Genomic DNA, 70,880 nt, shown 5'->3' on the forward strand with positions numbered 1-70,880 from the left:
AAGCATTGAAATTTCAAAGTTTGTGTGTGTGACAGAGGTTTGGAAAGCGACTGGTGTACGGACATTGCAACAACTCCTTATAAAGATACTTTGTTAACACACGAAAACAGAATCTATTCTCAACACTACACTAAAGACAACTGTACCAACCACACAACCACAAGAGAGAGAATGGGGAGGAGAACTAGTAATAGTGTGAAGAAAGATGAGTTAAACAGAGGAGCTTGGACTGATCAAGAAGACAAGATCCTTAGAGATTATATCATGATTCATGGCGAGGGCAAATGGAGTACTCTCCCGAACCAAGCTGGTATGTATCCATCTATCTATCCGTCTTTGTAAATTTTTATAAACGGACAATGATTGTTTCCGCGCAAATAAAGGTCTCAAGAGGTGTGGCAAAAGCTGCAGACTCAGGTGGAAAAACTACTTGAGACCAGGCATAAAGCGTGGAAACATCTCATCTGATGAAGAAGAACTCATAATCCGCCTTCATAATCTCCTTGGAAACAGGTGATTAACTTCCTCTTACACCGAAATACCGATTTTTATCCAAGTAAGCTATATTTTTTTATAATTCTTGTGGCATAATGCAGATGGTCGTTGATAGCTGGGAGGCTTCCAGGGCGAACAGACAATGAAATAAAGAACCATTGGAACTCAAACCTCCGGAAAAGACTTCCCAAAACACAAACCAAACAACCAAAACTTCGAAAACATTCGACCAACAGCAAGAACAATGTCTGTGTTATACGCACAAAAGCGATTAGGTGCTCAAAGGCTCTGACTATTCAGAAGCAGAGTAGTAGTAGTAGTACAAGTCTTCTTCCTCTGAAAGAACAAGTGAGCACTGAGATGGATCATCAAGCTGGTTCTTCGTTGTTGGAAGATCTCGAAATTGACTTTGATAAAATTCAATCAGAGTTCCTCTTCCCTGATCTGATGGATTTTGAAGGTTTGGGTTGTGGAAACGTAACATCTCTTGTTTCATCTGAGGAAATTTTGGGAGAATTTGTTCGTGCTGATGATTCTTCTTCTCAGGGCAATCTTGATCTCAATAGACCTTTCACTTCTTGTCTTCATCGTGGCGATGATGAAGATTGGCTTAGAGACTTCAATTGTTAGAGCTTATCGCAATTCGACATTATTATTACATATATCTCTATACCGCTATACGAACAAAAGTATATTTGTATTTTGTTTGAACGCTTCTAGTTTCTAATGACTAATTTCTAATTTTGCTCTGTTTCTCTTCTGAATCCATAGATTATCAATTTTGCACTCTTTTACCAAGGAGACCAGAAAAATAAATATTCATGTACAATTCAAGACTTATGGAAATGACTTTTGTCTTCAAAAATGGAAATATAAATTGCAAAATATCGCAAATACGGAATGAAGAATTTTTTTGTATAGAATTTATTCAATTATTTTGTGCATGCGCAAAATGATAGAGCTTTTATTATAGCCTAACTACCGCTTAACCACCCTACCCATAAATTTTACTAGCGTCATTGTTCTTGGTAATACGAATCCACTTTACAATATTGTATCAAAGAAATTTGACTTTAATATGCATACATATCCATTTATAGACAGACACGGTCATAAATGTAAGGATTTTTTGTTTTTTTCTCATTTTTAAAATCATTTTATATATGGTTATTGTTGGAGGTGATAATACCCGTTTATTAATCCGGCAGCGACACATGAATAATCTTGTCAGAACTGTTTTAAGAGCAGAGTAAAAAAAAAAATTATCTGACCTCCAGGAAAAGCTAGCCAACATACGATTAATCACCAATGTTGGATCCGACAAAATAGGTTTTCTGAGTCGAGTCTGATAGTCATTTTCTGGACTTTTCCGTTGAGTAAGAACACAAAAGTACTATTTAGGAAGAACTATTATTTGACTTTCATAAGAATATGCTATACAGGTTACATTTCCTCATAAATAGATGGAGAAAGACTTGTGTTTCTTAAATTAAGATAACCATAAATGTAAGTAATATATTTCATAAAAACTATAGATTCTTTTTTTTTTGAACAACCAATGCATTAAATACGAAACTTAAATGTCTGCAATGGAATCAGCAACAGAGTTCAGCGATCTAGAAACAAAATCGAAAGAAACAGAAGTGAAAGAAGCAGCGAGCGATTTGATGTCTTGGAGGATGCCATATATCTCAGCTAGGAGGTCTCCCGACCTGATTGCTCTTATGAGCGTTTGAGCATCTGAATTTAGGTGGAGGATCTGCCAGTTAGCAGATCAGGCATGCATGAGGGCTCCTTAAATTGCAATTGCCTCTGCGGCGAGAGGGGAGCTCACAAACCTTTCAATCTTTGAGTGTTGGCTAATGATTTGGTGGTGTGGATCTGTGAAGATCCAACCAAGTCTGGCCGCTTTATTCTTCGATTTCTAGGCTGCGTCGGTGAAACATGTAATGTCTTTCGGATCTGGGATTAGAGGGGTCTGGATCTGTCGATTTATTGCTGGTTTGTGTTGCTTTGCTTGTGCCTCTAACCATTCTCTTGCATCAGAAATCGCCTTTGTGATGGTCTCTCTTGGAGTGAAAGATCTATCTGTTTTCAAATAAGAGGAGATTCCTAGAAGACCAGAGAGCCCAGCAAACCCAGGGATACAATGATCCCAAAGTGATACCTGTTGGGGGGAGGCAAATCCATTTCTTTGCTTCTTTGAGGCCCGTGGTGAAATTGGGAATGGATTCCGATAGCACAGGTATGTTTGTTGGAGCGAGTGCCCAAGTTAATCTTGCATATTCGCAGTGAAGAAATATATGTTCTGACGTTTCAAATTATCCGCATCTTTTGCAGGTTGAGTGGAATATAAGGCCTCAAGTTAAGAGGTTTCCACTAATTACGATTGCCCCCTGGATGATTTTCCACAGGAAGACCTTGAGTCTTGGTGAGCATGAAGCAGTCCACACATCTGTATGCCAATTCAGGTCAGGTTCAGGTTGAGAGAGATCTTCTGTGTCCTTTCGTATCTCCATGACAATCTTGTATCCTGATTTTGTTGTGTATGAACCTGTAGGGGTGTCAAGTCATGCATATTGGTCGCTTGCTCCGGTGACACTTGGGTTTTTACACAAGATATCATTGAGTAGATCAGGGAGGAGAGATGACACTTTCTCATAATCCCATTCTGTGGTATGTTCTTTGAAAATGTCAAATACTTTTAGCTTCAAGTGTTCATTTGCTATTGGACCGAAGGGTTTGATTGGTTTCTCTAATGATATCCAGGGTTCTGACCAAATATTCGTTCTTTTGCCATCACCAATAACCTTGCCAAATTTAGCTCGTAAGAGATCTCGTCCTACAAGGATGCCAGACCAGCCGTGGGATGAAACTGATGGTTGGAAAACTTCCAGCAAGTTAGCATGGTGGCAATATTTCCCAAGCAGCTCTCATGATAGAAGGACTTTTGGATTTGTGAGGATCCACCAACTTAGTTTTGCTAGGAGGGCATCATTAAACGTCTGAATGTCCCTAAGCCCAAGTCATCTATCTTTTAGAGGTTTTGTTAGTTTTTTCCATGAAGTCCAACATATATTTTTCGACCCTTGACTGTCATCCCACCAAAAGTGAGTTAACGCTGATTGTATTCTCCTGCAGATACTAGCAGGGAGTTTAAAACAAGACATTGTATATGCTGGGATTGCTGCAAGAACAGATTTGAGCAATGTGAGTTTGCCAACTCCGGGAGAAAACGTGATGAACAACTAGCAGCCCGCTGTCGTATTCTATCCACTATTAAGGTAAACATGTCTTTCTTTCTTCTGCCAAAGTATTCTGGGAGTCCCAGATACTTGCCTTGGCCACCTTCTTTAGTGATCCCCAGTTTGTTTTTCACTCTTTCCTTGGAATCATTTACGGTCTTAGCAGAGAAAGTAATAGAGGATTTCTCAACATTGATTTTCTGACCTGAGGCTAAATCGTATTGTTGTAGGATAGTTGAGAGGGCAGAGCAGCTACGATCATTCGTCTTGCAGAAAAACATGGTGTCGTCTACAAACAGGAGGTGGTTAATCCTCTGGCTTTTCCTAGCAACTCAAATTCCTTGTAAGTTTCCTTTTTCCTAAGCTTGCTTGCATAAGCTAGATAAGACTTCCCCACATAGGATAAACATGTATGGAGAGAGAGGGTCTCCTTGCCTGATACCTCGACGTGGTATAACCATATCTTGAGATGAGTCATTAACCAGATAGGAGTATGAGACTGTATACACGCACTGAGAGATCCACTGTATCCATTTAGGGTGAAAGCCGAGTTTTGATTGAACAAGCCTTAAGAACTCCCACTCGATTCTGTCATAGGCTTTACTCATGTCGATTTTAACCGCCATTGAACAATGTTTCTTTGCCTCTGATGTCTTTAGGAAATGCAGAACTTCATGAGTCATAAGAACATCATCCAAGATAGCTCTCCCTGTTATAAATGCTGATTGATTCTCGGATATGATAATTTGATTAATCCCGAATTTGCAGGAGATTGTGTTCCAGTATTCTGTAAGTTTGTGCCCTGATGGAGTGAGTTGGTTTGATCTTGTTGCCCAGAGGGCCTCTGCGACGTTGGTGTAGATCTTCTTCGAGGGAATTGCTGTATCTGGTGAGCTTTTAATTTCCATGAACTAGCACCCCTGAAAAAGGTGGGGCTTGAATGAATTGGTTTCTTAGCGGGGGGTCTGTCTCTTTTTCTTTTTTGCAGGTTCTAAAGGTTCAGTCGCCTGAGAGGTGTTGATTTGGAGTCCATCGGAGGGAGCCGTCTCCTCGACTCCACTTTTTCCTCTTGAGGATTCACCAACCACCATAGAGCCATTCAGAGGGTTGATCTGGTGTGGAGGGTTTGCAGTTGCTGATGCAGATGCAGATGCTATAAGTAGATATCCATAAAAACTATAGATTCCATAAACTAAAATATTAGTAGATATAATTTTTTCTTTTTTACTGTCAAGATTTTCATAATTTTAATATGGTGGATCTCATCGATCTCCCAAAATCGGCTTCCAGTAGTCAGTATATGGTAAACCATTAAGTTTGGAGCAAAAAAATACTAGAAGTCGAGGCTCATAGAGTAATAGTCATTCTTAAGACTTTTTCTGCAAGACAGACATTTGCTGAGTTATCTGAGTTATCTCATGGCCTGAAACACAATCCATTTAAAGAATGTAGTACGTAGACAAAATTATTAATTCTATGCTCTAATTTGTTTCGATTCAATAGATAAAGTCGATATCTGATCAATAAAATAAATTAGGATCTAGGTTATAAAGCGTTCGTTGTACAGTTTAACAACATTTTATTGAAGGCTACAAATTCAGACAAATTCGCTATCTACTCAAGCCGTTCAACATTCATCAACTAAGCCCTAAATCTCGCGCACTAAACTAATTTCTGTTGATTACTATATTTATATTGGTTCAAGAGTCCAAGACATTGATACATAAGTCTCGACCACAACCTCTTACCTGATATTTCTCTCTCGATCACTTAATATGGTTATTAACCACATTCTGTCCTAAAGGCTCTCCAAGATTGGATGCTCGGCTATCTCTTTGGCTCCGGATATATAAACCTAAAAATCACTTAGAAAATATGGATTTATCTTATAGAGATCAAATAATTGATATGTAGTCTTCCCTGAATAATCATGCATATTTTCAAAGTCACAAATGATAGTTATTAAAGGTAGAGATGTTCTCCTATGGATGATTAGATCTTTAAATGTGATTTCATTGCTTTATTTAGGAATGCGATGTCTGAAAAAAGACATGACCAGTGATGTTCCTACTTTATATCTGAATTAATAGATCTACTTCATATTGTAACTATGAAAAAAATTGTGAATTGGAAAAATTTATGCGTTTACTTTCCGTTTCAATGTAGGCATGAACCAAGAGATTGGTTATAAATCAATAATGAAAATATAGCTTTGAGTTGTGGGATATTTTGGATGATCTTATTTACTAGCCTTTGGCCTTCAACGATACACATTCGAGTTTTTGAGAACAATCTCTCGGATTTTCTAACTCTACTTAACTAAACAATCTAATCGTACATAATTACCATTGATATGCAAAGAAGAGATTTCACATAAATATACAGCTCGTCTTGATTAGGGTTCGTCAATAAAAGATGCCGCAAGATATGAATCCACATACACTCCAATATATCTCTTTAACACAAAATTTCTTTGCAAGAAATGATTGTTCTTGTAATACTGTAATTCCTAAGTCTTATTAGGTTAGATTAGATCGATAGAAGAAGCGACTTTTGAGAGGGAAGAAAACAATTGGTGAACTGGTGATCAGTCAATTACTAGGTTTCCATAAATGAATGAGAATCATTCGAAGTTATCAAAAGTCTAAACCCTAAACCTTTACGCATTTAAATTGGTGAAAATTAAACTAAGTCAGGTAATTATTCGTTTTTATTCTAGTATCTTGGCCATATTCAACTTTTCTTGATTATACTCCCTAACTAACATTTTCATATATATGTGTACTTTTGGGTGCTTTTCATTTGTTTTATTATGTTCATTTATTCTTATTTATACTTACAAATATATATCTCTTTTCAACAAAACTAACAAACCTTCACTTTCAAAATACTGTACAAAATAACAAATTCTATGGTTTAGTTAATACAAAGAAGATATGATGGTTTTCTGTATCAAACTTCATCTAGGGAAGTCTTCTTGTTTCCCATATACACTATTTTTCTCAAACATGGTTCTTGTTTCCCATATACACTATTTTTCTCAAACATGTTACAAATAACACAGAATTGATGGCGCTTCTCCCGCCTATTTTTCACCAACAAGACTTGTTTTTTTTTTTAAGTAGTCCTATAGCTTCTGGATAAATGAAAGAACGAGATCGGTGTGTACAGAGAAGAGTTGTGTATCCAGGAATAGCTGTTCCATCAAAACAACAAAGCCATACAATTAGCAAACTCAAAGTCTTTATCAAACTATTTGAATATCAAGTTTACTTAAAAGGGACTCTCTCACCTTCATAAATTGGCGATGGCGACTAGGAAACGAGTCGATGAAGCTTTCCTTTAAGAGAAGAGACACCTGAACGAAAGAAAGTATCAATATAAATTGCATGATGTCTAAAGTTAGCTAAATCATCTCAAGAGGATAGCAAAACATGTTCATTCTAAAACTGAATAGTAGATGAAAAAACAAACCTTATCATTGTTGGATTGCACATTTGTTATAGTGTGAGACTGCAGATTAGAGCAAAGAGAATCCAGGTACGACCGTAAGACGCTCAGGAACCCTTTTGCAGCTTCAACCTATAGATAATTAAATTGAAACACAATTGATGACAATTGGCTAGAAATAGCATGCGACATGGCAAATCTCCAGAGCAAAGAGAGAATGACTAAGAGAGAGAGTCAGAGACCTGCACATCGGTACATTCATACACTGGTCTTTTCCTTGCTAGATAGGTTTCTCCGACGAGCTTTGAGTGATAAGGACTCAGCGCATTATATAAGTCTCGATACTGAGGCAACTGAGGAATACTTGGTGACTTGACCTGAATTGTCATTAGAAATATAGACCGTGAATACTTGTTCCATCAATATATCTTATGAAGAAGGGACTCGGGTATTGCTAAGAACAATATTTTGTTTGTGTTTTTTATCTTTTTTCAGAAGAACATGAAAAAAAACGGTAACATGTTCATTAGCAGAAGATAATAAGGGAAAAGGTAGAAACTGACCTGGTTCTTAATAACGTCCACGACGATAACATTAGTTAGTTTCGACTGAACTTCACTTGTTCTATTCTTTACCCCGACCTAGAATGACCACAGTTAGTTAAGCAACATTAATAATTATAATACGGATCTTACAACACCGGAATCATCTTCACAAACTCACTATGTAAGGGACTGGGGCATCCAAAAATTCCAGCATATCATCTGGCAAAACCTGGAAATCAAGAACAGCCATTAGTCATACATGGGTTACACAAAGGTTCTGAGTGTATACGCCAAACCGAAACAGGACAATACCGGCATTAAAAGGCTCTGCCACCGGAAGGGACGGATTACTGGGATAAGTGATAGAACTGATGCAGCTAAGATTCCCTATGTATATCACCGAAAATAAAACACTATTAAAGAGGAAAAATACAATCTTTGAAGATTAAGACAGTAAACTCAATAGATGATGTCACAGACTATGCTTTACCAAATTGGAGCAAATAAATACAATCTGTTTCTCAAGCAGTGCTCCTGCTAGGATCATCAAGACCTGCAAAGAAGAGAGAAATATCAGATTTTGAGGTAATTATGTCTAAATGCAGGAACTAGTGCCGGTCGAAAATCAATGGCAGTGACCAGATAAAGAACGCATTAGCATCATCATAAGAAACACTGCAACTTCGAGTCCTCAGAGTTCTAGCATACAATGCATGTGGAAAACCATATGAAACGGATCACCAGAAAAAGAGAATATTAGATTACAAGGAGTTATTAAAGATGATTGAACGTTTTTTTTTTTTAATTATATATCTCTTTTGTATATCAGAATCAGTATCACAGAAACTACATAGTCAGGTCATCATGAGAAGAAAATATTGAAAAGAAAGAAATCACATTGTCAAGTCGCAGTGATCCACACAACGAAGCGACAGCCCATGTAGACAGTGCAGCCGCTTCTTCCTCAGCCATGAGCGCAGTGTGTGCCTGAAGACCAAGGAAGACACGAGTTTCTGGATAGTCATGTATACGTTTCAGGTTGTTATGTAATGCAACAAAATTGTATGACTGTGATATACGATTGGTATAGTACCTCCGCGAGTTCTAGACTAGTACTGCATGATCTTAGGTCACTTGTCGATCCGGGTGTATGTAACGCCGCTTCATCGGGTCTATTATATGCGACTGGATGAAGATGCTCCAAAGGATGAAATGTAATAGTTGAACCTCTTGCCGGGCATTTTAATTGGTAATATTCACATAGTATCTGCAACGACCCATTGTTTTTGGACTGAAAGAGATTTGTTAAGTTCGAGTGTTAGGACTGAGGAGCATGATGATGACAAACACAACATAGATACTTCCAAGATAGCAAAATAGACAAACCATTGCCCACTCAAGGATATCAAGATTACTGCTTGTATCATCTTGACCAGAAAAGGATGCTTCGTCTGTCTCAGTATCATCTGCACTGGTCCTAAAATGCCTCTTCTCGCAGGGAGCAGCCTGAAAGCTGCAAAAAGCATGTTATATGATACGAAAAGTACGCTAACCACTAATGCATTATAATTAAGGATTCTTCCAATGATCGAATCTACAAGAAATGCTTTGCAAATATAATTAACAAGGTCAGAGTTAACAATGTCAGTACTATTAAGCCATAGAGTTTGATGAAAGACGATCCAAAAATCTGTAAAACAGATTTAGGCAATAGTTTTTACGTGCATTGTTATACGTATTTAAGCAAAAGACAGATCAAGGGATTGCTTGTTATGCGACTTAACAGATGAAGGAACGGATTCTGATGCTGTACCTCGAACTAGAATCAGAGACCTCATCTAAAAATGGGCACCGAAGAAGGGGGCCAGGATCTGGTAAACAACTTTCTCCACTTTGCTTAATACTTGACAAGGTATCGTCAGCTTCAGCTACATGGTTGTTAGACTCTGCAAAACACAGCTCGGTTCCTTTTGTAACTGTCTCGACTTTCTGATTCCCCTCACATGTTCCATTATCTGAGATTTCCTCAGCTTCAGGGAGTTCTGAAACTGCTTCTCCAGTTTGTTCATTTGTGTCCGCAGAGTCTCTTTGTTGGGATGATGAATCATTTAAGCTTTCTCCAATACTCAAATCTATTGGGGGTTCTAAAGATGCACAACTAATGCCACTCATCAAATGCTCCAGCCTTTCTTCCAAGAAGATGCTAACATCAAAAAGAGTATCAAACGTGAGAACAGCTTCAAAAAAGCGAAAATTGCAACAAAGAGGATTTAGCCATAAGATATATATGTGTCTCAATGAAATAAGGCATTTCTTGAAATATTCAAGTTGAACATTTTTTTGCGAGATGCATAATATATTATGTGGATTGCATGAAGGCAAACACAGATGTCAGAAGGGAGTCCATACACACCTATTTAACACACCGAAATGCAATTCGAAAAACGGCAGCCTGGTAATGATGCAATAGCATCTGCGAGTTGTCATAACGTAGCGACTTATTGATGAGCAAGCAGGTTGTTTATCCAAAACCGTTGAAAGCAATCTGGACGGCTTGTTCACAATTTCTTCCACTAGTATGCAACATCCATACAAAGTCGAATTATCAGCAACCTGATGAGGAAAAAACATCACAGAAATGAGTCATCCAAATAAAAAAAGCAAAAGAGATACTTTGGCCACGATGATGCTTACCTGCAACCTAAATACAAATGAAAGGTCACTAGGTCTAAGATGTTCCTGCAAAGTTAGCAGCCCCGTCTTTAAATTAGTGTATGCTTGTGTATATAGATATTAGCTTTGTGAACTGAAGTTGATACAATTTTGAAATCCACGATATTTCCCGTATAATACAAAGATGAAGCTTTACATCAGGCAAATACCTGACTGAGAATAATCTCACTCAACTCGCTCATGGAAGGAGTTCTCTCAACAGCATGGACCTGAAACCATTAGTCACCAGCATAAACTTAATAGACACAACTATAAGTATATAAATTACGTATTCCAACATATATATCACAGTTAAACCATCAAGGGTAAAGCGTAGCAGAAACATTTAACCCAGAGAGAGAGAGAGAGAGAGAGAGAGAGAGACCTACTGGACTTAACAACAAACTACCAACACTGCAAAAGACCGTCAAAATTGAGTGAATGCAAAGTGTCTGGTACATACTAGACAAGTTGGATATGCCGAGAACCAACAAAATTTTAAAGTATGACCGCAGTGCGCTAATACTATACCATACAATATGAGGACATTTCAGCTTAGAACTGTAGATACTTTTCTAGAAAGTCAACATATGCATTCTAAACCAGTTTCAGCCTAAGATATAAAGAAAAAATGAATCAAGTACCTCAATGCCTCCAGGAAAGCAAAATGAATGAAGATCCTTGTATTTAATTGGAGGCTGCTTATCAGGAGGGTACACAAGTAAGACCTGAAAATAAAGGTTATATACTTAGCAGCTGGCAGATGAGAGTATATATCTATATAAAACAAAATGATACCTCACCTGAGGTTCGAGAGTGGGTTCTACACGGGAATGATTTTGAGAGACCAGCGCACTTCGCAATCTCCCAGAAGAGCCTTCAGATTTTCTTGCAATGTACTGTCTTTCAAGTGCTTGAATATCACAATTAGGATGAAGTCCAACCACAACAACGCTTTCAAAAAGCCTTGAGGGATCGTTAAGTGGTTTATGATCCTGTTTTGAGACAAGTTAGAGACAACAATGTTTATAGATCCTAATTGCTTCTCTATTAAAGTGATTGCTAGTTCAACTTCCAAAACACATACCAAATACTGGACCTGAATTTTCGCCCATTGACGCTTTTGGCTGGTCAAAACCTCAGGATTGTACACCATACTCTTGGTTTTAGGAGTTTCATAGAAGTTTTTGACCGCCCTCGACACCTGCCTCTGTAGCCTCTCCAAAGGGCTATCACTGGATTCATCTTTCGATGAAAAGACTACAGAAGGCCTAGGTGGGTTTATCGCAGAGGCAGCAGCAGCAAAAGCCATTGCAACATCTTCTGAGGTCTGCGTGAAAAACGACGCTCCCCAGCTCGGACTACCACTTCCTTCCTCATTCTTGGCCATAACTTTACTTCACTGCAAGATAATGAGTAGTATCAGTGATTACAATTACTCAAGGATACAAACTAATAATAGTGTAGAGAAGCTTCATAATACTAAAGAGAGACCATTGCTTAAACTGATAAAGAATCATGATTTTTTTCTTGTTCTTTTTCTTAACATTGTCTAGTTTGAGTCAAACAAGATAGATACTGATAACTGAAGATAACTCGAATTTGAGGAAACATGATTCCTAAATATATAAGACAGTGATGGGTAATGACTTAGAGATTCTCTTCATTCCTTTGTAATAAAATCTCAAGTAATTTCACATTTTCAAGTGTTTGATTAAGAATTATAAGAACATAAAGTACTGAGATTTTAGATCCATCTCTTCAAACACAGTCAATTCTGGAACTTAAAATCAAAAATTAGATCGGAAGGTGAAATTAAGAAAATTAAAAGAAAAAACCAAAAAAGCAAAGCACCCATGAAATATTATTTGCAAAGTATCGTAACTCTCACTCAGACAACAAAAAAAAAGGTACAAAATCCTACGGAATTTGAAGATAATCTATGATAAGCTTAAGGTACTAATATGTGGTCAAGCCAAATTCAACAGAAAATAAAGTAATCAGACACAGTAAAAAGATATACGAAGATGAGAAAAAGGTAAAGAAGATCTCTCACCTATACAAAAACTTTAAGCAGAAATTGCAGAATTTAAAAAAAAAAAAAATGAAACGGATAGCAACGATGGAGGAAGGAGAAGAAATCAACGCTTGAGTGAAAATTGAAACGGTTGTGAAATAAAAACAAAATTAAATTCGTTTCTTCAGAAGAAAAGAAGAAGAACTTCACTATGAGGATGATGACGATCAAGAAGAAAAAGATGATCCTCGTGTTCTTCAGAAAATGAAAAAAGAAAAGAAGGAAAGGCTGCGGAAGACAAAGAGACAAACACGCCGGTCAGTTTATTTTCTTCTTTGAGTAAAGTAAGTTGTCGTTTTGTACTTAGTATCCGCGCATACGCGCAGACTTTTTCCGAACATACAGTATATATTAATCAGTATTGAAGTATTTACTAATCAGACACAAATAGGCCTGAATTTTTCAGTGAAGATAAGTGTCCTTAATCTTCATTAGGGGTTGGGCTAGTTCTTGAAGTAGGCCCAGTTGGGTTAAGCCCATTACCAGCTCGGATATAGTCTCTTCTCTCTCTTTGGTGTGAGTGGTTGTTGAGATCATTGTTTACCCGGAAAATTAGGGTTCATAGGAGAGAGAGTGAGTGAGCGATTGTATTCGGAGATTGTAGCTCGAGTTAAGCTTGATTCTAGTGGATTCCGGATAATCTCCGGTGAGACGTAGGGTGCTAGTTAATGCCCCGAACTCGTTAAATCGTGGTGTTCTTCTTTTCGTATTGCTTTATCTTTCGAGAGTGAATCGAGAGGTTAAACGACTAGAGAGCAAATAGAGTTTGAATCGAAGGCCTTAAGGTTGCACAAATTGGTATCAGAGCGCCAGGTTTGATGCGGGATCAGTTCGATTCAAGATGACGATGAAGATGGAGTTAAAGATCTCGATGTTCGATGGATCCACAGATTTCGGAATATGGAAGAAAAGGATGTTGGCTCACATCACAGTTCAAGGTCTCAAGGATGTTCTCACAGAATCGTCGGAGAGTTCTACCTCGAAAGAAGAAGATGGTAAAGATCCGGAAACGGAAGAAAAGAAAGCTAAAGATGAAGCTGCAAGACTGGAGCGAGACGAGAAAGCACTCAATCTCATCTTCATGGGAGTAAGTGATCATGTGTTAAGGAAGCTGGATAAGTGTACTACGGCAGCTCAGGCATAGGCAACATTGGATCGATTGTACATGGCGAAGACTTTGCCAAATCGTGTCTACACTCAGCTGAAGGTATATGCATTTCGAATGCAAGATTCTCGCTCCATTGACCAGAACGTAGATGATTTTCGGAAGTTAATTGCTGATCTTAGTAATCTGAGTATAGAGATACCAGATGAGGTCCAGGCAATACTTTTACTGAATTCATTACCGTCAAGGTATGATTCTTTAAAGGAAACTCTGAAGTATAGTCGTGATGGGATCAAGCTAGATGATGTGGTTTGTGCGGCCAAATCCAAGGAAACCGAATACAAGGACAAAGATGCAACTAGCTCCAAGAATTCAGGTGAAGGTCACTACGCAAGGGGAAGATCTAAGACGAGAGACAACCATACAGGAAAAGGGAAGAACAACAGGTCAAGGTCAAGATCCAAGGACGGCAAGAAGATTTGTTGGATCTGTGGCAAGGAAGGGCACTTCAAGAAACAGTGCTACAAGTGGCTTGAGAAAAATAAGGGAAAGATTCAAAGTCAGAATAAGGCAGAGTCGTCATGTGCTCAAGACGATGCTCAGGACTTGGTTGGTCTCATCGCTTGTGAGGTCAACATGTCACAAAGTATTGTGGATCACGAAGAGTGGCTGATGGACACAGGCTGTTCATTCCACATGACGCCAAGGAAGGACGTATTTTTTGAGTTGCAGGAGGTCTCCAAAGGCAGAATTTGGATGGCGAACAACACCAGTTCAGAAGTTAAGGATATAGGAAGGACAAGTTTGTAGAATGGAAAAAGATGGTGGAAGTCCAATCAGAGAGGAAGGTGAAAAAGTTAAGGACAGACAACGGGCTTGAGTTCTGTAACTTTAGGTTTGATAGTTTCTGCAAAGAAGAGGGTATAGTTCGACATAGAACTTGTACATATACGCCGCAACAGAATGGAGTTGCTGAGAGGCTCAATCGGTCCATTATGAACAAGGTTCGAAGCATGTTGAGTGAAAGCGGATTGGATAAAATATTTTGGGCGGAAGCAGCGACAACTTCGGTGTATCTGATCAACAGGACACCCTCATCTGCAATTGATTTTGATATTCCAGAAGAGAGGTGGACTTCAGCTGTTCCCAATCTGAGTGGTTTAAGGAGATTTGGGTGTGTGTTCTATGTTCACACGAGTGAAGGGAAGCTTGATCCAAGGGCAAAACAAGGGATTTTCACTGGATACCCAGAAGGGGTTAAAGGCTTTCGAGTTTGGTTACTTGAGGACAGGAAATGCGTCATAAGCCGCAATGTGGTCTTCAGGGAGGATGTGATGTACAAGGACATCACAACAAAGACAGCTCCAGGTAAATCTCAATCTATTACTCTAGTTTCTACTAACAAGTTTGTTAGCCTTGATCTTGCAGGTGAAAACAGGTCCTCAGAAGATTCAGTTCAAGGTGGAGTTTCACAATTGGAAGATACGTCTGAACCGGAACAAGTGGAACAAACTGGTGAATCTGGTACAGAAGGGTCCCAAGACATTTCAGATTTTCAACTTGCTAGAGATAGGGTTCGAAGACAACCAAGGGCTCCGGCTAGACTTGAGGACTACAGGGTCTATAGAGACGAAGAAGACGAGGAGGATATAGCCGGTTATGCATACTATGTAATTGAGGATGGTGGCAGGCCCGAGCCACAAAGTTATAAGGAAGCTATGGAAGATCCATACAGGGATAAGTGGTCAAAGGCTTCAGACGAAGAAATGGAATCGCTAAGTAAGAACAAGACTTGGATTCTGGTTGATAGAGTCAAGATGCAGAAACCGATAGGATGTAAATGGGTTTTTAAAAGGAAATCAGGGATCGTTAGAGTCGAAGGACCGAGGTTCAAGGAAAGGTTAGTTGCCAAAGGGTACTCGCAGAAGGAAGGAGTGGATTATCAAGAGATTTTTTCTCCGGTAGTGAAACATATTTCGATCAGGCTTCTTCTGTCAGTGGTGGTACATTTCGATATGGAACTTCAGCAAATGGACGTGAAAACGGCTTTTCTCCATGGTTACTTGGATGAGACCATTTACATGGAACAACCGGAGGGGTATGTGGACAAGCGGTATCCGAATAAGGTTTGTCTACTCAAGAAGTCCTTATATGGGTTGAAGCAGTCTCCTCGACAATGGAACAACAGATTTGATGATTTCATGAGAACGAGTGGTTACATCATAAGCGAATACGATAGTTGTGTATACTTTAAGGTGCTGAAGAATTGAGACTATGTGTATCTACTTCTTTACGTAGATGATATCTTGATTGCTTCGAAGAACAAGAAGCAGGTTGGTGAACTAAAGGCGTTGCTAAGCTCAGAGTTTGATATGAAGGATTTAGGCGAGGCCTGGAAGATTCTAGGAATGGAAATAACAAGGAACAGATCAAAAGGTACTCTTACTATTTCTCAAGAGGGGTATCTATTGAAAGTTCTTGGCAATTTTGGGATGGATCAGGCTAAGCCAGTAGCTACGCCTATGGGGATTCATTTTAAGTTGAAGTCGGCTACGGATGACGAGCTGAAAGTACAGTCGGAAGTGATGAAAAAGGTCCCTTATCAGAGTGCTGTCGGGAGTATTATGTACTCGATGATAGGGACAAAACCTGACCTGGCATATGCTGTTGGTCTGGTCTGTAGATTCATGAGCAAACCGTTAAAGGAACATTGGTCAGCTGTTAAGTGGCTTCTCAGATACATAAGAGGGTCATCTAAGGTTAAGCTGCGTTTCAGGAAAGATGGAGAGTTCATGGCTAGAGGTTACTGCGATGCAGACTATGCTGCTGATTTAGACCGAAGGCGTTCGATTTCTGATATGGTTTTACGGTTGGAGGAAATGTCGTCAGCTGGAGGTCGAGTCTTCAGAAGGTAGTGGCATTATCTACAACCGAGGCAGAATATATGTCGGAGCTTGGATTTGAGCAAGGACCAGTGGATATCTACTGTGACTCACAGAGTGCGATAGCGTTAGCTAAAAATGCTGTCCACCATAACAAAACACGTAGATACCAAGTATCACTTCATCAGAGATCTGATAGCAATGGGTTTAGTTCGAGTGCAGAAGATTGCAACTGCCTACAATCCAGCAGACATTTTCACCAAGACCTTACCAGTTGGTGAATTTCAGGAAGCGTTGGAGTTACTGAGAGTAACATCTGACTGAGCAGGTCTATGCTTATAACAGCTGAGTGGGTTTACTCAGGAGATTGGAAGCTGCAGAGTGTTGCAGGGGCTTCAAAGTTTTCGAAGGATGAGCGGGTTTGCTCATGACCGGAGGTGTAGTTCACGATGATGAATCAAGCGTGTGAAGATGAAGGACAAGGTGGAGAATTGAAGATAAGTGTCCTTAATCTTCATTAGGGGTTGGGCTAGTACTTGAAGTAGGCCCAGCTGGATTAAGCCCATTACCAGCTCGGATATAGTCTCTTCTCTCTCTTCGGTGTGAGTGGTTGTTGAGATCATTGTTTACCCGGAAAATTAGGGTTCATAGGAGAGAGAGTGAGTGAGCGATTGTATTCGGAGATTGTAGCTCGAGTTAAGCTTGATTCTAGTGGATTCCGGATAATCTCCGGCGAGACGTAGGGTGCTAGTTAATGCCCCGAACTCGTTAAATCGTGGTGTTTTTCTTTTCGTATTGCTTTATCTTTCGAGAGTGAATCGAGAGGTTAAACGATTAGAGAGCAAATAGAGTTTGAATCGAAGGCCTTAAGGTTGCACATTCAAAAAGGGTAATCCGTCCCGTTCCGCACCTATCCCAAAGTTCCTAAATTTTTTCGAGAAAGGAAAATTGTAATTTTCCATTCCAATTTGAAAATAATATTTGAATGGGTAAGGAAAAGAGTAGGGACGGGAATAAGATTATCCGAACTTTCCGTTGGATAGTTATATAAAGTGAAAGATTTTGGTTAAGTAAAACTTTTTTATAATAAATATTGATTTTTTTCCAATTTATTAACAAATAATAACTTTTTTTTAATAAATATTAATTTTAGTCTAATTATCCGAATTATCCGAACTTTTTTCTGTCTCTTTCCTGATTATATTTTACTTTGGGATTGTATAGATAATATGTTTTGTTTTGCGGATTTTCCGTTCCCGTCCTATACTCGTAAATTTCCTTCCCATTATTTTGTGGAAATATTTTGGATAGTATATTTAGATTCCCGAAATTCTCATTCCTATTTTTTACCCGTAAATTTTCGTCCCGATTCCAAAAAAACACAAACAATATATGATTTTATTAACTTGTGCAGTGTCTATGTTTTATTTTGATATTTATACCCTTCTAGTTTTGGCATCCATATGGTTTACGTGTTTATATAGTGTACATACGCAATTTGCAAAGATGAGACAAATACGAAGCTTGAGTTGTACCCAATCGAAAGAAGTTAATATATCCATGTAGATGGCGGAGGCATTTGTAGTAAGATGGGGGCAATTGCCCCCAATAAAAAAAATTTTGTTTAGTATAAATTGTTTACAATTATAACAACTGTCCCTACATTAATCAATTAATATGCCCACATTCAATTTTTTTGACATCCAAGGGTTTAGTGTCTACTCCATGTAGAACCAAGAGTTTAATGTCTCACTTCTCCAATAGTTACATTATATACTAATTTCTTAGTTAAATTTTAAGTATTTATAGTGGCAGTTTAGTTACAGTTCTCTTTGGATTTCATGGACTTCAATTCATAGTTAGGTTCTGATAGCCCACAATACATGATTCTCCAAATACATATCATGTCCACTAAGATATCTCCAATACAATGTTACACGTCTCACCCAAACAGATGTCCATTCTTCCGGTTCCTTTGACTTCTCTTTCTTATAGTTTAGTTATACAATTATCTACTTAGGATATCAGATTGTGAATTTGGATTTCATCATTACACATGTAGTAGAAATTTTTTTATCTAATTAAAACTTTAGTTTACAAGTTGCTCGATTTGACACTCATTCTACAATAAATTGTATAGTAGATATGCTAGTAGATATAGTCTTAGAAGAACTGAATACTTGTCATCTTCTTGAGAGAAATCTATACGCTTTCTTAGAACTTGTTCAGATAGAACATGATAGTTTTTTTTTTTTTATTAATGCTTAAACCACAAATTTCAGAAGCGTCTTATTAAACATGCATACCATATACTTTATGAGAGCTTATGATCCTAATTGATATTGACTAAGCAGTTTAGATTGAAGCATAGTAATTCACAATGAAAAGAGGATTAGTCATTTATAATGTAAAGTATGGAAGCATCATTGATCTTTTATTGGATTTGTAGACAAAAACAAACATGGTAGTCCATAGCACATACAAACAGACGCTTACCTGGAATGGGAGAAGAAGATCGAGATGATCTATGATTGTCAAGAGTATTCAGATCTCAAGATGGTGAAGCTAGCTGTTACAAAGTTTTATGGCTATGCTATAAACTGGTGGGATCAGAGCACAACAAGCCGCAAACGTAATAGAGAGCCACCTGTTGATACGGGATGAGTTGAAAGCACTGATGAGGAAATGCTTCGTCCCTAGTTACCTTCATAGGGAGCTCCACCAGAGACTTAGGCGTTTGACTCAAATAAATAGCAGTGTGGAAGATTATTTTCAAGAGATGGAATCTCTGATGATCAAGGCTGGTACTGAAGAAGATGATCAAGAAGCAACCATCGTTAGGTTTTTGAGTGGGTTAAACCGAGAAGTTCAAGACAGAGTGGAAATGCAAAGCTATGCTGATCTAGAGGAGATATATTACAAAGTCATTCTGGTCGAACAACAGCTCGAGAGGAGAGGATCTCGATCAACTTTTGGAGTTTGTTCATCTATGGCTAGACCAAGCTTTTCTAAAGAAGAAAAACCAAGTACCGAGCCTGTGGTGTCTGCTAAATCATTTTCTGCTAAACCAGATGTCAGGGTCAAAACTGACGCATCAACTACTAGAGCTCGTGAGATAGTCTGCTTCAAGTGTCAAGGAAGAGGACACATTGCTAGTGAATGTCCTAACAAGAGAGTTCTGATTCTCTTAGACAATGGTGAGTACAAATCGGCAGATGAAACAGAGATCTCGGATTCCGTGGAAGAGCATGAGGAGTATGCTGCTACAGAAGATCTTTTGATGATGAAAAAGATACTAAATGTGCAAACTAAGATAGAGGAGGAAGCACAAATACAGAACCTGTTTCACACAAGATTTAATGTGCAAGGCAAGATGTGCAATTTCATCATCGATGGAGGAAGCTGCATCAATGTAGCAAGTGAATACATGGTTAATAAGCTTGGCTTGACCGTGAAGAAGCATCCCAAACCATACAATCTGCATTGGCTCAATGATAAATGTGAAATGCGAGTGAACAGCCAAGTAACGGTTTCTCTAACTCTTGGAAAATATGAGGACGAAATTCTGTGTGGCGTATACCTATGGAGGCCAGTCACATTCTGTTGGAAAGGCTATTGCAGTATGATAGACAAGTAACTCATGATGGCTCCACCAACAAGTATTCTTTTGAGTTCAAAGGCAGGAAGCATACTCTTGTTCCAATAACACCTTTCGAGATTTATCAAGATCAAAAGAAGAAAGAAAAAAAGGTTGAGAACAACACATACAAGCAATCAAACTTCCTTGCCAAATCTGGTAATATCCAAAGAACTCTATTCTCTCAATCATCTAGTCATAAGTCTGCTTATAAAGAAACTCTTTTGAGTTTATCTAATGTTTCACCAGAGTTGCCGAGTGGAAGATCTTTTGTTTTGCAGGACTATAAGGATGATTTTCTTAGGCCAACTGAACCTTTAGATGATGATAGTTGGAACAGAATTTAGTTTGGACAAATAGATTGCATCTTTCCTATGAAGAACCCATCTAAAGGCCTTATCTTCACCAAAAAGATCCTTAAGCGAAAGGAGTTTCTAAACAATCAAACCACCACTGAAAAAGGAACTCAAAACAAGAAAGGAAAAGGGATAAGGACTGGAGGACGTGTGGAACTTGAATACTCTGACTTAAATGATGCTAAGAAGCGTGGAACACCTCAAACTCCAACACAGATCACTGCCAAAACATACTTGCAAGGTAAGCATAACCCAAATTCAAGCTCTAATGGTTCTTGTTGGGATCGCTTTGACCCCAAGCGGATAAAACCATCTCAAAAATGATTAAGTATTGGAGAAAACCGATTTGGCAAGAAGGAACAACTGCCCACCAAATATGGGTCGAGCTGTTCCACGAAACAAGTGGGCCGAGCCGTGCTCACCAAGACGAGTGGACCGAGCCGCGCACGAGAGGAATGGGCCGAGCTGTGAACGAGCCGAGCCGTAAGGAGGAAGTAAGTGAACCGAGCCGCGTGAAAGATGTTCGATGGGCCGAGCTGTGCAAAAGAGCTAACGGGCCGAGCCGTGCTCGATATCACAAATGGGCCGAGCCACTTCCTCCCACAATTGGGCCGAGCCAAGGCCTTGAGAGACGAAGCCCATAGAAACCCTAGGCGAAATATGAAGGCGGTGGCCGCACGAAGAGATAAGGAAATATTCCTAAAATTTCTCCCGAGATTCTCGGCTAGGCGGTTTAAGGAGTCAGTATAAATAGGAGATTTACACGATTCATTATGTAACTTTTGCAACCCTAAGCAATAAAGACTAAACACTTTCACAGCAATAAAAACCTTCTTTCGATCTTACTGTTCTTGCGATAAACCCTAGAAGTTTCCGATCCCTTAAGTTTTCCTTAACAAATTCTTGGTTGTGCGAGTTTTGGGCTCACACAATTTGGCGCCGTCTGTGGGGAATCGAAATTTTCTTACTCTAAATCGACAAGACTTTAAGATCCGAAGAACATGGCGAGCAACACCCTCGACGATAACAACAGCAACAACAACGATGGTAACAGCGCAGAGAAGGATGCTTCAGCATCAGGCACAACGACGGCAACGACCGAAACCTAAGAGGAGATGCGAAACATGATGGCTGCGTTGATGAAGAAAATCGACGAGCAGGACAAAAGAAACGAGGCAATTACGGAGAGGCTCGACGCGATGGCGGCTAAGCGACAAACTTGGAGAGCCAGAATTCCCGACCCGGTGGATGGAATCCAGAGACACTTCGACTTCTCAACGCCTGCAGAGGCCTCGGGGAGCGGCGCAAGAAACCCCTTGGGTCCACCAATATTTTGTCCCCTCGGCGAACAGACTCCCGCGGCAACCCGAGTCAACATCACCGAGCCGCCTCCACTCCGTCGGAACCCAAGGCGACGAGCCGGCGAAGAGGAGAATGATGCGATCGACATGGACGCCCAACGATGGAACCACGAACTCGAAACAGAATGGCTCGGCTCGACGAATAAGCCAAGAAGAGCTCGCCTTGGTACTAAACGGCGTTCGGACTGACGAAATCACCGATCCGACTCGCGGCGACAACCCGACTGAAGAAGAAGAAAACCTCCAATGGATCGAGCAGGCGGAGCGCGAAGACGAGCCGAGGAGAGAAGAGCGGGAACGAACTCCCCAATTAAAGGGAATGACTCACGCACAAACTCTCGAAATCAAAGAGCTGCGAGCCTCAATGGCTCGGACAGTAGCTGAGATACGCGCCATGAAGTCTCAAGTGCACAACACGACGAGTGCTGCGCCTGCGTTGTGTGGAGTATCACCATACTTACGGGCATTCAACGGCACAATGCCAAACTTTAGGAGCAAAACTCGCGGCTAAGATGGCGGCGGGAGAACTCCAGAACGCGGTTAACCTCAAAGACCTCGTCCTTATCGACCAAAAGAAGGAGCCAAGCCGAGCGGTGCGGCAGACCCTGTAAATCCTCCCTATCTTTTGTGTTTTCGCCAAGCCCCCTAAGAGAGGCGAACTCGAAGAGCGACCCGAGCCGAGGCAAAGAATCAACATGATCCTGGGTGGATCTCAATATTACCAAGACATGGTGTCCTACATCAAAGCCTATCAGCGCCGAGCCGAAGCGAAGGAGAATTAGACGGAACCGACCGACATCCCGAATACAGTGATCTCCTTCGCCGAGGAGGAAACGGCAGGAATCGACAGACCCCACAACGATCCGCTGGTGATTGAATTAACGATCAGGGATCACGATGTGGCAAGGGTGCTAATTGATACTGGGAGCTCGGTGAACGTCATTTTCAGGGAGACACTCAGAAGGATGGGAATCGATCTCTCTGAAGTGACGGCGATCCCCAAACCTCTAACAGGATTTTCAGGAGAAACAACGATGACTATGGGAACGATCAGACTCCCTGTGGTAGCTGGCGGAGTCACTAAGATCGTCGAATTCTGCGTCACCGATCACCCAGCAATCTACAACGTGATTATGGGAACTCCATGGATCAACGGGATGAGGGCGGTCCCTTCCACCTATCATCTCTGCCTCAAATTCTCGACTCCAGCAGGCATCAAAACAATCTGGGGAAATCAGAAGGAGTCGCGAACGTGCTGCATAGCGGAGCACAAGCTGAGGAATCCCGTCACCGACGCACGAGCGGACGTAGATCGCAAAAAGATGAAGACACACCGAGAGCCTGCGAACGAGCTCTCAAAACTCTTATAGCAATTACAGATCGCGGAGAGCCGCGAAACGCGCGGCGAGCCTGTATGTGATGCAGTGAACTCGGTGTGCATAGACGAAGCGCGTCCAGAGCGATGCGTCGAAGTCGGAGCAAAAGTAGAAGAACCTCTGAGAAGCGAACTTCTTTCTCTCCTCAAAGAGAACATCAACACTTTTGCCTGGACAGCGAAAGACATGCCGGGCATAAGCATCGACGTGACCTGTCACGAGCTGAACGTGAACCCAACCTTCAAACCAATCAAGCAAAAAAGAAGGAAGCTCGGACCCGAACGAGCTAAAGCAGTTAACGACGAAGTGGAGAGATTGCTCAAAGTAGGATCAATCACCGAGGCCAAGTATCCAGACTGGCTTGCGAATCCGGTGGTTGTGAAGAAAAATAACGGCAAGTGGCGGGTCTGTGTAGATTTCACTGACCTCAACAGAGCGTGCCCAAAAGACAGTTTTCCTTTGCCGCACATCGACCGGCTCGTCGAAGCCACTGCGGGAAATAGGCTGTTAACATTTATAGACGCGTTCTCCGGCTACAATCAGATCCTGATGCACCCTGATGATCGGGAAAAACGGCATTCATAACTGATCGCGGGATATACTGCTACAAAGTCATGCCGTTCGGGCTTAAGAACGCAAGAGCAACATATCAACGGCTCGTCAACAAAATCTTCGCGGCTCAGCTCGGGAAAACCATGGAGGTATACATCGATGATATGTTAGTCAAATCACTCGAAGAGAAAGACCATGTCGCGCATCTATGAGAATGCTTCGAGCAGTTGAACAAACACAACATGAAGCTAAACCCGGCGAAGTGTAGGTTCGCAGTCACCTTGGGAGAGTTTTTCGGCTATCTGGTAACTCACCGAGGCATTGAAGCGAACCCCAAACAGATCAAGGCATTAATCGAGATGCCCTCTCCAAGGACGAAGCGAGAAGTGCAAAGGCTCACAGGAAGGGTCGCTGCACTAAACAGGTTTATTTCCCGTTCCACCGACATGTGCCTGCCTTTCTACGACACCCTTCGGGGAAACAAGAAATTCGAGTGGGACGAGCGATGCGAAACAGCTTTCCAAGAATTGAAGAATTATCTGGCAAGCCCACCGATCTTGGCAAAACCAGTCCAAGGAGAGCCTCTCTTCCTCTACGTCACCGTATCTGCTACAGCTGTGAGTGGGGTGCTTATCAGAGAAGAACGGTCCGAGCAAAAACCCATTTTCTACGTCAGCCAGACACTGACCGACGCCGAGACCCGCTACCCCCAGATCGAGAAGGTCGCTCTAGCCGTCGTAGTCTCGGCTCGCAAACTGCGTCCATATTTTCAATCACATTCGATTGTTGTGCTCGCTACACTTCCGCTGCGCTCGATCCTACACAGCCCGAGCCGATCCGGCCGGCTCGCCAAGTGGGCCATAGAGTTGAACGAATACGACATCGAGTATCGGAACAGGTCGTCTGCAAAGTCACAGGTGCTCGCATATTTTCTCATCGAACTTCCAGCCGAAGCGACAAACGAGCCGACCCCAGACAAATTATGGATGCTGCACGTCGACGGCTCGTCATCCAAACACGGCTCAGGAATAGGAATCCGCCTCACCTCTCCCACAGGAGAGATATTGGAGCAGTCTTTTCGCCTAAACTTCCACGACTCGAACATTGAAGCAAAGTACGAAGCGCTGATCGCCAGCAATCAGAGTTCGAAAGATCAGAACCTTTTGCGATTCACAGCTCGTGGCATGTCAATTCAACGGAGAATACGAGGCAAAGGATGGACGAATGGGAGCTTACCTCAAGGTGGTCCGAGAGTTGGTGCAGAAGTTCGACGAGTTCGAGCTCACAAGAATACCCCGAGGAGAAAACACCTCGGCTAACGCCTTGGCAGCACTTGCTTCGACCACAGACCCGGATCTCCGACAGACGATTCCAGTTGAATTCATCGAACGTCCTAGCATCGAAGAGGTAGAAGGAGTTCAGCTGATAAATCCTCCCGAACAAGAACCAAAGAACGATGAAGCCATCGCCATGGACGAAGATGCCTCACCAGCCGAGCTGGAATACGGCTGCGACAAAGAGTGGCTCGGAGCCATCCGAGTATATATCGCCGATGGAGAAGTGCCAACCGACAAGTGGGAAGCCCGCAAATTAAAAGCTCAGGCCGCGCGGTATGTCCTCGTCGACGGCGAGGTGTTTAAATGGAGATTTTCAGGACCTCTCATGACATGCGTCGAAGGACCGGAGGCAAGAAAGATCATGCACGAAGTGCACAGCGGCGCGTGCGGAAACCATTCTAGTAGAAGGTCGCTCGCGATCAAGATAAAATGGCACGGTTACTTCTGGCCTACGATGGTCAAAGACTGCGAGAAATTTACGGCGAAGTGCGAGAAGTGTCAACGGCACGCGCCAACAATTCATCAACCTACCGAGCTGCTGTCATCAATATCGTCACCTTATCCTTTCATGAGATGGTCGATGGACATAGTCGGACCTCTACATCGATCGAAGCAGAAGCGTTTTCTGCTCGTCCCAACGGATTATTTTTCCAAGTGGGTCGAGGCCGATTCCTACGCAAGCATAAAGGATGCTCAAGTCGAACACTTCGTATGGAAAAATATCATCTGCAGACACGGGGTCTCCTACGAAATAGTCACCGATAACGGATCCCAGTACATCTCGACGCGTTTTGAAGCTTTCTTCGAGAAATGGAAAATCCGTCTGAGTAAATCTACGCCAAGATACCCTCAACGGAACGGACAAGCTGAAGCAGCCAATAAGACGATCCTAGATGGTCTGAAAAAGAGGCTCGACGCAAAGAAAGGACGATGGGCAGACGAACTCGAAGGAGTCCTTTGGTCGCATCGAACAACTCCGCGCCGAGCCACCGGAGAAACTCCATTCGCTTTAGTCTACGGAGCGGAATGCGTAATTCCCCCCGAGGTGGATTTCCCGGGTATTCGACGAAGACTTCTACCAGGACAGGAGGGCTTGAATCACTTGATGATGTTGGATGAGCTCGATCTAGTCAACGAAAGGCGCGACCAGGCTCTAATCCGAATCCAGAACTATCAACAAGCAACCGCGAGATACTACAACAAAATTGTTCGTAGTCGAAGATTCAAAGAAGGAGAGCTCGTCCTTCGAAAGGTTTTCCAAAACACTGCCGAGAAGAATGCAGAAAAGCTCGGAGCAAACTGGGAAGGTCCTTACAAGATTACAAAAGTAGTTCGCCCAGGAGTCTACGAACTCGCGACGGTAGCTGACGAAGCGATTCCAAGATCATGGAATGCAATGCACCTGAAGAAGTACTATCACTAAGGCTACAACACGGTCAACATGAACTACGGGACGGCTTGATCCCTGCAAAGGATACGTAGGCAGCCCGTCCTCGGACGGGTTCAGCTGTCCCCCCTCCTAAAAAGGGGGGGAGTGGGTACGTATACACATACCTTCATTTAACTCTACAATTTTAGCTCGTCTACCGTCTCTAGGAACATTGCCACTTCGGCCAATTTTCAGTTCGTTTTAAATCATCTACTTATTTCATGTTCACCTCGGAATTCTAGTTCGTTCATTGTTGCTTCGGCTAGTTTCTCATTCTAACTAAATCAGCAACTTATTTCATGTTCGCCTCGGATTTTTAATTCGTTCACTCATCACTTCGGCGAGATATCATATCACTTCGACAAAGTTATCATGACTTGATCACCTCGGACCTTTACTTGTCCTCATTTTCAGTTCGGCAAACTAAGTCTCCAAATGCCTCGTCTCGTTGCTGGCCACAACGGGACAACAAATACAAAGTTCTCTAAACGGACTTTTACCACATTTCTTAGGACGAGGTTGCAAGTTACATCCTCTATGGATAAAAATCAAGCGCGCTATACAAACTTCAGACCAAAAACGTATCGGTCGCCACAGTTTGCTATCGCACACGAGATTATAAGTCGACACTACATCGCTTTCTCTAAAACCGAAGTAAACTCTTAAAACCCGGCAAAACATACTCACCCTCTCAGGAACGCCGGTCTATAGTCATATTCCAAAGAGACTACTATGTCCTCTCGAACTTCCGCCTCGTCAACGAGAAAACACATAACTTACTCGAAAAATACTTCGGCGTTAGTCGGAAATTTCTTTCTCAAAATAATCTAAAACAGCTCACCTCAATGAGGACCTCTCTCAGTGCTAGAATGGACAAATCCCAATAAGAGTCCCGAAATCATCTTTGGTTAATAAAAACAAAACGCCTCGTCGTTTACGCGGCTCGGCATCATACAACGAAAACGCCTCGTCGTTAAACACGGCTCGGAGTTTCCAATGAAAGTTGCCTCGACATTATCGCTTAAAACACCTCAGCGTCACCTAAAATGGAGACGCTCCACGAATCAACCCCCAGCTCGGGATTTAGAACTCAAACAGAATCCTTAACAACTCGCCCCTTAGCCCATATTTCTATCGATTTCAAAAAGCTCGGCTAGGGAAGCAACCGAAATAAGTCATCAAGGAAAAACACATCAAATCCAACAAAAAATGACTAAGGAAAAATATGAATACAACTATAGCCAAATCAACAGTCAGATGGATAAACCCGTCCAGGCACCAATCACAGTAACATACGAGTTCGAAAGAAGGATAAAACTATCCAGATGCTGAGTACAAAAGGGCGAATATAAAAGATAAAGGAAGGAAAAGAGAGGTCAAGCAGCAGAACACGTCTCTCGTTCAGCAAGGAGGCTCGAAGGAACAGGAGTACCTGCGTTAGACCCGTTCAGATCCTGGACACCGAGGTTAGCCGCCGTCTCCTCGATTGGCTCGTTACCTAAAAGGGTATCAACGAAATCTGGCGATACTGGCGAGAACACCAAGCCACCTTGGATCTCAGGCGCAATGCGGTCGTACGAGTCGTCGTCAACGTACTCGGCCTCCCAAGCCTTCAGCTTTGCCTCTTCAGAGTCCAAAGATCCTTCGGGCTTCCGAAGCTCCTCGATCATAGCAATGTTCCCTTTGATCTGTCCAAGCTCGTTTTCGTCGCTCTTGGCTTTCTCCAGCTTGGCCAGACCTTCCTCCATTTTGGTGAGACGCTCCTGAAACTTAGCCGTCAACTCGCGCCTCACCTCTTTCGTGGCCCGCTTCACTTTAGCATCGAATAAAGCATCTTTAGCTTTGATGCGCCTTTTCAATAAAGCCACCTCGGCACTCCTGGCTCTCCTGGATTCTTCAAGGCGAGTCACCACGGAAGACACCTTGTCAACGTTGGCTCGGAGAGTTATTTTCTCCTCTTCAAGCTTCTTAATTCTGGCCCTCGCCTCGTCTAACTTTCACTTAGCCGTCGCAGCTTCCTTCTGAGCCTCCTCCAAGCGGCGCTCGTCCTTAACTAAGTCCAATTCATAACCGGCCATCATCTCGTTGATAGCCGCGACAAACTGCAAAAGTGGTGATTCCTTAGATTCAAAGATTACATGATATCAAGGAAGAAGCAAATTAGAAAAGTACCTTGGTACCGCGCTGCGCCATGGCAGCGTAGGAATTCGACTGCCTCAACTGCTCGGGGGGGGGGGGGGGGAAGACGAGTATCCGTGTTGTTGACGCGGGCGAACATTACCGCGGAGGCAGCCGGGTTGTCAACTACCAGCTTACGAGATGCGGGCTCGCCGGGCGCCGATTTACGTTTCTTTTTGGATGGCTCGTCCTTTTGGATGGCCGCGCCCTTGCCCTTTTCCGCGGCCGATCTCTTCCTGTTGGAATCATGCTTCAGCAGATCTGAAGCCGGAGGCCTCGATTGTTTCGGAAGAGCCAGAATCGCCGAGGAAGGAGGCGTTTTGTCTCGAGCCGCAGAATTTTCTCCAGACGCGTCGGGAACAATCTCGCCCGGCTCCACCTCGGGCGCCGCCTCCTGCGCTGTCGCCTCCTGCGCTGCGCTCTCCCACCTTCGGATCGACCACCAAGTGGTCCCCAAAGGGTCTTCGTCTTATTTACAAAATCCTCGCCCACTGACGCCTCGTTCACCAAAACGTAGAAGAAACGTTCAGTCCAAAACTGATCTTTGCTCGAGAAACCACCTATGATCTTACGGTTGGACTTGTTGGAAATATAAAATCTGCTTCCTCCCGGGGCTCTCCGGATATCCATTAGATTGAGCAGATGACCGAGCTCGATGTCGACACCGCATTCGAAGCTCCGAACCAGGATGCCAATTATATGTCGCAAACCCCTCGGAATAATCTGTCCGATCGAAATTTCATGCTCCCACAAGTATTCGAGGATAACTCCAGGGATTGGGAACCATAGGAAGCAGAGCTCAAAAAACGCCTCGTATAAGGTAAAATGGTTTTCGGGTGGCTTGTCGGCTCGGTCATTCTTTTCCGGAACGACAAATTCAAGCGCTTCGTAACGCCTCAAACGACTCGGGGGACGAGAGTGTAGAACCGGGAGGATCGGGTTTTTACCTTTTCACCCGTTTAGGTTTCCCTTTCCCAGAAGAAGAGGTGCCTCGGGATGCCATAAGCCGTTCCAATTCGAGCCTCGCCTCAACCAGATCGAAAGGAAATGCTTCTTCCTGGGAAGATGATGCTCTTAAACAGCTTTACTACAACCTTGGAATCATTGGTAGGGGAAGCAATGGCCTCAACCCATTTGGACACATAGTCCACAGCAACAAGTATGTATTGATTTCCAAAGGATGAAATGAAAGGTCCCATAAAGTCAATCCCCCAACAATCAAAGATCTCCACTTCTAGAATGGGGTTTTGAGGCATCTCACTTCTTTTAGATATGTTCCCATGCCTCTGACAGGCATCACATGCTGCAACCACCAACTGGGCATCTTTGAACATTGTAGGCCACCAGAACCCACTTTGAAGAACCTTTGCCACAGTTTTGAATGCCCCCATGTGACCTCCAAAAGCAGAACCATGACATTCCTGCAACACAGGTTGCATCTCCTCTTCAGCAAGACACCTTCTGTATAACTGATCCTTGTTCAGAACATAGAGGTAGGGCTCATCCCAATAGTATCTCTGGACATCTCTGAAGAATTTTTTCCTCTTGTAAGCATCCAATTCAGGGGGCTCCACCCCACATGCAAGATAGTTCACTATATCTGCAAACCAAGGCATCCTCCTTTCTTGAATGCTCTCTACTTCCTCAAACTCCAAGTATGAATGGAGCACCATCAGAGACTCTTCAGGCAAAGCATCATCTATGGGGACTTTTTCTTCAATCCTCAGCCTTGAGAGATGGTCTGCAGCACCATTCTCAATCCCCTTTTTATCAAGCACCTCCATATCAAACTCTTGGAGCAATAGAACCCATCTCAACAGCCTTGGTTTGGCATCTTTCTTGGTCATCAAGTACCTGAGGGCTGCATGATCAGTATACACAATGACCTTTGATCCCACCAGGTAGCTTCTGAACTTATCAAAGGCAAAAACTATTGCCAGCATTTCCTTTTCAGTTGTAGCATACTTCTCTTGGGCAGAGTCAAGTGTTCTACTGGCATAGTAGATCACATGCAACTTCTTGTCTTTCTTTTGTCCAAGTACTGCTCCAACAGCAAAGTCAGAAGCATCTGTCATGACCTCAAAAGGTAGAGACCAGTCTGGTGCCTGAACTATTGGTGCACTAACCAATGCCTCCTTGATCAACTTAAAGGCTTCTTCACATTCAGCATCAAAGGTGAAATCCACTTCCTTACACAACAGTCTTGTTAAGGGCCTGGCAATCCTTGAGAAGTCCTTTATGAATCTTCTATAAAACCCTGCATGACCCAGGAAGCTCCTTATCCCTTTAACAGAAGTGGGGGTTTGCAGATTTACCATCACTTCCACCTTTGCCTTATCAACCTCAATGCCCTTTTCAGAGATCTTGTGCCCAAGAACTATCCCTTCTTGCACCATGAAATGACACTTCTCCCAGTTCAGCACCAAGTTGTGTTGCTCACATCTCTCCAACACCTGTGTCAAATTAGAGAGACAATCCGAGAAGGAGGAGCCATAGACACTAAAGTCATCCATGAACACCTCAACTTTCTCTTCAATAATGTCAGAGAAAATGTGCATCATACATCTTTGAAAAGTGGCCGGTGCATTACATAAACTGAAAGGCATTCTCCTATAAGCGTAAGTGCCATAAGGGCATGTGAATGTTGTTTTCTCTTGATCTCTTGGATCTATGGGAATTTGGAAAAATCCAGAGTACCCATCGAGAAAACAAAAATAAGGATGATTAGCTAACCTTTCAAGCATTTGATCAATGAATGGTAAAGGAAAATGATCTTTTCTAGAAGCAGAATTCAATTTCCTATAGTCAATGCACATGCGATGGCCAGTTATTGTTCTTTGAGCTATGAGTTCATCCTTATCGTTTTTCACCACTGTGATCCCACCTTTCTTGGGTACAACATGAACAGGAGACACCCATCTTGAGTCAGAGATTGGGTAAATTATCCCTGCCTCAAGAAGCTTTAGTATCTCCTTCTTAACCACTTCCCTAAGGTTGGGGTTAAGTCTACGTTGGTGCTCAATAGAGGACATAGATTGGTCCTCTAGGTGGATCCTATGGGTGCAGATGTCAGGAGAGATCCCTCTAATATCAGCCAAAGAATACCCTATGGCTCTCCTGAACTTTCTTATTTCATTCAGCAATGCACTCTCTTGGTCCTCTAATAGGCTATCATTGATGATGACAGGATATGTGGAGTTTAGTCCTAAGAAAGCATACCTGAGCCCTGTTGGTAGAGGTTTGAGCTCAACAGAGGGTGCATCAGCCTCATTCCAGTCCTGGTCCAAGCTGCTTTGGCTGGTGACTGATTCTTGGATTGCCAAAACCTCAGTGCCATTCTGTTCCAGCTCCACAAACCTTGTCTCAGGACCCAGCTCTCTTGCATTGTCCAGATACAGCTTATACCCTTCACTTGCTTCAGCCAAGAGCCCATTGTCTCCTTGTTCTTGAGTTAGAGTAGCTTGAAGAGGATCCTCAGTGTTCAGCTCCTCAAGCAACTCATCAGCCAACTGATCCATTGTCTCTACATAGAAACATTGACCTTCAATGGTGGGTTTCTTCATCATCTCATTCACATCAAACTTGAGCTTTTCAGACCCAAGTTGAAGCTCTATTATCCCACCTCTCACATCAATAATAGCTCCTGCAGTGGCTAAGAATGGTCTGCCCAAGATAAGAGGATCTACTGGCTCTTCATCCATCTCCAGCACAACAAAATCTGTTGGAACCTCAAAACCACCTATCTTGACAGGTAGATCTTCCAACATACCAACAGGCAATCTAACTGATCTATCTGCAAGGATAAGAGAAATCTTTGAAGGTTTGAAAACTCTAAAGCCCAGCTTCTGTGCTATGGAGAATGGCATCAAGGTGACTGATGCTCCTAAATCACAAAGACATCCAGAGAATAGAAGAGGTCCAATGGCACAAGGGAGTGTGAAGCTCCCTGGATCAGTTAACTTCCTTGGAATGGACTTCCTCTGAATGATAGCACTGCATTCATGACTTAGTACTACCATGCCTTGAAGCTCTTTTGTCTTGTTCAGAATAGCATCCTTCAAAAACTTCCCCATCTTTGGCATCATTAAGAATGCATCAATGAGAGGCATTGTGAGTGGTGTCTCTTTGAGTGCCTTCTCAAATACAGCTCTTGCCTTGTCCACTAGTTGCTTCTTAAATCTCCCTGGAAATGGGAGCTTGGGTTGGTATGGAGGTGGTGGCACATACTTCTTCTCTGGTTCTGGTTCCTTTGCTACCTCTTTACCCTTTTCTGACCTTGGTTTCTCAGCAACTTGATCATCCTTTAAGGCTGCCTCCCTCTCAGGTTGATCATTGTCCTCAATGATCACATTGTTGTTCTCAATACCAGGTAACTCCTTGCCACTCCTCAGTGTAATGGCCTTGGCATATTCCTTGGGGTTGGGTTCTGGTTTTCCAGGTAGGTGACCTTGGTTCCTTGAGCTTGATGCCTGGTTTTGCTTCAGTTCCTTGATTTCCTGCTGCATAGTCTGTTGACCCTGAAGTAGTTGTTGCAGAATACCAACCATATCTGTACCCATCTGTGGCTGCTGTTGAACCATTGGTGGCTGAAACTGTTGTTGAACCGGCGCCTGCTGTTGGAACTGTGGTGGACCAAACCCTGGTGGTGCCTTTGGCTGCTGTGAAGTGTAACCAGTGCCCTGAAATGGTTGCTGTTGCTGACCAAAACTCTGATTCTGACCAAATTGATTCTTGGGTTGGAATGACCCTTGAAAGTTGTGCTTGGGAACAAAGTTCTTTGGAGCTTGAGAATTGGGATAGACCTGGTCTTGTGGGTTAGCTACATTGGTGTTCCTGTAAGAGAGGTTTGGATTGGCATTACCATACTGATATCTTTGGAACCTCTGATTCCCAATGTAGTTGAGCTCCTCTTGGGTAAGACCTTCTTCACTTATGTTCTCAAAAATTTGAGAAGGTTCCTCATACTCTCCAACAAAATGCATTGGCTTCTGAGTGGTGAATTTCAGCTTGTCCAATTCACTCCTCAACTCCTTAACTTCTCTGGTGAGCCTCTGTTCTGAGCTTGAACCTTCAGACCTATTTGATCTGTCATAGTCTTCACCATAAGTATCATTGCTCAATGCTAAGTTCTCCACTAGCTCTAAAGCAGCATGAATCTCTTTACCCAGAAAGTTCCCATTGGAAGCAGTATCCAGCTGGTTTCTAATCTTGGGAAGAGCTCCCCTATACAGTGTGCTGAGAAGAGAAGCCTCACTAAACCCATGGTGTGGGCATTGGTTTGTGTAGCTCCTGAATCTCTCATATGCTTCACCAAAACTTTCATTGCTTTGCTGAGTGAAGCTAGAGATTTGGTTCCTTAGTTTTGCAGTTCTTGAGGTAGAGAAGAACTTAGATAAGAAGGCTTGCTTGCATTGCTCCCAGGTTTGAATGGAGCCTCTTGGAAGATTCTTCTCCCATTGATGAGCTTTATCACCAAGGCTGAATGGGAATAGTCTTAGCTTAAAGCTGTCTTCTGAAACTCCATTTATCTTGGTCAGATCACACACCTTATCAAACTGGTCCAAGTGTTCCAAGGGATCTTCCATTGCTAACCCATGGAACTTTGAGTTCTGGACCATATTCAGCAATGATGCTTTCACTTCAAAGTTGTTGTTCTGCACAGGTGGTGCCTGAATACCAGCTCCATACTGATGAGCATTGGCCCTGTCATTTTCGCCAACATAGATTTGGGGTTGCTCATATCTTCTTTGTTGTGGTTGGAAAGGGTGGGGTTGGTGGTGCACCTGGTGTCTTTGTTGAACATTGGCCTGATGCCTCTGTTGATGAGCCTGAGCTTGTCCCTGGTGGACATAGGCTTGTTGGTGGTGCACCTGTTCCTGCTGAACATTGCCCTGGTGAAACCCCTGACCAACTCCAATACCAGCTCCCTGACCTTGAGCCTGTTGCTCCTGAACTGGTTGTTCCATATCTACCACGTGATCTCCTTGTTCTGCCATCTCAGTCTGATCAATGTGTCTACCACGTCTGTCTCTTCTCCTCCTTGGTACCAAAAGGTTGATGTTGTCGTTTAGAGGAAAAGGAGGACCACAGCTTCTTGATCTAGACCTGGTGTTCATACACCTGAAATCACAAACAGAACTTGAAAGGAATCAGTAAAAACAAGAAAGTAAGCACTTGATCTCAAGAACAGATCATAGCTTAATGCTAATCAAACCACAACTTGGCAACGGCGCCAATTGATAGACAAGACTTTTTATGGTCTCAGGGCTATCAATCCCCTTGTCAATGTAGCACAAAGAGGTTTATCAATCCAAATGTGGTGTTAGACACTAAGCTATATGTTCAAGTTCTTAATTCAAGCAAACAAGAATAGGTTTTGATTAATCTAGAGACAACTATAAACATAAACAGGTTTAAAGACAAATGACAATGACAAATGATGTGAATATGATATGATGGAGGCATGAGATTCTAGACATGATAGTTGGTTAGGGTGCCTTGGTGTTAAACTAGAAATGCTAATGACAATGATGAGACATGATTCAAATGATTAAGAACTCTAATCTAGGTTAATCCTCTCATGAAGGTATTAACCCCTATACTAATCAATTTTCAAACCAAATTCCCATTTGTGAAACATGAATCAATATGCATTAACAAACAGCTCTTAATGATCATTCAAGCATTTAACAAATCATTCCCATGATGAAAAATTACTTAAACCTCTAACACAACTCTTTCAGGAATTTCATCAAACACTTTTGGTGCATGAAATTCCCAGAATCTAGATCTCAAGTGATTATCAAGGATCTAGCATAGAGAACAGCTGTTTAGAGAAATGAATCAATGAATCTAGCCCTAAGCACTCCTAATCTAACACTTTAGCACCCTAACCTACACATCTAGAACCTCATTAAGGTGACTACTCACTAATCATACTAATCTCTCTTAAACCTTTGCAAGTTGAGTAGATTAGCATGATTAATGATGAGAAATGGAGATGGAGATGATAGATTCAAAAGAAAACAGCTTTAAACACCCAGATCCCTTTAAACTCTCTAGATTAAACACTCAAATAAAGATATTTCTCTTCTTAATGGAGTCTTTTCACCAAAGAGGCAAGAGACAAAGGGAATAAAACTTAGTTCTCTCCCAAAAAACCCTAAAAAGTATTTATACTTCCTTAAAAACGAACCGGGTCAGCCCGGAACAAACCGGGTCCTGACCCGGCTTTAATGGATAAAGTGGGAATTACTGCGGGTCGGTCCAGTATGTCCCAGGTCGCACACCTAAGTCGCAGTAGATGAAGACTTGTCTTGTGAAGCCTGAATCGCCTTGTCTTAGCCGCACGCCTAAGTAGGAGTGTTTTGCGAGTGTTGCTGCGGCTTGGTCTCCTTCCTCTCCAACTCGCAGGGCTAAGGCGGTTTCTGGGGAATGTACAAACTGTGCGGGTTGGTCTCTATTGCACCTAGGTCGCAGGCTCAAGTCGGAGTGATTTGCGAGTGATCGTGCGGCATAGTTCCAGGCGCGGCTAACTCGCATGCCTAAGTCGCACGATTGTGGACTTAGCATTTCTCTTGCTCTTGAGCTTCAGACCTCTTCCAGTGATAGTTCACCCGCACATATCAACTCGCAGCATCAGCATTCAGGCGTTCATCTTCAGGCCTGCGGGTTAACCAAGTCGCAAGACCATCTCGCAGCATCCAGAGCAGCTTAGACCACTTCGCATTCCGGAGAGTGTAACTCCTATGAGACTTGTCCGAATTGAATGATTTCGGTTGCAGAAGACAGAGGACTCATCTATCTCCAACTTTGGTGAAGGAAGCTTCGGTGCTTGGGAAGTGTAAGGCTTCCTGGAGGGCACATCTTTGAAGTGCATGTACACGACCAGAGAGAGGCGTCTAGAGATGTGTCCATTCCGGAGACCATATCTTTGTGCTCATAGATCCGAATTGAATGATCTTGGACGTTCTGGAAAGAAGACTCAAATGTCTCTGATTCTCATGAAGGACCCGGAAACTGAATCGGCCTGGAAGTGCACCGTCCTTCGCATCCTTCAGAACTGATCTGCTCGGTCCGGAATACCTGCGAGATAGGGGCTCCTTCCGACGAGCTTAACTCTCTGCTCACGCGTCCGAATTCCACGATTCCACTTGCTATGAGACCGTGATCCAATGCTCTCCAACTTCTATGAAGCACCCGCCATCTGAATCGGATCGGAAAGTTCCCCGGACAGGCGATTTCTGAGACATGTTTGCACCCGGAGATTTTGGCCGATACACTTCACTCGCGGTACGTGTTTTGGTCGACAAAGTCCACCCGCGGTACGTGAAAATGGTCGACAAAACCTTCCTGGCCAGCGAGAATGGCCGATAACCTCCATAGACCCAAGTTTTCCACTTTTTCAAGCTTTGCTCACCATTCCACCTCCTGGATTCGTCTTTTCAGCTCCATATTCACCTGATAGACACTCAAAACATGCAAAGACTCATTGGGACCTAATGCATCTCCTAAGTTCTAAAACAAACCCTAAGAACCTAAAATGCATGAAATAAAACATGATTTGGAATGATTTATGCAACCTAAATGGTGCAAATTACGAACGTATCAGATACCAATATACATACTTGAGCTAGAACCACTGTTTTTACCACTCTTTTCCTTAGCTCAAGTAGCTGAATCCACATCATGGATCAGTTCCCATACCTTGAACCCATCCTTCTTTTAAGCCAATGTTTGTGTGTGAATTGAAAGGCCACCTTGGATCAAACTTAGCAGAAAGTGTTAGGTTTAGAGCGACAAGGGCAGGTCTCATTGAGTGCTGTGTTCCAACATCAAGGAACTGAGAGTTTTGGCAAGGAATAAGTGTGGGGGAAAAGACGTTTTGGTGAGTGGAAAAAGGTGAGATGAGTGGGAAGGAGAGAGTGAAAATAGCTAGGGGAATGAAAGAAAAAAGAAATCAGTCTTGGTGTTTTGAGAAAGTGAGCTCTGGTTTGTTGAAAAGAAAGAGTCTAGCCTCTAAGTAAAAAAAAGGAAGAAAAGAAGCCAAAGGCTCACATGTTTTGTTAAAGAAAGAAAGAAGAGGTTAGAAGTTGTAAAAGAAAAGGAGCTGTGTAAAGTTTGAGTTCCAAGACTTGAGAGGAAAAGTGAAAAGTAAATCCCCTAGTGAGAGGAAAATGAGAGTGAAAAGTGAGGATTTTTTGAGCAAGTGAGGAAGCTTTGAGTAGAGGGTGGGGTGTGATGAGTCTTTGCCCTTGTATGCATAGGTTGCTTTTTACCTTTAGCATTCTGCCAAAGTTTGATCATTCATAGAGAGATCCCTTTGCTGCATTTAACCCACCTGAACACTGATGAGATCATTTTAATCTCATAGCCTCTCCCTAGCCAAGCCAGCTTGTTTAAACATTGCATCATAAGATCCACCTGATAAAAGCTTAATGAATGTGAAAGAGTTGAGAGAGAGAAGAACTTGTGGAGATTTATTGCTGAGTTGATATGTATCTGAGTATGACTTTGCATTGCATAATTGAGCATGAACTTGAATTCTCATTGTGATCACTTCTCTCAAAAAGAAAATGTGAACTCCCATTGCATACAACCTCTTTCTCTCATTTGCTCTTTTTGCTTGAGGACAAGCAAAGGACAAGTGTGGGGGAGTTGATATGTTCATAATTTGCATCATTTAGGTTGCATAAATCATTCCAAATCATGTTTTATTTCATGCATTTTAGGTCCTTAGGGTTTGTTTTAGGACTTAGGAGAATGCATTAGGTCCCAATGAGTCTTTGCATGTTTTGAGTGTCTATCAGGTGAATATGGAGCTGAAAAGACGAATCCAGGAGGTGGAATGGTGAGCAAAGCTTGAAAAAGTGGAAAACTTGGGTTTATGGAGGTTATCGGCCATTCTCGCTGGCCAGGAAGGTTTTGTCGACCATTTTCACGTACCGCGGGTGAACTTTGTCGACCAAAACACGTACCGCGAGTGAAGTGTATCGGCCAAAATCTTCGGGTGCAAACATGTCTCAGAAATCGCCTGTCCGGGGAGCCTTCCGGTCCGATTCAGACGGCGGGTGCTTCATAGAAGTTGGAGAGCATTGCATCACGGTCTCTTAGCAAGTGGAATCGTGGAATTCGGACGCGTGAGCAGAGAGATAAGCTTGTCGGAAGGAACCCCAGTCTCGCAGGTATTCCTGACCGAGCAGATCAGTCCTAAAGGATGCGAAGGACGGTGCACTTCCAGGCCGATTTAGTTTCCGGGTCCTTCATGAGAACCAGAGACATTTGAGTCTTCTTTCCAGAACGTCCAAGAGCATTCAATTCGGATCTATGAGCAGAAAGATACGGTCTCCGGAATGGACACATGTCTAGACGCCTCTCTCTGGTCGTGTACACGCACTGCAAAGATGTGCCCTCCAGGAAGCCTTACACTTCCCAAGCACCGAAGCTTCCTTCACCAAAGTTGGAGATAAATGAGTCCTCTGTCTTCTGCAACTGAAATCATTCAATTCGGACAAGCCTCATAGGAGTTACACTCTCCGGAATGCGAAGTGGTCTAAGCTGCTCTGGATGCTGCGAGACGGTCTTGCGACTTGGTTAGCCCGCAGGCCTGAAGATGAACGCCTGAATGCTGATGCTGCGAGTTGATATGTGCGGGTAAACTATCACTGGAAGAGGTCTGAAGCTCAAGAGCAAGAGAAATGCTAAGTCCACAATCCTGCGACTTAGGCATGCGAGTTAGCCGCGCCTGGAACTATGCCGCACGATCACTCGCAAATCACTCCGACTTGAGCCTGCGACCTAGTTGCAATAGAGACTAACCCGCACAGTTTGTACATTCCCCAGAAACCGCCTTAGCCCTGCGAGTTGGAGAGGAAGGAGACCAAGCCGCAGCAACACTCGCAAAACACTCCTACTTAGGCGTGCGGCTAAGGCAAGGCGATTCAGGCTTCACAAGACAAGTCTTCATCTGCTGCGACTTAGGTGTGCGACCTGGGACATACTGGACTGACCCGCAGTAATTCTCACTTTATCCACTAAAGCCGGGTCAGGACCCGGTTTGTTCTGGGCTGACCCGGTTCGTTTTTAAGAAAGTATAAATACTTTTTAGGGTTTTTTGGGGAGGGAACTAAGTTTTATTCCCTTTGTCTCTTGCCTCTTTGGTGAAAAAGACTCCATCAAGAAGAGAAATATTTGGATTTGAGTGTTTAATCAAGAGAGTTTAAAGAGATCTGGGGGTTTAAAGCTGTTTTCTTTTGAATCTATCATCTCCATCTCCATTTCTCATCATTAATCATGCTAATCTACTCAACTTGCAAAGGTTTAAGAGAGATTAGTATGATTAGTGAGTAGTCACCCTAATGAGGTTCTAGATGTGTAGGTTAGGGTGCTAAAGTGTTAGATTAGGAGTGCTTAGGGCTAGATTCATTGATTCACCTCTCTAAACAGCTGTTCTCTATGCTAGATCCTTGATAATCACTTGAGATCTAGATTCTGAGAATTTCCTGCACCAAAAGTGTTTGATGAAATTCCTGAAAGAGTTGTGTTAGAGGTTTAAGTAATTTTTCATCATGGGAATGATTTGTTAAATACTTGAATGATCATTAAGAGCTGTTTGTTAATGCATATTGATTCATGTTTCACAAATGGGAATTTGGTTTAAAAAATGGATTAGTATAGGGGTTAATACCTTCATGAGAGGATTAACCTAGATTTGAGTTCTTAATCATTTGAATCATGTCTCATCATTGTCATTAGCATTTCTAGTCTAGCACCAAAGCACCCTAACCAACTATCATGTCTAGAATCTCATGCCTCCATCATATCATATTCACATCCTTTGTCATTGCTTAGTTCTTGATTAGTCATTGTCATTAGTCTTTAAACCTGTTTAAGTTTGTTAGTTGTCATTAGTTAACCAAAACCCAATCTTGTTAGCTTGAATTAAGAACTTGATCATATAGCTTAGTGTCTATCACCACATTCTTGGATTGATTAACCTCTTTGTGCTACTTTGACAAGGGGATTGATAGCCCTGAGACCCTAGAAAGTCTTGTCTATCACTTGTCGAAGCAGAAGCCTCGTTATTAACAGAGCAAGTGCCTGAAGGGCTCGGAAAATTCAACATGTCGCGAGCCTCGGCAGAATTTTTTGAAGGGCTCGGCGAAGCAGATGCCTCGACGTAATTTTTGGAAGAGCTCGACGAGATAGACGCCTCGGAGGATCCGGTTACACCACTCGCCTCGGCGTCTGCACGGCTCGGCTCGTAATTAAAGAGCGAATCTACCGAATCATCGGAACGGTTCGACATATTTTACAGCTCATACCAAATTTACAGCGCTTTACAACAAGGTTCGCCGGAAAAAGATCCGAGACGGCGGAGACCTCGGAACCCTAGCCGGAAAATAAATAAACTAGAGAGAGAAAGAAGAGAGAAGGGAGAGCTACCTTTTAGTGAAAATGAGAGATCTGAAGATTATGAGAAGAGACGAAGGAGCTCATCCATTTATAGGACGACCGCAGCGCGTGGAGTCCGCGTAGACCTCGGGATGATGCAAAGGTAGTAAATGAAGGCGCGTGAAGTCCGCGGCGAATGCGTAACTTCCTGGCGCGTCCGACATACGCGCCAACACCCAAACATCTTGAAAAGAACTACCGACCGCCAAACATTTCCCGTATGAAGTTGCCCAGGTAAACCGAGCCCATAACGCAGCTATAGTTACCTAAGAATATCACATCGAGCTGTGTGAACCGAACCATGCTCTGTTGATACGGCTCGACATTTTCGTAAGAACGCCTCGTCGTTAACACGAAACAGCTCGGCAACTTTATTGACATAAATGCCTCGTCGTTAACACAAAACGGCTCGGCAACTTTATTGACATAAACGCCCCGTCGTTAACACAAAACGGCTCGGCAACTTTATTGACATAAACGCCTCGTCGTTAACACGAAACGGCTTGGCAGCTTTATTGACCTAACGCCTCGTCGTGAACTTGAATCACGGTTTGATATTGTCATCATAAGACGCCTCGACGTTTATTTGGCTCGGCATAACTTTCACAAGTCGCCTCGCGTACAATCCTTTTCCTGAGGACATCTCACCAAACGGCACAAATTGCACAACGCCTCGTCGTTAACAAAATGGCTCGGCATTATCTTTATCTTGAAACGCCTCGTCACTAAACATAGCTCGGCATGTTCCCAAAACGCCTCACCTGGAATCGCTTTGCAACGGCCTAATTCGATGGTTTATCCCAAGTCCAGGAATAATGAACCTCGTCACTCTCGTCTCCGAAACCGACGAGCTGGGGGGCTAACTGTTGGGGTTGGTTTCACTCCAAGCGGATAAAACCATCTCAAAATGATTAAGTATTGGAGAAAACCGATTTGGCAAGAAGGAACAACTGCCCACCAAATATGGGCCGAGCTGTTCCACGAAACAAGTGGGCCGAGCCGTGCTCACAAAGACGAGTGGACCGAGCCGCGCACGAGAGGAATTGGCCGAGCTGTGAACGAGCCGAGCCGTAAAGAGGAAGTAAGTGAACCGAGCCGCGTGAAGGATGTTCGATGGGCCGAGCTGTGCAAAAGAGCTAACGGGCCGAGCCGTGCTCGATATTACAAATGGGCCGAGCCACTTCCTCCCACAATTGGGCCGAGCCAAGGCCTTGAGAGACGAAGCCCATAGAAACCCTAGGCGAAATATGAAGGCGGTGGCCGCACGAAGAGATAAGGAAATATTCCTAAAATTTCTTCCGAGATTCTCGGCTAGGCGGTTTAAGGAGTCAGTATAAATAGGAGATTTACACGATTCATTATGTAACTTTTGCAACCCTAAGCAATAAAGACTAAACACTTTCACAGCAATAAAAACCTTCTTTCGATCTTACTGTTCTTGCGATAAACCCTAGAATTTTCCGATCCCTTAAGTTTTCCTTAACAAATTCTTGGTTGTGCGAGTTTCGGCTCACACAGTTCTAACTTCGTTTTGTTCTTGGCAGATGGTCCTGATTTAAGGAAAAATCCATATCAACTGGGGGAGGATGATGTTATACTGAGCAGCATCAGGAAAGGAGGACTTGAACAAGAGCATAGAATCAAGGATCAGCTTGTAGCCAAGGGAGATTTGTCTATAAACAAAGGAGCAAAGGCTAATAAGATCAAAGAAGACTTTAGCGTGATACCTACTCATATATAGAACAAAGAAGATCGCTTGAGCTAGGTTGGAGAAGATGGATTACAAACCAAACTGGTTTTGATTCAGGCTCAAGTAGATCAACAATTGGATAAGTGGCTCAGTTGTACTCTTTTTCCCTTACCTTTGGTTTTGTCCCAATTGGATTCCCAAAGGAAGATTTTTAAGGAGGCAATGGTGTCTACTTCTCTCAAGGACCAATTGTTGATTCAAGGATTTAAAACCAAGACAAATTTCGACCAAGAAGTAGAAGGGGCGTGGCATGGAGTAGTCTTAGAGTTATTCAAAATTTGCATTTATTTCCTTGTAATTTTCGAGTTTGACTAGGTTTTACTCATCTTTCTCTTTAAATAATCTTGCAATCTCTTGAGAACTCATCCTGGATTGGATCATCAAACTTTTATCAACTAAAATCTTCTCTTATCAAATCTGGACGAAATTCTCTTATCTTTTGAGAGTGATTCGCTTCTTCTACAACATCTTTATTATCTCTCTGCTTTCTTAGATCTTTGTTTTCTCTTGAGAGTGAATCGCTGCTTCCGCAGCATCTTTTCATCTCTTCTTTCTCTTGTGATCAAATTAACTCTGAACAACAACCTGATCTATTCATCTCTTCAAACATAAGTCTATTCCGCAAACTTCTGTATCTGATATATCTCTTACCAAGCATCTGAGTGCCGATCCTTGGGAGGATCACATCAAAGATCTTAAGAGCAAGAGGGTTTGAGTTTGAAGACAGAGGTGTGAAGCCAGACTTGATTGATGAAGCCCATTTGTGCAAAATCGGTTTCTTTGAAGGTGTCATTGAAAAAGGGTTAGCTTACAACTTCAAACTCATATAAGATGAACTGGTGCAAGTGGTCTTGCCAAACCCATTTCTCACTTCTCTTTAGGAAAAGCACAACATCTATTTCATTGTGATTAAGGATCAACTTTACAATTCAGCAAGGGATCCACCAGTCCTCAAGTTCAAGAAAGAAAGACAAGAACGAAGAGATGGTAACCCCAATAAGGTTCCTGAAGCTGCTAATGATGATGATGAACCTCAGGTGCCTCTAAAGCAATATGGTGGGAATAGATACCACTTTGACCCATATATTAAGGGCTCACTGATAACTAAGAGTTTTCAAGGCTCTTTGTAGAGGTTATCAATCCCTTGTCTTGTAGTACAAGCGGTTTATCAATCCAAGCATGTGGTGATAGACACTAAGCTATGTAATCAGGTTCTTAATTCAAGCAAACAAGAGTGGTTTTGATTATCTAAAGACAACTAAAAACTTAAACAGCATTAAAGACTAATGAAATGATTAAACAAGAACTAAACAATGACAAATGATGAGAATGTATGAATGATGATGAGAAAGGTCTTAGACATGATAGTGGATTAGGGTGCCTTCAGTAATAAACTAATGAGCTAATGAATCATATGATCAAGCAAACCATTCAACATAAACATTTTAATTAAGTTAATCCTCTCATGAAGGTATTAACTCCTATACTAAAACAGTTTCTAACCCAATCATCATCAGTGAAACATGAGTTAACAAGCATTAAGAATCAGTTTAATCTGTCATTTAAGCATATAGACAATCATTCTCATGATGAATAACACTTAAACCTCTAACAACCTTGGTTCAGGCATTTCATCAAACACTTTTGGTGCATGAAATGCCCAGAATCTAGACCACATATGATTTGTATGGATCTAGCATAGAGAACAAGTTGTAGAGAATGGAATATGCATGATCTAACCCCTAAGCTCACTAATCTACCACTTAAGCATCCTAATCTACATATCTAAGACCTTAATATGGGATTACTCACTAATCATGATCAACACACTAGATCTTTTGCAAGATGTGTTGTTAATCATGATTAGAAGTGTGATTTGATGATAAGAAATGATAAAACAAGATGAAAAAGACTCTTCAAATCGATATTAAGCTCAAAAGAAAAGTGTAACAAGTGGTCTTTCACAAAAAGGGAAAAGAGACTAGAAATGGATAAAAGGTTTCTCCAAATTAGGTCTAAAAACTATATATATATGTCTTGGGCGAACCGGGTCAACCCGGAACAAACCGGGTACTGACCCGGTCTTGGTGGGTAAAGATGAGTTTGCCACGGTCCAGCATGTTCTTGGTCAGGCCGTGGCAACTTGACCGTGTCAAAGTCTTGCTCGCGATTTCTTGGCTGAATCTTGGTGCCACGGTCTAGCAAGTGTCGTCCAAAACCCGTGGCAAGTGGTCGTGTCAAACGCTGAAGGTGTGTAACAGTTGCCACGGTCAAGCCCTAGACTGTGGCATTCAGACCGTGTCAATCGCTGAAGGTGTGTAAAAGTTGCCACGGTCAACTCCTAGACTGTGGCATTCAAACCGTGTCAAGTGCCGAATGCTTGTAAAGTCCTTCCCAGCCAAATGTTTCTTTGCCACGGTCAAGTGTAGACCGTGGCATGAAGATCGTGTCAATTGCCGAAGGATTGCAATTAAGTGCCACGGCCAAGTGTGGACCGTGGCATTCCATCGCGGCATGTTTCATTTAGCTCGCATCATTCAGGGCTATTTGGACTACTTCGCATTCCGGAGAGTGTAACTTCTACGATACTTGTCCGAATTGAGTGATTCCGGTTGCAGAGGACAGAGGATTCATATATCTCCAGCTTTGGTGAAGGAAGCTTCGGTGCTTGGGAAGTGGAAGGCTTCCTGGAGGGCTCATCGTCGCAGTGCATTTACACGATCAGAGAGAGGCGTCTAGACATGTGTCCATTCCGGAGACCGTATCTTCCTGCTCATAGCTCCGAATTGAATGATATCGGACGTTCTGGAAAGAGAACGCAAATGTCTCTGATTCTAATGAAGGCCTCGGAAACTGAATCGGCCCGGAAGTGCACCGTCCTTCGCATTCTTCATAGCTCATCGGCTTGGTTCAAAACAGCAGCGAGACAGGGATTTCTTCTGACGAGCTTAACTTTCTGCTCACGCGTCTGAATTCTATGATTTCACTTGCTATGGAACCGTGATACAATCCTGTCCAACCTTGATGAAGCACCCGACAACTGAATTGGACCGGAAGGTTCCCCGGACAGGCGATTACGGAAACGTATCTGCACCCAGAGATTTTGGCCGAGAGATTCAATAGCCGGTACGCGTTTTGGCCGATAAGGTCTACCCGCGGTACGTGAAAATGGCCGATAAAAACCTTCCTGGTACGCGAGAATGGCCGATAACCTCCAAAAACCCAATTTCACCATTTTTCAAGCCTTGATCACCATTTCTCTTCCTGGATCCATCTCTTCAACTCCAAATAGCTCCAATTGCACCTGATAAACACTCAAAACATGCAAAGATTCATTGGGACCTAATGCATCTCCTAAGTCCTAAAACAAACCCTAAGGTCCTAAAATGCATGGAATAAGATATGCTTTGGAATGGAATATACAACCTAAATGATGCAAATTATGAACATATCAACTCCCCCACACTTGTCCTTTGCTTGTCCTCAAGCAAATAAGAACAAATGAGAGAGAGAGGTTGAATGCATGGGAGTTCACATTTCATTTTTGAGAGAAGTGATCACAATGAGAATTCAAGTTCATGCTCAATTATGCAATGCAAAGCCATAATCACAATGAGAATTCAAGCTCATGCTCAAGTTCATGCTCAATTTTCCTTTTAGAACGACGGCTCCATAGGGTCTTACTTCAAGAATTGTGAACGGACCGGACCACCTAGACCTTAGCTTCCCGGGGAATAGCTTAAGTCTTGAGTTAAACAACAGAACTTGGTCCCCTCTTCTGAACTCTCTCTTGTGTATCTTCTTGTCATGGAGCGCCTTGGTCCTTTCCTTGTAAATCTTAGAGCTCTCAAAAGCGTCTAAACGGATCTCTTCAAGCTCGTGAAGCTGTAAAACCCTCTTTTCCTGAGCTGTCTTGATGTCAAAGTTCAGAAGCTTCACTGCCCACAAGGCTTTGTACTCCAACTCAACCGGTAAATGGCAGCTTTTCCCATAGAGCAAGTTAAATGGTGAGGTTCCAATGGGGGTCTTGTACGCGGTTCTGTAAGCCCACAAAGCATCATCAAGCTTCTTGCTCCAATCCTTTCTAGATGAGCTCACAGTTCTCTCCAGGATGGCTTTGATCTGTCGGTTGGAGACCTCCACTTGGCCGCTGGTTTGCGGATGATAAGGGCTGGCCACCTTGTGTTTTACTCCATGCTTCTTCAAAATACTCTCAAGAGTCTTGTTGATGAAATGGCTTCCCCCATTACTGATAAATACCCTCGGGACTCCGAACCTTGGAAAAATGATGCTCTTGAAGAGTTTTACCACCACTTTTGAATCGTTGGTTGGAGATGCGACCGCTTCAACCCATTTACTCACATAGTCCACCGCAACGAGTATATACTGATTCCCATACGAGCTTACAAAGGGGCCCATGATGTCAATGCCCCAACAGTCGAAGACTTCTACTTCAAAGATCGGGTTTTGAGGCATTTCATTCCTCTTAGATATGTTACCGTGCCTTTGACAAGCTTCACACCTCGAGACTACTTCTTGAGCGTCTTTGAACATAGTCGGCCACCAAAAACCGCTTTGTAGAACTTTGGCGACCGTCTTGAATGCACCTAAGTGACCACCATACGACGAACCGTGGCATTCTTGTAGCACCGGATAGATCTCTTCTTCGGCCAAGCATCGTCTATAGAGATGGTCCTTGTTAAGCACGTAAAGATACGGCTCATCCCAATGGTATCTCATCACATCTCTAAAGAACTATTTCCTCTGATAAGTATCAAGATCAGGTGGCTCTAAACCACAAGATAAGTAGTTCACTAGATCCGCGAACCATGGGAGGCTTCTTTCCTTGATCGTATTGGCTTCCTCCACTTCTAAGTAAGACCGGACTAGCATGAGATGTTCCTCGGGTAAAGCATCATCTATGGGGATTTGTTCCTCGATCCTCAGCCTTGAGAGATGGTCTGCGGCCCGTTCTCAATACCCTTTTTATCAAGTATCTCCATATCAAATTCTTGGAGCAACAAAACCCATCTTAGAAGCCTCGGCTTAGCGTCCTTCTTAGACATCCGATACCTCAAAGCCGCGTGATCCGTGTAGACCGTGACCTTTGATCCCACGAGATAACTCCTGAATTTATCAAATGCAAACACAATGGCAAGCATTTCCTTCTCGGTGGTGGCATATTTTTCTTGAGCCGAGTCCAAGGTGCGGCTTGCATAGTAGATCACATGGAGCTCTTATCTTTCTTCTGCCCCAAGACAGCTGCCACAGCATAATTAGATGCATCAGTCATCACTTCGAATGGTAAAGACCAATCGGGAGCTTGTACTATCGGTGCACTGATCAAAGCTTCCTTGATTCTTTTAAACATTTCTTCACACTCATTATCAAAGATAAACTCCACTTCTTTACCCAGTAGCCTCGTCAAGGGTCTAGCTATCTTGGAGAAGTCTTTAATAAACCGCCTATAGAACCCTGCGTGGCCAAGGAAGCTTCTTATTCCTTTTACCGAGTTCGGAGCTTGTAGGTTCACTATCACCTCAATTTAAGCCTTGTCTACCTCAATGCCCTTCTCTGATACCTTGTGTCTCAAGACAATGCCTTCTTGGACCTTAAAATGGCATTTCTCCCAGTTCAAGACAAGCCTGTGCTCCTCACATCGCTTTAGAACCTGAGATAGATTAGCAAGACAATCGGAGAAAGAGGAGCCGTATACGGAGAAATCATCCATAAACACCTCCACTTTCTCTTCAATTAGATCAGAGAAAATGTGCATCATACATCTTTGAAAAGTGGCCGGTGCATTACATAAACCGAAAGGCATCCTCCTATAAGCATAAGTGCCATAAGGGCAAGTGAATGTCGTTTTCTCTTGATCTCGGGGGTCTATAGGTATTTGAAAGAACCCCGAGTACCCATCAAGAAAACAAAAATAAGGATGGTTAGCTAGCCTTTCAAGCATTTGATCAATGAATGGTAAAGGAAAATGATCTTTTCTATGGGCAGAATTCAATTTCCTATAGTCAATGCACATGCGATAGCCGGTTATAGTTCTTTGGGCTATGAGTTCATCCTTATCGTTTTTCACCACCGTGATCCCACCTTTCTTGGGCACAACGTGTACAGGAGATACCCACCGAGAGTCGGAGATTGGGTAAATTATCCCTGCCTCAAGGAGCTTTAGTATCTCCTTCTTAACCACCTCTTTAAGGTTCGGGTTAAGGCGACGTTGGTGCTCAATAGAGGACATGGCTTGGTCCTCTAGGTGGATCCTGTGGGTGCATATGTCAGAAGAGATTCCTCTAATATCAGCCAAAGAATACCATATGGCTCTCCTGAACTTTCTTATTTCACTAAGCAATGCACTCTCTTCATGTTCAAGGAAGCTATCGTTAATGATCACAGGAAAGGTGGAGTTTAGACCCAAGAAATCATACCTGAGCCCTGTTGGTAGAGGCTTGAGCTCAACAGGGGGTGCATCAGCCTCATTCCAATCGGCATCAAAGCTGCATTGGCCCGGAACAGCTTCCTCGGCCTTTTCTTTGTTCTCGCGCAGTTTACCATCGGCCTCAGCACAAGTTGTCATGGCCATGATATCCTGAGGCGTCTCCTCTATACCCTTGGACCCCTCGCTGTCTAAAATGTCGAGGCCACTCTTCTTGAGCTCTAGAAACCTCGCCTCAGCTCCAAGTTCCTTCGTTTGGTCCAAAAGGCGCTTGTACACCTCGCTTTGCTCGTTCAAGTAGCCGTGCTCGCTTTGTTCCCGTGTTAAGACCACTTGTAACGAATCTTCTGAGTTCAATTCCTCTAGGAGCTCATCAGCTAGCTCCTCCATAACCTCCACATAGAAAACCTGACCTCCAATGGTCGGTTTCTTCATCATATCCTTCACATTGAACTTCATAGTCTCGGAACCGATATGTAATTCAATCATACCCCCTCTTACATCGATTATGGCTCCTGCAGTCGCTAAGAACGGTCGGCCCAAGATAATGGGGTCTAGTGGTTCCTCGTCCATCTCAAGAACTATGAAGTCCGGGGGGGTTTCTATTTCACCGATTCTCAAAGGTAAATCCTCAAGCAAACCCACCGGTAATCTAACCGATCTATCAGCTAATACAAGAGAGATCTTGGCCGGCTTGTAGCTTTTGAATCCCAGTCTCTTGGCCACTGTGTACGGCATTAAGCTCACAGAAGCTCCTAGATCACATAAACAGTTTGAGAACTTCAAGTGACCTAAGGCACACGGTAAAGTAAAGCTGCCCGGATCGGATAGCTTTCTTGGTATAGATCTTCTTTGTATTATAGCGCTGCACTCATGGCTCAAAATTACCATACCCTGGAGCTGCTTTTTCTTGTTGAGAATCGCATCTTTTAGAAATTTTCCAAGCTGTGGTATAGCTAAGAAAGCGTCTATGATGGGTAAGGTAAGTTGCGTGTTCTCCAAGTGTTTCTCAAAGACCGCCTTGGCTTTGTCTAAGATTTTCTTCTTAAAACGCCCTGGGAATGGTATCTTGGGTTAGTAAGGTGGTGGTGGAACGTATGGCTTTTCAAGCTCAGGTATCTTTTCCACCTTGTTACCTTTGTCTTTAACCGGTTCCATCTTTAACACTTCATCGTTATGCGCATCATCTGAGGCTGCCTCCCCCTCTAGTTGCTCATTAGCCTCAATGAGCTTTGTCTTAGGCGTTGGAGCTTGTAGTTATTTACCACTCCTCAATGTGATGGCGTTCACATACTCCTTGGGGTTTGGCTCCAGCTTACCTGGTAAAGCCGGACCTCTTGATGATGTAGAGGCTTGGTTTTGCTTAAGCTCTCTGATATCTTGCTGCATTGTTGCATGCTGGCTCTCAACCCTCTGCTGACCCTGTAACAGTTGCTGTAAAATCCCACAGACATCGGTTCCCATCTGAGTCTGACCCGTTCCCTGAATCTGTTGCTGATTACCCATCGGCTGCGGAGTGAACCCTGGTGGAAAGTTGTGTTGCTGCGGTTGGCTGTTGAAGTTGTTACCCTGAGCCGCTTGATTCTGCTGAGTGTAGCCTTGCTGTTGCCCACTGAACTGTTGCTTGGGCTGAAAGTTATTCTGAAAAGGAGCTTTTTGGGCATAGCTTTGTTGTTGTTGTTGAGCAGGGTATACTTGATCTTGAGGGTTAGCTACATTTGGGTTTCTGTAAGAGAGGTTTGGGTTATTGCTGTAGTTGTTAAACCGCTGATACCTCTGCTGATTCCCTATGTAATTCAGTTCCTCCTGAGTTAGACCATCTTCATTAACATTGTCAAAACTTGGCCCTTGCTCATCAAACTCGCCCACGAAGTGTATTGGCTTTTGAGTCGCCATTAAAACCTTGTCAAGCTTGCTCTGAAGCTCTCTTATATCTTTCTTCATGCGCTGTTCATCACTAGATCCCTCTGAACGGTTTGCTCTATCAAAGTCTTCTCCATATGTGTCATTAGACATGGCTAGGTTCTCTACTAGTTCCATTGCCGCATTAATCTCTTTCCCAAGAAAATTTCCGTTTGAAGCTGTATCGAGTTGGTTTCTGATCTTGGAGAGTGCACCTCGGTATAAAGTACTCAAGAGGGATGCCTCTGAGAAGCCGTGGTGTGGGCATTGGTTTGTATAGCTTCGAAACTGTTCCCAAGCTTCGCTAAAGCTCTCATTATTGTGCTGCCTGAAACTTGAGATCTGATTCCTGAGCTTAGCCGTGCGTGATGAGGAAAAAAACTTTGATAAGAATGCCAGTTAACACTGCTCCCATGTTTGTATAGAGCCCCTCGAGAGGTTCTTTTCCCACTGGTGAGCTTTATCACCGAGGCTGAATGGGAACAGGCGTAGCTTGAAGCTATCTTCTGACACGCCATTGATAACTAAGAGTTTTCAAGGCTCTTTGTAGAGGTTATCAATCCCCTGTCTTGTCGTACAAGGGGTTTATCAATCCAAGAATGTGGTGATAGACACTAAGCCCTAAGCCCTAAGCATAGAGAACAAGTTGTAGAGAATGGAATATGCATGATCTAACCCCTAAGCTCACTAATCTACCACTTAAGCACCCTAATCTACATATCTAAGACCTTAATATGAGATTACTCACTAATCATGATCAACACACTAGATCCTTTGCAAGATGTGTTGTTAATCATGATTAGAAGTGTGATTTGATGATAAGAAATGATGGAACAAGATGAAAAGAAACTTCAAATCGGTATTAAACTCTAAAAACAAGGTGTATCAAGTTGTCTTTCACAAAAAGGGAAAAAGGCTAAAAATGGATAAAAGGTTCTCTCCAAATTAGGTCTAAAAGCAATATATAGGTGTCTTGGGCGACCGGGTCAACCCGAAACAAACCGGGTACTGACCCGGTCTTGGTGGGTGAAGATGGGTTTGCCACGGTCAAGTGTGTTCTTGGTGTGGCCGTGGCAACCTGACCGTGTGATAACACCGTATTTTGACCACTTTTATGGATCGTTTTGAACTACTTTTTCTATGTTTTTAATTGCTTTTAAGTACTTTTATCACGTGTTTCTAGTATTTGTAGTTTCAAGACTCTTTTCAGGTAACTTCGGGAAAAGCTTAACAAAATGGATAGAAAACCAGATTTCAGCTCAGAGTCAAACCGTCAGAAGTTCACCCCTGATTGAAGGCCTTCTCACCGTCTGATCCAGCTCAAATTTGGAGACCTTAAAGATGGAAGTATCAGCTTTCCAGTGCACTTTACAGTTTGGCAATCCAACGGTTCAATCAAAAGATACGCGAAGAGCAAGATGTCCCGTAAACCAGCTGGCCAGCACTTCCACCCGCGGCCAACAAGCATTTTTCCGCGGTCAGGTTCGACGCTTCTCATCGAAGATCTTAGCCTAAAGGAGGAGAAGACGGAGTTATAAGGTGCAGGAATCGGTTCAGATGGCAGAGGAGCAGACGAAACTGAAGAAACGACTCGGAGCCCCATTCCCGCGGTCGGAACTCGCGTGACCGCGGCCAATAAGCTTCCAGCTGCGGTCGTGAGCATCCTGACCGCGGCAAAGCCCTCTTCACCCGCGGTCGTGGAGCTTCTACCCGCGGCCAGCACTCCTTCAGATGCCCTTAAGCCCTTTTCAACTCCTACAGGTCAATGCTCATCTGATACATCTGCTGGGATTGTCAAAACCCCTCTTCAGGAGCAGACGGTATATGCTATCAACTCCAAGACATCTCAAGAAGAAAATGAGGTACTCCCTTGCAACATTGTCTTAGCATATGAAGATGAATATGAAGGGCACTACCTCGAAGATGAAGACTATCGTCTGTTCATAGAAGGAGGGAATCCAGACAAAATGGTGGAATTAAGAGCACCAATCTCCAGAGAAAGGCTCGTTGAATTTAACAAGTTTGTGAAATCGATCCCTCTTTACACAGGTTTCGATGATATATGGCATCTTGGTTGTTTGCAAGTTTTCTTTAGGTACAGCAAGGAGACAAAGCATGATATTCGAACCTACTTTGGGAGGGCCAGACGTCTGACTTTTCCCAGAACATTACCTGATGCTGCTGTTTATTCAATCCACCTCCAAAGACCGGAAGACTGCAGCCACTACACCAACAAAATCAGCAAGGAGAAGCTCGATGAGTTCAATGAAGTGGTTCAAAATTTACCTGAAGGAATCACGTTTGCCAGAGCTTGCAAGGACTTTATGATAGGCCACTACTTCTGTGAGAGCAAGGAATCAATCCCTGAAATAGAAGACTTGTTCAATCATGCAAGAAAAGGTAAACCTGTTCGAACATTTCACAAAATCGATGGTGTAGGTCAGTTTCTTATCTCTTGTTCTATTAGAGGAGAAATGTTTAAAAACGTGCTATGTGATTCTGGAGCTTGTCTTAACATGATGTCCAAGGCAATTGCTTTGAGACTTGGTATAAGACACCTGCGCAGGACTAGAGCAAAGATTAGCCTAGCTGATGATTCTAATGCAACACCTCAAGGAATAGCTCATAAAATTCCTTTGAGAATAGGAGATTGCATAGTGCCTGTCGACTTCTACATTGTCGAAACGAGAGATGCAACATATCCAATGATTCTGGGATGGTCTTTTCTAGCAACTTCCGGAGCTATAATGGACTGGCCAAACCGGAGGATTTCATTTGCTAATATCGACAAAGATGTCTTCACAGAAGCTGTCCCATACAACAACAAAGCAGGAAAACGTTCTTCAACTGAAGAGTTTGAAGAAGAACTTTGGAGTGACGAAGAACCTGCTAAGCAAAGCAAGGAGATGTCGAAAAAGACTTGTCTCAGGACAAGGTCTTCTTCATTGGAATAAGTCACGTCCAACACCAAAAGTCGAGCTAAACGACTTAAAACAAAAGCGCTTAATGGGAGGCAACCCATTTAGGTATTGTTTTCTTTAGAATTTTTCTTTCTTTTTCTTTTGATCTTTTTCTTTTTCTTAGTTTCAGGTGTTTCTTATAAAACAAAAAAAGCCAAAAAAATCAAAAAACCAGAAAAAACCAAAAAGAAGTATGGTACCTGACTGCTCGGCCCAGCAGGAACCAAGGAGAACCAGGAAGAGGCCGTGATATAAGCCCCCGCGGTCGCAAGTGTTCTGACCGCGGGAAACCTACTGTCGGCCGCGGTCGCGTAGTCCTGACCGCGGCCAAGTGCTTGATTGCCGCGGTCGTGCAGCCCCTGACCGCGGCACTTGGTCGTTGAGATCCAAACCCGACCCAAACCACCCCTTTCACCCCATTCCACCTCACCAATCACCCTCCACCTCATTCATCACCTTCCACCACCTTCATCACCACCTAATCACCTTCACAAACCCCTTCGAATGAATCCGGTTCATCTCCACCAGCATCCCGGATCCAGGTAAGTTCTCTTTGTCCTTACCAATTCGATTATCTATGCATTTTTCTCATCCAATCTCGACTTGTTTCACACTGAGGACAGTGTGATTTAAGTCTGGGGGAGGATTTCATCCCTTTCTAACCACTTTTCTTTCATGAGTCTTGCATTATCTACATTTTTTGCATTTTCCTTAATGTTTTTCAAAATCGGTTTTCAAAACAAAATACGTTTTAAAGGGAATGGTGAACATGAATCAATGATAGTTGACTGTGTGCTTTAGACTGTTCCTAGTGACATGCTCATTCATGATTTAGGACTAGACTAGGCGGTAGCTAAGCACATTTGAAACAAAGTACCCCAGAGGAATTTGAATGATTTCAATTTAGATGAAGGGATACACTAGCTCTGTTTTATTTGGACTTAATTGGACTTAATTTGGACTTAATTTTCTCATTGAAGCATTAGATCAGGGAAACGAATCATACATTCAGGACTCCTTTATCCTTTTACCACTCTCTGTTGATCCTGAATGGCTAGTTCATCTTTAGCTAGTTCCCCACCTTAACCAATCCTCTTTCAAACCACATGCACTCTTGTTTTCTATTGTCTTATATGCAGATAAGTGCAAAAACGTTGGAGAGAAAGAGGAACGACGCAGTTTTCAGTCACCAAGGACAAAGACCTGCGATTTTCCGGAAAAGTTCCCGGAAGAATTCAACACAAGAGGAAGCTCAGTTTGCCTTAGAAAAATCTCAAATTTTGGTACAATCTCGTCCTTTAGTCTCTCTCTCTTTAAAAGGCATTTCCTTTCCTAAAAAAAAAAAAAAAATCCGAAAAGAAGAAAAGAAAGGAGATTAAAGCCTTAGAGAGTCTAGAGAGGTCGAATTTTAAGTCCCAAGGCAACTGGAGTTCGATTTTATGGAGTTTTGGAGATTGTTTTTCTGATTCCCGGAAAGAATCTAAGTCTGGGGGAACAGCTGTTTACAACAAAGGAGGAAGGATTATGCAACAACATTTGGCAAGAAGAAGTGATTGAAAACTGTGGTCATCAACAGGTCCTTATCTCTCTTGCGGTTTTGCATATTATCTTGCATCCTCCAAATCTTCAGGTAACCCGAAACACTTTAACTCCACCACTTAAATAGCCTTTTAATGCCAAACGCCGTCTACCCTGGATGATGTCTTTAATGAGAACTCACTATTGAACTTAATGAATGTAGAGAGCTAGTTGACTGAAATCAAGATTTAAATTGTCTAAGTTTTGTATGACGGAAAAAGTGGACTAGTATCTCTTGTGCTTTGGTGAGAATTTTCTAGACTAAGTTGTGGATTGATGCACTATCTTTGGTCCTAGTTTAGGAGTTCATGTCTATGAGATTTGTGCATTACCTATTTTTGTTTTCACTTAACCAGTTTAGGCTTTTGCTTTGTTTGAGGACAAACAAAGGTTTAAATCTGGGGGAGTTGATAACACCGTATTTTGACCACTTTTATGGATCGTTTTGAAATACTTTTTATATGTTTTTAATTGCTTTTAAGTACTTTTATCACGTTTTTCTAGTATTTGTAGTTCCAAGACTCTTTTCAGGAAACTTAGGGAAAAACTTAACAAAATGGATAGAAAACCAGATTTCAGCTCAGAGTCAAACCATCAGAAATTCACCCCTGATTGAAGGCCTTCTCACCGTCTGATCCAGCTCAAATTTGGAGACCTTAAAGATGGAAGTATCAGCTTTCCAGTGCACTTTACATCTTGGCAATCCAACGGTTCAATCAAAAGATACGCGAAGAGAAAGATGTCCCGTAAACCAGCTGGCCAACACTTCCACCCGCGGCCAACAAGCATTTTCCCGCGGTCAGGAGCATCCCGACCGCGGCAAACCACTCATCCACCGCGATCACACTTGTCCCGACCGCGGTCTTCAACCTCCAAGCCCAAAAAGCCCATTTCTGAATCCCACATTTGGAGAAACCCTAAGTGACGTCCAGAGAGGTCTTGAGCACTATAAATACATGTCTTAGGAGCCCTAGAAATCCTGTGTAACCTTAGAGAACCGAATTATTTACTTCATACTTTCATTGTTTTTGCTTTAGGTTTTAGGGAGAGAGAGATTTGTTCTCTTGAACCCTTGTTCTTTCTTTTTCAATTTCGATTTCTATTCTACTTATTAATACTATGTCTTTGATTTCGTTCATTATGTCTGAGTAGTTTTATTGTTGGGATTAAGGGATTTTCGATGGGGATATATATGTTCGGTGAGGATTCCATTGGCTATTGAGCTGAATCTTAGAACTTTTTCTTCTGAATTCGTTTTTACTGCATGAGGGTAGCGTCATGAACTACAATCTGATCCAGATGCTTGGTGATTAGAAAGTGTTCATCAGGTATCAGATCTAGTTTGGGAGAGCAAAACAAACATAGGAGTGGAAACCTACCTATGGGAGATTTGTGAATTAGGACGAGTCTTAAACATAATGCATCTCTTCTCTTCCAGGGCCAGAGTGGAAACCTACTGGTCAGGGTTGAGAGAGATAGTTGTCTATGATCACGACAGTGGCGTATTCATACGTCCGTGACTCCAGTTCGAAAAGTTTAAGCTAAGATCTTATCAATTTTACTCTCTAGCAATGTTTTGAATCGTTCGTACCCCTGAGAAAACTTTCCTGAACCCCAACGCTTTTTTCTCCATTGATTTACACCGATTTTCTTTAAGCTTTAGTTCAATATTGTCTTTCCTTTTTAGTTCATTTTCATTTAAGCATTAGAATATCCGTTTTTATTATTTTTTGTCATTTTCATTAAGTTTAGTTATTACACCATTTAATTTCCGTACTCTCTTTTAATATTTCGTTTTTACATTTTAAACACACCACCAAACCCCCCACAAAACCGTTTTTGTTCTAGACTTCCTTACTTTAACTTATTTCAAAGGCTTTTTGCAGCAAAAGATCCTCCTTCCCTGTGGATTCGATCCCTAAGTACTACAATTGATCAGCTGTGCACTTGCGGCTATTGATTTCAATTAGGGTAAAACTTGACACCCACAACACACCACCATCACCGTGTCAAAGCTTTCTCGCATGTTCTTGGCTGCATTTTGATGCCACGGTCTAACAAGCCTCGTCCAAAACCCGTGGCAAATGGTCGTGTCAAACGCCGAAGATGTGTAAAAGTTGCCACGGTCAAGTCCCAGACCGTGGCATTCAGACCGTGTCAAAACCCGCATGCTTGTAAAGTCCTTCCCAGCCAAGTATTTGTCTGCCACGGTCAAGTCCCAGACCGTGGCACTCAAACCGTGTCAAAACCCAAATGCTTGTAAAGTCCTTCCCAGCCAATTGTCTGTTTGCCACGGTCAAGTGTAGACCATGGCATGAAGATCGTGCCAATCGCCGATGTTTAACTTAGTCATTCAGGGCTGTCTGGACCACTTCGCATTCCGGAGAGTGTAACTCATGAGATACTTGTCCGAATTTAGTGATTCCGGTTGCAGAGGACAGATCACTCATATATCTCCAACCTTGGTGAAGGAAGCTTTGGTGCTTGGGTAGTGGAAGGTTTCCTGGAGGCCTCATCTTTGCAGTGCATTTACACGATCGGAGAGAGGCGTCTATACATGTGTCCATTCCGGAGACCGTATCTTTCTCCTCATAGCTCTGAATTGAATGATCTCGGATGTTCTGGAAAGAAGACTCAAATGTCTCTGATTCTGATGAAGGCCACGGAAACTGAATAGGCCTGGAAGTGCACCGTCCTTCGCATTCTTCAGAGCTCATCGGCTTGGTCCAAAACGGCAGCGAGACAGGGGTTTCTTCCGACGAGCTGAACTCTCTGCTCACGCGTCCGAATTCCATTATTCTACTTGCTATGGAACCGTGATCCAATCCTCTCCAACTTTGATGAATCACCCGCCTACTGAATCGGACTGGAAGGTTCCCCGGACAGGCGATTTCGGAAACGTGTCTGCACTAGAAGATTTTGGCCGATACAATCCACTAGCGGTATGTGAGAATGGCCGATAAAATCCACCCGCGGTACGCGTTTTGGCCGAGAAAAACCTTCCTGGTGCGCGAGAATGGCCGATAACCTCCAAAGACCCCATTTCACCCTTTTTTAAGCCTTGATCACCATTCCACCTCCTGGATTCATCTTTTCAGCTCCAAATACACCTGATAGACACTCAAAACATGCAAAGACTCATTGGGACCTAATGCATCTCCTAAGTTATTTGCATCATTTAGGTTGCATAATTCATTCTAAATCATGTTTTATTCCATGCATTTTAGGTCCTTAGGGTTTGTTTTAGTTGTCCTTTGCTTGTCCTCAAGCAAACAAGAACAAATGAGAGAGAGAGGCTGAATGCATGGGAGTTCACATTTCCTTTTTGAGAGAAGTGATCACAATGAGAATTCAAGTTCATGCTCAATTATGCAATGCAAAGCCATACTCAGATATATATCAACTCAACAAGGAATCTCCACAAGTTCTTCTCTCTCTCAACTCTTTCACATTCATTAAGTTTTTCACCAAGTGGATCAAATGATGCATTGTTTAAACAAACATAGTTTGGCTAGGGTGAGGTTATGAGACTAAAATGATCTCATCAATGCCTGAGTGGGTTCAATGCAGCATAAGGATCTCTCTATGAATGACCAAACTTTGGCAGATGCTAAAGGTAAAAGGCAACCTATGCATACAAGGGCAAAGACTCATCCCACCCCACACTCTACTCAAAGTTTCCTCACTTGCTTACTTTTCACACTCATTCTTCTCTCACTAGGGGATTCTCTTTTCTTTTTCATACACAAGTCTTGGAGTTCAAACTTTCCATAGCTCTTTTTTTTCACTTTCTTTTGTAACCTCTAACCTCTTTTTTTTTTCTTTCTTTCTTTTAAACCATTTGAGCTCTTTGGCTTCTTTTCTTTTCACTTAGAGGCTAGACTCTTTCTTTTCAAAACACTAGAGCTCACTTTCTTTGACCCAAAACTCCAAGACTGATCTCTTTTCTTTTTCTATCCCCTAGTTCTCACCATTCTCCTTTTATTTCCACTCATCTCTCCTTTTTCCACTCACCAACATGTATTCCCCCACACTTAGTTCTTGCCAAATCTCTCAGCTCCTTGATGATGGAACTTAGCACTCAATGAGACTTGCCCTTGTCGCCCTAAACCTAACACTTTCTGCTAAGTTTGGTCCAAGGTGGCCTCTCAATCACACACAAACAATTGGCTTGAAAGAAGGATGGGTTCAGGGTGAGGAAAACTGATCTATTATGCAGATTCAACTATTTGAGCTAAGGAAGAGGATGGTAAAAACAGGATTCTAGCTCAAATATGTATATTGGTATCCACAAGCTTGTTCAAACAATGCACCAAATGATAATTTCAAGTTAAGTTCAGGGTTTTCACTTAATTAGAGTTGAGTTCAATTCAAACTTGCTTCTCAGATTCAGATCATTTCAGACTTTGCAAGCACAGAAAAAGATTCACAAGCATATTCAGTTCAAGTTCTCAAAGTGATGTACTCTCTAGAAAATCTATCATTACTCCCTGCAAGATGCAACCTACATGCATATGCAATCTAGACTCAATCCTAAAAATGAGAATGCAACTACATGATCATTTTTTTTGTGAAAATTTTTCAGATTTTTCCATTTTTTTTGGCTTTTATATGCACTTAGATGAGACTACATGAATATGCAACTAGAATGTGACTCAAGACTCAAAGTGTAAAATAAGAAAAGAGAAAACATGATTAGTAAAGGATGAAACTCCTCCCCCACACTTAAATAACACAGTCCCTTGTGTTATAAAAGCATGAGAAAGGAGTTAAAAACAAATCAAACAAGTAAAATGCAAAATGGTTAAAGAAGAACTACATGCATATATACAGAGTTTTGAGTGTTTACCTCAATCACTGAGGTCTGATCCCAGGTAGTGGGATGGGTTGGAGGTGGAACATGATGGAGTTGAGTATCTAGGTGGGCTGCTCTCAGGTGAGTCTGGTTGGAATGCTGTGGCCGGGTTCACCCAATCTTCTTTTCCTGGTGGTAGCACAAGGTCATGAGCAGCTGAGCTTTCTCCCACCTCTTCTCTTGTATCTCGTTTGGGTGAGGTGGCTGGAGGTGTGAGCTTCTTAACCTTCTTCTTAAGCTGCCTAACACAATCAACGAGCTTTTGGATCGTTTTGTCTTGCCATTTGCACCATTTCTGAAGGCTGTTAACTCTGGAATACAGCTTCCTTGTGTGATAGTCAGGCTCACCCCTAAAGTAAGGATCTAAGTGATACCTCCCTGCTCCCATTCTTCTTTAAAAATCTCTTGGCTCCTCATTCTCACAACCAGCGGTCCTAGTTGTGTCCTCCTCTTCAACTGGCTCTTTACCCTTAGAAGTAGCAGTTCTCTTGCATTTGGGAATAGGAGGGTGAATGGCTGGGTTGTAGAGCTGATCTTTTAGGACAATAAAGGAGACATTGTGCCTTTCTGTGAGAGTGGTGATGGCTGGGTGTGGCAACAGAACATGAACCTTTTCATTTTTCAAGAGCTTGAAGGTGTACAAGAAGTTTTCACCATTGCTTTCTTTAAAAACCCAACCTTGGTGAGGGTAGCTTCATCAATCAACTCAGGCCTGACCTCAACATCATCAAAGACAAAACCTCTTGCTTTCAGAATCTTTGTCACTAGCCATCCATTGTGCAACTTAGTGAGCTTCTTTCTTTTACCCTCACTCGAAGCAATGTCCTTGTATATCAGCATTTGGCGTGCCAAAAATGCACCACTTGATGGGATGTAATGTGGGAGGTGAAACTCTCTCTTGCTCTTCAAGTGACTGATGAGAGGATGAAGACCCATACCCAGTAGCTCCATGTCAGCTAGATGCACCACTCCATCATTGTGCTTGGTAAAGAACATTTGGCAAAGCACCTTGTGAGCATAGCGGATTACTGGGTTTCTTATCCATGAACTCTTGCATCTTCCTCCCCTGAAGCTCCCAAAAGCAATTGTATCCCACAAGTCAGTAATCATGTGATCAGGGTATGTGAACTTCACTGTCTGTTCTTGTGCAGGTCTTGGAAAAGCAAAGATCTCATCTTGTTCCTTGAAGCTTACATGGTGTTGTGTACCATCTATTGTGAACTCTATGTGCCCAAGACCATTTCCCTCATTGATTCTTTCATCTCTTGGGCCATACCCACAAACTTGAAGGGATGCAAGGAACTCCTGTGTAACACCATCATGAGCCACATCTCTCATCTCAAAGAATCCACCAAATCCCATGTTGTTGAAAATGAGCTGAACTTCTTCAAGAATCCCCATCTTTCTCAGCAGCTCCATATCAGGGAACTTGGTTTGCAGCACTTTTACACCCTTGAACATAGCAAAGTAGTCACCAAAAGTTGGTTCTTTGTCCTCAGAACTTGTCTTTGCTTTCTTAACCCGCTTCAATGCTGTTTCAGGATCACTCTCTGTTCCTTCTTCATCCTCAGCCACAGCCACCTCTTTTCCTGTCCTGTGAACGACCTCAACCAATGCCAGCTCTTTACCAGAAGTTTTTGAAGTAGAGGCCTTTGTTTTCTTTGGTGCAGCAACCTTCTTTGTTTTCTTCTCAGCTGGATCCTTTGGCTTTCTCTGTTTTTTCTGTTTCTTGAAAACCTTATGCCCAAAAGGCATAATCTGATCCTCTGAAGCTCCAGCTTTCTCTTTTTTAGATTTCTCCATGGCTGCTTGTCTTTTTGTTCCTGCCATCCTGCATTTTCTCAAACAGTTGTAAGTACCAAAGCAAGAGAACAACAAAAGTTTTCCAAAATTCACCAAGCTCATGTGTGGTACAAATCGATTTCTCTTGAAAAGAATGTATTTTAAACTGATTAAAAACTCAGTAAACTCAAAGCAATGGCAAGAAGCAATGCACACAAAGAGCTCAGCTTGAAACACAATTCTAAAAAAAAATCGATACACTTGATGAATTTCAAGAAAAAATTCTCAAAAATTCCAAGAACAGGTTATTCTCAAGCAAGATCCATGAAATTCCTATCCATTCTACTTGCAAAATACTCACAAAATGATTCCAAGGTATCAAGAAACCCATTAAAATCGATTCCATTTGTTTTACTGTTCATGAACAGTACACTAAAGCATGGAAAAGGTGAGTTTTAACAGACTAAATACCTTGGAATCTTCAAGTTTCGAGTGAAAAACGAATGTGCAGCAAGAAACTAGACAGGATTACGAGTTCAATGCAGTTGGAATTTCTCAATTTGATGCAGGAACGAGAGATATATGAAAGTTTAAAGCTCAAGAATGGAGAGAAAGGAGCAAACTCGCGATGAAGAAGAAAGAGAGGTGGGGAACAGCTGTCTTGGCGCGTCCTTTGACCGGTCAACGTCCGTACGGTCAACTGAAATTCAAAATCTGGTAGCGCCTGGTTGACCGTGTCACGTGACCGTGTCAAGAACGTGTTTGTGTCTCTTCTTTGCCGCGGTCTTGGTGTGGCCGTGGCAACTTGACCGTGGCAAATACCGAATGTTGGGTCTTTTCCTTTCTCTTGCCACGGTCTAATGTTTTCCCCGTGGCAATCTCACCCGTGGCAATCTTCATTTCCGGTCAAACCTCCTTATTCTTTGCCACGGCCAACCTTTTAGCCCGTGTCTTGTAGCCCGTGTCATTCCACGAACATCGGCCATTCCACCTTTGCTTTTGCCACGGCCTAGTTTCTTCCCGTGGCAATCCCCTCGTGGCAATCCCCGAATAATGGACATCTCTCATTGCTTTGCCACGGCCTGATCTCTAACCGTGTCTCTTGGCCGTGTCAGAGTCTGAGCCCTTTGTCCTTCCATTTTCATTTTGCCACGGCCTGGTCCTGAACCCGTGTCTTGTAGCCGTGGCAAACCCCGAACATTGGACACTTCTCACTGCTTTGCCACGGCCACATCTTCTTCCCGTGGCAACTCACTCGTGGCAATCCCCGAATAATGGCTTTTGTTAATCTCTGTGTTGCCACGGTCACCTTCATGTCCGCGTCTCGTGGCCGTGGCAAGAACCAAATGAATGCTTGTTCCTCTTTTCTTTTGCCACGGTCACCTTCCATCTCATGTCATCCCACTGTGGCAAAACTCGAAGCAGGTCCTCTTCTCATATCTTTTTGCCACGGCCACCTGTGTCCCGTGCCCTTTTACCCGTGGCAATCACCGAACCCTTGCATCTTTTGCCACGGCCTGGTCTTGAGACCGTGATTCATTCCCCGTGGCAAAGCAAAAAGGCTTGCCACGCCTTGTTCCTGACCGTGGCCGGTACCCATGTCAAAGGCCGAGCACAAGATTGTCTCCATTCCTTCATCTCTTTTCATCTTGCATTCACTTTCCAAGGGTTCAGACTCAAACCTATAACCTGTAGACACTAAACAAACCCATCAAAACATCCTAAAACATAAAAAGAAAGGAATCAAAAGATCAAAAGCATATTTACAAAGGATAAGCTTGGGGTGTCTCCCAAGAGCACTTTGTTTAAAGTCTCTAAGTTTGAATTTGGAAACCTGTTTAACAGGCTGGTGGATCAAGAAGGGGAACTGATGTAGCTTCCTCCTTCTTCTGTGAAACCAAATAATGCTTGATTCTCTGGCCATTTACCACAAACTCTTGCCCATTCTTTCCTTCTAACACAACAGCTCCATATGGCCTGACTTCAAGAAACTTAAGTCTAGAGTTGAACAGCAACACCAAATCACCATTCTTGAACTCCCTTTTCAGAATCTTTTGATCATGCAAAGTCTTGGTCTTCTCCTTATAGATCTTTGAGCTCTCAAAATCCTCAAGCCTAATCTCCTCAAGTTCATGGAGTTGCATGACCCTTTTCTCTTGAGCTGTCTTGATATCAAAGTTCAGCAACTTAACAGCTCACATAGCCTTGTCCTCCAACTCAACAGGAAGGTGGCAGCTCTTCCAATATAGCAGATTGAAAGGTGATGTCCCAATTGGAGTTTTAAAAGCAGTCCTATAAGCCCACAATGCATCATCTAGCCTTTTGCTCCAATCTTTTCTGCTTGAGCTAACAGTCCTCTCAAGAATGGCTTTGATCTGTCTATTGGATACTTCAACCTGGCCACTAGTTTGAGGATGATAAGGAGTAGCTACCTTGTGTTTCACTCCATGCTTTCTCAACAAACCCTCCAAAGTCTTGTTCACAAAATGAGATCCTCCATCAGAGATAACAACCCTTGGGACTCCAAATCTTGGGAAGATAATGCTCTTGAACAGCTTCACTACAACCTTGGAATCATTGGTAGGGGAAGCAATGGCCTCAACCCATTTGGACACATAGTCCACAGCAACAAGTATATACTGATTCCCATAGGATGAAATGAAGGGCCCCATAAAGTCAATCCCCCAGCAATCAAAGATCTCAACTTCTAGAATGGGGTTTTGAGGCATCTCACTCCTCTTTGATATGTTCCCATGCCTCTGGCAGGCATCACATGATGAAACAACCAACTGAGCATCTTTGAACATTGTGGGCCACCAAAACCCACTCTGAAGAATCTTGGCTACAGTCTTGAATGCTCCCATGTGACCCCAAAAGCTGAGCCATGACACTCTTGCAACACAGGTTGCATCTCCTCCTCAGCAAGACACCTTCTATACAGCTGATCTTTGTTTAGGACATAGAGGTAGGGCTCATCCCAATGGTATCTTTGAACTTCTCTGAAGAATTTCTTCCTGTGGTAAGCATCTAATTCAGGTGGTTCCACTCCACAAGCAAGATAGTTCACAATATCTGCAAACCAAGGCATCCTCCTCTCTTGAATGCTGTCCACTTCTTCAAACTCCAAATAAGAATGGAGCACCATCAGTGATTCCTCAGGAAGACTGTCATTAAGAGGCACTTCAGAATCAATTCTCAGCCTAGAGAGATGATCTGCAGCTCCATTCTCTATACCCTTTTTATCTTGTACTTCCATATCAAACTCTTGAAGTAGAAGAACCCATCTCAATAGTCTTGGTTTAGCATCCTTCTTGGTCATCAGATACCTGAGAGCTGCATGATCAGTATATACAATGACTTTTGATCCCACCAGGTAGTTTCTGAATTTATCAAAGGCAAAGACTATTGCCAACATTTCCTTCTCAGTAGTAGCATACTTCTCTTGTGCAGAGTCAAGTGTTCTACTAGCATAGTAGATGACATGAAGCTTCTTATCTTTCTTCTGGCCAAGTACAGCTCCAACTGCAAAATCAGATGCTTCTGTCATAACCTCAAAAGGAAGGGACCAATCTGGTTGGTGCACTGACTAATGCATCCTTGATCATCTTGAAGGCCTCTTCACATTCAGCATCAAAGTTGAAATCCACTTCTTTACACAACAGCCTTGTCAAGGGCCTGGCAATTCTTGAGAAGTCTTTGATGAATCTTCTATAAAACCCTGCATGCCCAAGGAAACTCCTTATTCCTTTGACTGAAGTGGGGGTTTGCAGGTTCACCATTACTTCTACTTTTGCTCTGTCAACCTTTATGCCCTTCTCAGATATCTTGTGCCCAAGAACTATTCCTTCCTGCACCATGAAGTGGCACTTCTCCCAGTTCAACACCAAGTTATGCTACTCACATCTCTCCGAGACCTGTGACAAATTAGAGAGACAATCCGAGAAGGAGGAGCCATAGACACTAAAGTCATCCATGAACACCTCCACCTTCTCTTCAATAATGTCAGACAAAATGTGCATCATACATCTTTGAAAAGTGGCAAGGGCATTACAGAGACCATAAGGCATTCGCCTGTATGCAAATGTGCCATAAGGGCATGTGAATGTTGTTTTCTCTTGATCCCGGGGATCTATGGGAATTTGGAAGAACCCCGAGTACCCATCGAGAAAACAAAAGAAGGGGTGGTTTGCAAGCCTCTCTAACATCTGATCAATGAAAGGTAAAGGAAAATGATCCTTCCTAGAGGCTGCATTGAGCTTTCTATAGTCTATACACATTCTGTGTCCTGTGACAGTCCTAGTAGCTATAAGCTCATCCTTCTCGTTTTTAACCACTGTGATCCCACCCTTCTTGGGCACAATATGAACAGGAGACACCCATCTTGAGTCAGAGATTGGGTAAATTATCCCTGCCTCAAGAAGTTTTAGTATCTCCTTCTTAACCACTTCCTTAAGGTTGGGGTTAAGTCGTCGTTGATGCTCAATAGAGGACATAGATTGGTCCTCTAGGTGGATCCTGTGGGTGCAAATGTCAGGAGAGATCCCTCTAATATCAGCCAAAGAATATCCTATGGCTCTCCTGAACTTTCTTATCTCACTAAGCAATGCACTCTCTTGATCCTCTAATAGGCTATCATTGATGATTACTGGATATGTGGAGTTTAAGCCCAAGAAAGCATACCTGAGCCCTGTTGGTAGAGGCTTGAGCTCAACAGGGGGTGCATCAGCCTCATTCCAATCCTGGTCCAAGCTGCTTTGGCTGATGTCTGATCCTTTGATAGCAAAAACTTCAAAGCCAGTTTGTTCCAGCTCCAAAAACCTTGTCTCAGGACCCAGCTCTCTAGCATTGTCCAAATACAACTTGTACCCTTTTCACTTGCTTCAGCTAAGAGCCCATTGTCTCCTTGTTCTTGAGTTGGAGCAGCTTGAAGAGGATCCTCAGTGTTCAGCTCTTCTAGCAACTCATCAGCCAACTGATCCATTGTCTCCACATAGAAACGTTGACCCTCAATGGTGAGTTTCTTCATCATCTCATTCACATCAAACTTGAGCTTTTCAGACCCAAGTTGAAGCTCTATTATCCCACCTCTCACATCAATAATAGCTCCTGCAGTTGCTAAGAATGGCCTGCCCAAGATAAGAGGATCTATTGGTTCCTCATCCATTTCCAGCACAACAAAATCTGTTGGAACCTCAAAACCACCAATCTTGACAGGTAGATCTTCCAACATACCAACAGGCAATCTAACTGATCTATCTGCAAGGCTAAGAGAAATCCTTGCAGGTTTGAAGACTCTAAAGCCCAGCTTCTTTGCTATGGAGAATGGCATCAAGCTGACTGATGCTCCTAGATCACAAAGACATCCAGAGAATAGAAGAGGTCCAATGGCACAAGGGAGTGTGAAACTCCCTGGATCAGTTAACTTCCTTGGAATGGACTTCTTCTGAATGATAGCACTGCATTCATGACTTAGTACCACCATGCCTTGAAGCTCTTTTGTTTTGTTCAGAATGGCATCCTTCAAGAACTTCCCCATCTTTGGCATCATTAAGAATGCATCAATGAGAGGCATTGTGAGTGGTGTCTCCTTGAGTGCCTTCTCAAATACAGCTCTTGCCTTGTCCACAAGTTGCTTCTTAAATCTCCCTGGAAATGGGAGCTTGGGTTGGTATGGAGGTGTGGCACATATTTCTTCTCTGGTTCTGGTTCCTTTGCTACCTCTTTACCCTTTTATGTCCTTGGTTTCTCAGCAACTTGATCATCTTTTAAGGCTGCCTCCCCCTCAGTAGGACAATGATCACATTGTTGTTCTCAATACCAGGTAACTCCTTTTCTACTCCTCAGTGTAATGGCTTTGGCATATTCCTTCGGGTTGGGTTCTTGTTTTCCAGGTAGGTGACCTTGGTTCCTTGAGCTTGATGCCTGGTTTTGCTTCAGTTCCTTGATTTTCTGTTGCATAGCTGCATTCTGGCTTGCAAGGATCTGTTGACCCTGAAGTAGTTGTTGCAGAATACCAACCATATCTGTACCCATCTGTGGCTGTTGTTGAACCGGTGGTGGCTGAAACTGTTGTTGAACCGGCTCCTGCTGTTGGAACTGTGGTGGATCAAACCCTGGCGGTGCCTTTTGCTGTTGTGAACTGAAACTAGGACCTTGAAAAGGTTGCTGTTGCTGACCAAAACATTGATTCTGAGCAAACTGATTTTTTTGTTGAAAAGATCCTTGAAAGTTGTTCTTGGGAACAAAGTTCTGTGGAGCTTGAGAATTGGGATACACCTGGTCTTATGGGTTTGCTACATTGGTGTTCCTGTAAGAAAGGTTTGGATTGGCATTACCATACTGATATCTCTGGAACCTCTGATTCCCAATGTAGTTAAGTTCCTCTTGGGTGAGACCCTCTTCACTTATGTTCTCAAAGATTTGAGATAGTTCCTCATACTCTCCAACAAAATGCATTGGCTTCTGAGTTACCAACTTCAACTTGTCTAATTCACTTCTCAACTCCTTTACTTCTCTGCTGAGCCTCTGTTCTGAGCTTGACCCTTCAGACCTATTTGATCTGTCATAGTCTTCACCATAAGTATCATTGCTCAATGCTAAGTTCTCAACTAGCTCTAAAGCAGCATGTATCTCTTTACCCAGAAAGTTCCCATTGGAAGCAGTATCCAGCTGGTTTCTAATCTTAGGAAGAGCTCCTCTACAAAGTGTGCTGAGAAGAGAAGCCTCACTAAACCAATGGTGTGGGCATTGGTTTGTGTAGCTCCTGAATCTCTCATATGCTTCACCAAAACTCTCATTGCTGTGCTGAGTGAAGCTAGAGATTTGGTTCCTCAGTTTTGCAGTTCTTGAGGTGGAGAAGAACTTAGATAAGAAGGCTTGCTTGCATTGCTCCCAAGTTTGAATGGAGCCTCTTGGAAGATTCTTTTCCCATTGGTGAGCTTTGTCACCATATTCAACAATGATGCCTTCACTTCAAAGTTGTTGTTTTGCACAGGTGGTGCCTGAATTCCAGCTCCATATTGATGAGCATTGGCCCTGTCATTCTCTCCAACATAGACTTGGGGTTGCTCATATCTTCTTTGCTGGTGTTGGAAGGGCTGGTGTTGGTGTTGCACCTGTTGTCTTTGCTGTGCATTGGCCTGATGCCTCTGTTGATGAGCTTGAGCTTGTCCCTGGTGGACATAAGCTTGTTGTTGATGCATCTATTCCTGATGAACATTACCCTGATGAAGCCCTTGACCAACTCCATTACCAGCTCCATTACCCTGAGCCTGTTGCTCCTGAACCGGTTGTTCTATATCCACCACGTGCTCTCTTTGTTCTTCCATGTCAGCCGGATCAACTTGTCTTCCACGCCTGTCCCTTCTTCTCCTTGGTACCAAAAGATTGATATTGTCGTTGAGAGGGAAAGGTGGACCACAGCTTCTTGATCTAGACCTGGTGTTCATACACCTGAAATCACAAACAGAACTTGAAAGTAATCAGTAAAAACAAGAAAGTAAGCACTTGATCTCAAGAACAGATCAAAGCTTAATGCTAAACAACCACAATTTGGCAACGGCGCCAACTGATAACTAAGAGTTTTCAAGGCTCTTTGTAGAGGTTATCAATCCCCTGTCTTGTAGTACACGGGGTTTATCAATCCAAGAATGTGGTGATAGACACTAAGCTATGTAATCAGGTTCTTAATTCAAGCAAACAAGAGTGGTTTGGTTAACTAGAGACAACTACAAACTTAAACAGGATTAAAGACTAATGAAATGATTAAACAAGAACTAAACAATGGCAAATGATGAGAATGTATGAATGATGATGTGAAAGGTCTTAGACATGATAGTGGATTAGGGTGCCTTCAGTGATAAACTAATGATCTAATGAATCATATGATCAAGCAAACCATTCAACATAAACATCTTTAATTAAGTTCATCCTCTCATGAAGGTATTAACTTCTATGTTAAAACAGTTTCTAACCCAATCATCATCAGTGAAACATGAGTTAACAAGCATTAAGAATCAGTTTAATCTGTCATTTAAGCAAATAGACAATCATTCCCATGATGAATAACACTTAAACCTCTAACAACCTTGGTTCAGGCATTTCATCAAACACTTTTGGTGCATGAAATGCCCAGAATCTAGACCACATATGATTTGTATGGATCTAGCATAGAGAACAAGTTGTAGAGAATGGAATATGCATGATCTAACCCCTAAGCTCACTAATCTACCACTTAAGCACCCTAATCTACATATCTAAGACCTTAATATGAGATTACTCACTAATCATGATCAACACACTAGATCCTTTGCAAGATGTGTTGTTAATCATGATTAGAAGTGTGATTTGATGATAAAAAATGATGGAACAAGATGAAAAGAAACTTCAAATCGATATTAAACTCTAAAAACTAGGTGT

At 42.7% G+C, this 70,880-nt stretch overlaps 3 protein-coding genes and 3 non-coding genes across 8 annotated transcripts; 5 read left to right on the plus strand and 1 right to left on the minus strand.

Annotated features, from left to right (window-relative positions):
• The first annotated feature begins 140 nt into the window (after positions 1–140).
• Positions 141–1,236, plus strand: LOC18020417 (transcription factor TT2). Of its 2 annotated transcripts, XM_024157320.1 has the most exons (4): positions 141–310; positions 384–513; positions 597–955; positions 1,042–1,111. In XM_024157320.1, exons 1-4 carry the CDS (start codon positions 172–174, stop codon positions 1,050–1,052), a joined length of 639 nt encoding a protein of 212 aa, XP_024013088.1. In that variant the 5' UTR covers positions 141–171; the 3' UTR covers positions 1,053–1,111. The 2 variants fall into 2 exon arrangements, with proteins under 2 accessions (XP_024013088.1, XP_006403096.1); XM_006403033.2 differs by having other exon boundaries at positions 597–1,236.
• Positions 1,237–6,599: 5,363 nt separating this feature from the next.
• On the minus strand, positions 6,600–12,783 carry LOC18020418. 2 transcript variants are annotated; one of them, XM_024157315.1, is made up of 19 exons: positions 12,504–12,783; positions 11,535–11,849; positions 11,251–11,442; positions 11,092–11,175; positions 10,618–10,677; positions 10,430–10,474; positions 10,149–10,348; positions 9,549–9,938; positions 9,122–9,248; positions 8,829–9,026; positions 8,633–8,722; positions 8,226–8,288; positions 8,048–8,122; positions 7,914–7,964; positions 7,754–7,831; positions 7,433–7,567; positions 7,215–7,322; positions 7,033–7,098; positions 6,600–6,936 (listed from the first exon to the last, which is right to left on the minus strand). In XM_024157315.1, the coding sequence occupies exons 2-19, from the start codon at positions 11,835–11,837 to the stop codon at positions 6,868–6,870; spliced, it is 2,334 nt and encodes a 777-aa protein (XP_024013083.1). In that variant the 5' UTR covers positions 11,838–11,849; positions 12,504–12,783; the 3' UTR covers positions 6,600–6,867. The 2 variants fall into 2 exon arrangements, with proteins under 2 accessions (XP_024013083.1, XP_024013084.1); XM_024157316.1 differs by having other exon boundaries at positions 12,675–12,716.
• Positions 12,784–22,377: 9,594 nt separating this feature from the next.
• On the plus strand, positions 22,378–23,826 carry LOC112087277. The gene is made up of 3 exons (XM_024157299.1): positions 22,378–22,472; positions 22,815–23,172; positions 23,245–23,826. Exons 1-3 carry the CDS (start codon positions 22,378–22,380, stop codon positions 23,824–23,826), a joined length of 1,035 nt encoding a protein of 344 aa, XP_024013067.1.
• A 10,167-nt stretch (positions 23,827–33,993) lies between these two features.
• LOC112087400 lies at positions 33,994–34,100 on the plus strand. The gene has a single exon (XR_002900081.1). It is a non-coding gene; the product is annotated as a small nucleolar RNA R71 (small nucleolar RNA).
• Positions 34,101–51,537: 17,437 nt separating this feature from the next.
• On the plus strand, positions 51,538–51,644 carry LOC112087396. The gene has a single exon (XR_002900078.1). It is a non-coding gene; the product is annotated as a small nucleolar RNA R71 (small nucleolar RNA).
• A 17,548-nt stretch (positions 51,645–69,192) lies between these two features.
• LOC112087418 lies at positions 69,193–69,299 on the plus strand. The gene has a single exon (XR_002900100.1). It is a non-coding gene; the product is annotated as a small nucleolar RNA R71 (small nucleolar RNA).
• Positions 69,300–70,880: the final 1,581 nt, after the last annotated feature.

This window comes from Eutrema salsugineum, unplaced genomic scaffold (genome assembly GCF_000478725.1).
Source record: "Eutrema salsugineum unplaced genomic scaffold, Eutsalg1_0 scaffold_18, whole genome shotgun sequence".
Lineage (NCBI taxonomy): Eukaryota > Viridiplantae > Streptophyta > Magnoliopsida > Brassicales > Brassicaceae > Eutrema > Eutrema salsugineum.

What these genes read in the sequence shown, in the direction of transcription:
- LOC18020418 (XM_024157315.1), bottom strand. Translation starts at nt 11,837, where the DNA reads ATGGCCAAGAATGAGGAAGGAAGTGGTAGTCCGAGCTGGGGAGCGTCG. An exon ending in GCTTTCCTGGAGGCATTGAG is followed by an intron (nt 10,678 to 11,091) that starts GTACTTGATTCA and finishes TAATGGTTTCAG; the next exon opens with GTCCATGCTGTTGAGAGAAC. An exon ending in GATCACTGCGACTTGACAAT is followed by an intron (nt 8,289 to 8,632) that starts GTGATTTCTTTC and finishes TCTTCTTTGCAG; the next exon opens with GTCTTGATGATCCTAGCAGG.
- LOC18020417 (XM_006403033.2), top strand. Translation starts at nt 172, where the DNA reads ATGGGGAGGAGAACTAGTAATAGTGTGAAGAAAGATGAGTTAAACAGA. An exon ending in TACTCTCCCGAACCAAGCTG is followed by an intron (nt 311 to 383) that starts GTATGTATCCAT and finishes GCGCAAATAAAG; the next exon opens with GTCTCAAGAGGTGTGGCAAA. An exon ending in CATAATCTCCTTGGAAACAG is followed by an intron (nt 514 to 596) that starts GTGATTAACTTC and finishes GGCATAATGCAG; the next exon opens with ATGGTCGTTGATAGCTGGGA.
- LOC112087277 (XM_024157299.1), top strand. Translation starts at nt 22,378, where the DNA reads ATGGCGGCGGGAGAACTCCAGAACGCGGTTAACCTCAAAGACCTCGTC. An exon ending in CGAGCGGTGCGGCAGACCCT is followed by an intron (nt 22,473 to 22,814) that starts GTAAATCCTCCC and finishes CGTCATTTTCAG; the next exon opens with GGAGACACTCAGAAGGATGG. An exon ending in TCACCGACGCACGAGCGGAC is followed by an intron (nt 23,173 to 23,244) that starts GTAGATCGCAAA and finishes TAGCAATTACAG; the next exon opens with ATCGCGGAGAGCCGCGAAAC.